Source organism: Bolinopsis microptera, chromosome 4 (genome assembly GCF_026151205.1).
Source record: "Bolinopsis microptera isolate Bmic1 chromosome 4, MBARI_Bmic_1.0, whole genome shotgun sequence".
In the NCBI taxonomy this organism is placed as follows: Eukaryota; Metazoa; Ctenophora; class Tentaculata; order Lobata; family Bolinopsidae; genus Bolinopsis; species Bolinopsis microptera.
Window position 1 is genome coordinate 717,770 of NC_087075.1, and position 71,346 is coordinate 789,115.

At 37.9% G+C, this 71,346-nt stretch overlaps 2 protein-coding genes across 2 annotated transcripts; one reads left to right on the plus strand and one right to left on the minus strand.

The window, feature by feature from the left end:
• The first annotated feature begins 22,862 nt into the window (after positions 1 to 22,862).
• Positions 22,863 to 43,461, plus strand: LOC134814347 (uncharacterized). The gene is made up of 5 exons (XM_063822446.1): positions 22,863 to 22,956; positions 24,144 to 24,296; positions 25,073 to 25,179; positions 32,417 to 32,541; positions 43,084 to 43,461. The coding sequence occupies exons 2-5, from the start codon at positions 24,230 to 24,232 to the stop codon at positions 43,250 to 43,252; spliced, it is 468 nt and encodes a 155-aa protein (XP_063678516.1). The 5' UTR covers positions 22,863 to 22,956; positions 24,144 to 24,229; the 3' UTR covers positions 43,253 to 43,461.
• Positions 43,462 to 48,850: 5,389 nt separating this feature from the next.
• Positions 48,851 to 58,098, minus strand: LOC134814326 (uncharacterized). Its single transcript, XM_063822422.1, has 10 exons — positions 58,084 to 58,098; positions 57,786 to 57,945; positions 57,269 to 57,364; positions 55,178 to 55,276; positions 54,161 to 54,256; positions 53,454 to 53,531; positions 53,080 to 53,223; positions 52,840 to 52,923; positions 49,842 to 49,951; positions 48,851 to 49,404 (listed from the first exon to the last, which is right to left on the minus strand). Exons 1-10 carry the CDS (start codon positions 58,096 to 58,098, stop codon positions 49,279 to 49,281), a joined length of 1,008 nt encoding a protein of 335 aa, XP_063678492.1. The 3' UTR covers positions 48,851 to 49,278.
• Positions 58,099 to 71,346: the final 13,248 nt, after the last annotated feature.

Below are 71,346 nucleotides of genomic sequence, written 5' to 3' on the forward strand. Positions count from 1 at the left end.
TCCATGCCGAATCATTATAAGCATGTTGCAGCTTTAGAAGTGCCTTTTTCAGGCGACTTTTAGCAAGGCTAATCTTGTAGGAGTAGTCAAAGAGCTTCAGTTTTGGTGCAATTGTGTTCCAAATTTTGGTGGATCTCGATATAAAGTCATTAGATGGGAGTTGTGAAATGATAGTGGTTTCCTTTCTAGAAGATGACTGATAATGCTGTTGCAGTGATGCTGGGCACCTTAGTTTTAGTATTTTAAAAACTTCCATAAATGTGTGATATGTATATAAATTTTTGAAAGCCAGGATGTTTTGTTGCTTGAAAAGTGGTTTACAGTGCTCTAGTTGGAAGAATGTATGGTCAAGTGCCTGGCTGTCAAACTCTCTTGTTCTTGCACATGTTAGGAACTTGTTTAGGTATGCCTCTTTATCACCAAAGAGGACCCGTACGCAGTGCTTCTGAGACAGCCAGATACTTGCTGTCCTAAAGAGTGCTGCATCACCCCAAACTGAGATACAATATGTAAGGTGGGATTCAAATAGTGTGTGGTAGAGGTCTTTATGGAGTTCCTTTGGTACAGAGTCCCTAATTCTATTTAAGGTGGCAGAGGCATAGTTTAACTTTCGTTTAAGTGCTGTTATATGAGGCCCCCAGGAAAGCTGTTCGTCAATAACAACTCCAAGAAACTTAGTTGCTTTGGTTTTTTTAATTGGAAAGCCATCAATATGGAGTTGAAGCGAATCTGGCAATTCTACTGGTTTACTAGCCTTTGGTTTAAAATGCATATAACAGCACTTTGACATGTTGATGTGAAGTTTGTTAAGGATCATATACTTTTTTATACAGCTTAGCAATTTGTTGCCTTTCTCATAAGCTTCTTCTACAGTTTTTCCATCAATAAAAATGTTGGTGTCGTCAGCAAATAGTATGAAAGTTCCTAAATCCGAGGAATTGGCAATATCATTTATGTATAGAAGAAAAAGGAGCGGTCCCAAAACAGAGCCTTGTGGAACTCCATATTTAATGATAAGGTTTTCGGATTTTTCATTAAGGACTTCTGTGTACTGTGTTCTATTTGATAAGTAGCTTTTAATAAGACAGTTTGCATTGCCTCTTATTCCATACCTATCTAGTTTTGTTAGGAGTGTACTATGGTCGATTGTATCAAATGCTTTACTCAAATCTATAAATATTCCTAGAACATGGTTTCGTTTTTTTATGCTCTCTTCAATAATCCTAACAGAGTAGTTAACAGCATGGCTAGTAGAATGGGACTTGCGGAAGCCAGATTGGTTTTCATCAAGGATATTTTGTGACAGAGCGAAACTGTAGATACGGCTGTATATCACTTTTTCAAATATCTTACCAAATATAGGCAGTGTAGAGACAGGTCTGTAGTTTCCTACATCCTCTTGGTTTCCTTTCTTAAATATGGGAGTAACTTTCCCAACTTTCAAAACATCAGGAAATACCCCGTTCATCATGAGTTTGTTGAAATGTTGGGCTAAAACAGGGCAGATTAAATGAGCTGACTTTTTGATTATACGGATCGGGATATCACTAGATTTACCATTTTCCAACTTGGAAATTATTTCCATGAGCTCAGTATGTGAACAGTCAGATAGGAATATAGAGTTATTGTTGGATGGCAGGAGGTAGTCTTCAAATGTTGAAAATTCAGAAGCCTGTATAGGCAGGTCAGCTATTGATTCATTTAGAGTGGAGGCAATTGAGTTAAAGTATTTGTTGAACTCGTTTGCAATAACCCTTCTATCTGTTATTTTTCTGTTGTCGATTATAAATGAGGGTTTTATAGTCTTTTTACACTTCCCTCTAAGTTCATTAATGATCTGCCATGTCTTCTTACGGTCGTGCTTATTTTCTATGATTTGGTTGCAAGAGGGCATATTTCAAAACTGGTTCCACTTGGAGGAAATTTCAGAAATGCTTTTATCAATCCAATTTTTGAAATTTTAGAATGTTTGAACTTTATACTTTGAAAATCTGCAATATTGGAGACATCAATCTACTCTATCATGCAAAAATAGCTCATTCTATCATCGACACTAAAACAATCCTCAAAAGTGTGCTCTACTTCATAACGTCTCTAGATTAGGCCTTTGCTTGAACTAAACCCAAATTTTGTGTGTTAGTATATAATGAGATTTCATTTTTACAGACTGATATAAAGCCCAATCAAGGAGAATGAGCTAACATGGGGAAAATGTGGTTTAAAAATTTTTGTCACTCCGTAACAAAAAAGTATCAAAAAGTTATCTATTCTCTTAACCAGGTTTAATTGGGGTGCACAATGTAAAGCGCTTGTTTCCAAAGCTACCTCTAGACTTGGACTACTTAAGAGAACATGTCATTTCACTACTGATAAAAGGCAGAAAAGATCGTTCTATTTAGCGTTAATTAGGTCTATATTTGAACATTGTTCTGTCATATGGTCCCCTCAATCTGCAACTCATCTTCAACAGTTTGTTGCTATCCAAAAGAGGGCTATTAAATGGATCAATGGTGAACCTTACTCCAGTTATAATGACGATAAACTTGCTACAGAGCAAAAGAAACTAAATATTCTCCCTGTTAAACAGAAGTTTATTTATAACGATCTTATGACCTTCTATAAAATAGTGAATAGCATAATTCCAGTTTCGCTCCCTACATATATAGTCCTATGCCGTCCAGAGGGCACCCGATACACTAGGCACAATGCTCAAATAATTGATATGTCGGATACTTCAACTTACATGAGTACCACTGTGCCCTGCTCGGATGCCTTCCGAAATAGCTTTTTTCATAGATCTATGCTGAAATGGAATAGTCTACCAGTATGTATACGGCAGTCAGAGCGGATTTCTACTTTTAAGGCCAAACTGATCAAGTACCTCTGGGCTGCCGATACAGTCTGGCCAGATTAGCTCATCAGTCTTATGAGTCTCAGAAATTTGTTTTTGTTGGTTACAATTCTGTCCGTCCAATTTCCTATCTGCTTGTCCTTTTCTTTTTCTTTATCAGTTGTGACGGAATTGTAATGAACAAAATCCTTATAATTATTTATGATATGTTTGATTTCTTGTTAATGTTTGTCATTCAAATTTGGTAGACGGCCCCAACGTTAATGTGGCTCTTGCTATGTGTTGGTTCAGCCGAATTAATTATTATATAATCAAGTTTATTTTTATCGTTAGTTGTCATCCGGCCAAACATTAAGCAACTTATATTGCAGCACCATTTACCATTTAGTATATCAAAATATGTCATTGTAATTTTGCATGGCTGAAATGTAACGCTTGATTTATATATATAATGATTAATTGAATTTTCAAATAAAAAAAAAAACTACACGCCTATTGCATTCCATATTTTCTGAAGTATCTCAGTGACCTTACACTAAGATTTTCCAACATTTTCGATTGATAACATTATAATTTAAGAGGAGATATGATGAGCCAAACTTTGGTCACTCCGTAACGCTGTGTTACGGAGTGACAAATTCAAGGGACATTGTCACTCCGTAACGAATTTTTTTTATTGACATTGGACACATACTGTCCAATCAGGTTGTCAAAAATACACCAAAGGAGTTTGCAACCTATGCTGACAGTCTTCTCAAGTCAATCAATGTCGTGTATGTTGGAGATCTAGCCTCAGGTATGGAAGAGGAGTGCAGAAGGAAAGCAAGACCAGTTCCAGGAACCTTGAAAGTGCACCACATTGTCCGTTCTTTCAAAGATAACAGCTGCATCCTTACCTTTAGGGGCTCGTCAGTTGATGGATCTTTGATAAAGAAGATAGAGTATGCCGATGAATCATCTGCTCAGACGACTTCAACAACAGTTATTGGAGAGGAGGAAACACCATCATCTTCTAACAGCTGTGAAACTTACAACATTGATCAATTCGTGATTGTTAACTGGGAGGGTGAACTTTACCCAGGAAAAGTTATTGGCAAGCCAGACAGCAGTAACCTTACCGTTAAGTGCCTTGTACCAGCTGGAAAACCTGGATCAATCTGGAAATGGCCTGACAAAGAGGACGTCCATGATTACGAACTTAGTGACGTGAAAGGAGCTATTGGTATGCCGAAGCTTTTGCCGGGAACAGGGAGAAGAATAGAGTTTGAAGTACCTGAACTTGCTTATAAGTGGGGTGTAAAGGTTTGAATTTTCGTTAATCTGTGTACATTGTACAGTTTATAACTTTAAACAAATAAGCCCAGATTTTTAAACATTTCATTATGATATGTCACTCTGTAACAGATTCTTAACCGAGTAATATTTGTAGAAAGTTAAACCAATGAGACTGATTTTTATGCAGTTGTTTATATTTTTCAAACAGTGATTTAAATGTGCTGTATTTTAAGGGAAATTTACAGAGTTGTAAGCTACAGGGTTGATTTTTTATCACATGATCGTATTTTTATTCATAATTGTGATCAAGACTAATGAATTGTACCAGATTTGATTTATTTCACATCAATAAATTTGTGTGTCTACCTTGTTTAAGTGTTATCTATCTAATTTTGAAAAGAATTCTACTATTTAGAGCCAGGAACAGGATGAAAAATGATGAAAAATTCGAGTGGAATGAGAGACTGTTTGATGCGTCACTCCGTAACAGTCACTCCGTAACAATCCCCAAAATTTTTGAAGCCTCAAATTTTTTATTCCTTAGGCAATACACACTTTTTCTTGATTAATTATTGAAGGAAAATGTCTGAAAAGTGCCTGGAAGCCGTCAAAATGCAACTTTCATGAATATCTGAGATAAAAATTAGGTCAGAATATGGGTGTACCAAAATCTGAAAATTTATCTAGTCACTCCGTAACGAAATTTCGACTTTTAATTACTCGAAAACGGATTGATTTCTCACTATTTTCTTTGGCAGATATGTAAATCGTAGGTTTGAAAAGCCTTAGAAACATAATTTAACCAATAATGAACCTGTTTTCTTGGACATTTTTCGGAAAAAATGGGTAAAATTGTCACACCGTAACATTCTATAGTTTTGAAATATGCCCAAGAGTAAGTATTTTTTGCAGAGTTAATTACAGATTTGAGGATCCTTCGGTATACCTTGAAGGTTTGTTCGAGAACATGGTCTCCATCAGGGTTTGCCTTAGTTTTAGACGTAATCCAGTTATCTTTTAATTCATGTTTTTTTTCAACGGCTGCTGAGATACTATCTGTTATCCAGGGGTTATTGATAGGATTCCGTTTAGTAGTTTTTGGCTTTACAAGTTTGCATGTTGCATCAAGTACATGATCAAATAATTTAGTAAAATCCGAGAATTCATGAGAAGTGTGGAGCTTTGAGAGGTCAGTGTTCAGTAGGGTTAGGAATTTATTAAGGTTGGCATTACTGAAGTCGTAGTACTGGACATGTTTTTCACTTTTTGGACCAACCTCAAATTCGATGTCAGTGAATTCAAATGTTGGAGCATGGTCACCAATTCTATCTGTTATACAACCTGAGAGAACACAGTTACCAGGGTCATTCGTGAGGATGTTGTCAATACAAGATGGTTTGCAATTTGGTCTCTCATGTGTAGGTATCGAAATAACGGGAGCGAAACCATTTCTAAATAAGCATTCTTCAAAAAGAGTATAGTTGCCATGACCAGCGTCACCATTCACTTTAAGAAGGTCAACATTAAAGTCCCCCATTATACGTACACCAGATTTAGGGAGGAGTTTACATATGTGATCAAATGACTTAAGGAAATTATGAATGTCACCATTAGGAGGGCGATAGATGACCCCTGAGATGAGTGTGAGCTTGCTGGATGATTGAGTGATCTTAACAAAGATTGATTCAATATCAGGCGTGCAGTAGCCAACATTTTCTATGACTTCTGCATTAAGGTGATTTGCTACATACAGGGCAACACCAGTCCCTTTCAGCTTGTTCTCCTGAGTGACCTGATAAAAACTGTTGTATTGCGGTATTCTGTATAGTTCTTTAAGAGGTTCATCTGTGTTTGTTTCAGCGATACCAATTACAGAGAAATTTAGTTCAATCCGTTTGAGTTCAACATTAAGACAATCGAAGTTGGTTTTGTTACCATCTAAGTTGACAAAGTAGGATGTGAATTTTGAGTGTGTGGATGAAAGATTACATGAGTTTTGAAGCTCCCTGACTACCCTATTAAGATCAGTTGTAGAGTAGCTCTGACATTGGTCTAGAACATTCGAAATTTTTTGAATAGTTTCGTCATCACATCCACCTTCATCATCATAAAATTTATCACCACCATCACTAATCATCCCAGAGAAGGGGTTGTAGCGTGGTATCACATTCAATGAACAAACCTTACATACCCATAGACCATTGGTGGGGCAGAAACCTGCTACTTTATAACATTTAGTATGAATAGCTGTCCGACAGGCTTCACATTCCAGTAGGGGCTGCCCAATGTTGATGGGCCTTGAGCATGGCTCACAGACCTCCTTAATTAATTTCATGATCATAGTAATGTGTCGGTTAGGTTGGACCAGTGGATCCAACCCTCTGTGCTGACTCCCTAGACACCTTTTCCTTCAGAAACACACAGTTTTTCATGTGGCTTACAAACTTAGCTAAACCTCTACTTCCTAGGTGGATTGTGTCGTTACCCCTAGTGAACTTAACCGATAATAGCTTATTGTTATCTAAAAAACCATACATACCCTGAAACCAAATATTAGGAAAACAGTTCTTTATCATCTCCTGTACCAAGTTGTTGTAGAGCATTATGTTTTTATTCATTTCATGGATTCTTGATGGTAAAACAGGTACAACAAAAATGTTAGTAAGTGGACACAATTGACGTATTTCAGTTAGTTTGTTCTTTAAAGTTGACACTGTCTCGTGGATATCTGAGACATTTCTTACGTTTTCACAGCGTAGATCGTTGGTACCACACATAAGGAAAGCGTTGGAGAATCCAGCACACAGGTGTGGATCGATGTCTTTGACACGGGCAGCCTTGACTCGTTTACCAGGGAAGGAATGACCAACTTTACCTGCACCATCCCCAAAGTTGACATCTTTGGTATTCGAATCACCGATTAAAACGATGCTTCGTCGAGACTGGCTGCTGAGAGATCTGAAGGTGATCGAAAATCTCTCCTCTGTTGGGTTATCATCAGGTAATTTTGGCACACCGTGGCGGTACCAATTTTGTGAAGACCTTGTCATAGTGTAAAGTGAGTTAGACTTCACATCAAGCTCAATAGGATCTAGGTCTTTGTCTTGTTTGGATTCAAAAAGCACAGTTCTAGTCGCACCAATTGAGATTGTGACGATTTGCGAGTTGGCAAGAATAGTGGATTCATCATCAGAATGCATAGCTAGGTAGCTTTGGGATGGAGAGAGTCTGTCTGAGGAAGGGTAGTGGTTAATGAGGACCGAGTTTGGCTTGTGCTCGAGTTGTAATTCTGAGGAGAACCTGTCAATAACAGAAACAAGTTCAGGTGGGATAGGCTCAAGTTCTTTAGGGGGCTGGGAACCAGTGTAGCTGTAGGGCTCTCCATACAGCCGGACGCTGTGGCCATTCTCTTCGATGAAGTCTCCAGAGTCCTTAAGATAACCTAGAAGGTCTCCTACACTGCTTAGATGAACTTAGAGGGAAGTGTAAAAAGAGTATCAAACCCTCATTTATAATCGACAACAGAAAAATAACAGATAGAAGGGTTATTGCAAACGAGTTCAACAAATACTTTAACTCCATTGCCTCCACTCTAAATGAATCAATAGCTGACCTGCCTATACAGGCTTCTGAATTTTCAACATTTGAAGACTACCTCCTGCCATCCAACAATAACTCTATATTCCTAACTGACTGTTCACATACTGAGCTCATGGAAATAATTTCCAAGTTGGAAAATGGCAAATCTAGTGATATCCCAATCCGTATAATCAAAAAGTCAGCTCATCTAATCTGCCCTGTTTTAGCCCAACATTTCAGCAAACTCATGATGAGCGGGGTATTTCCCGATGTTTTGAAAGTTGGGAAAGTTATATTTAAGAAAGGAAACGAAGAGGATATAGGAAACTACAGACCTGTCTCTACTCAGTACACAGCCTAAATTTGGTAAGATATTTGAAAAAGTGATATACAGCCGTATCTATAGTTTTGCACCTAAGCTTAAGCTTTTTGACTACTCCTACAAGATCAGCCTTGCTAAAAGTCGCCTGAAAAAGGCACTTCTAAAGCTGCACCATCTTACTATATATAAAGCGAGACGATATATATATAATATATATATATATATTTATTTATCCGCACCATTTTACTGACACCACGGCATCAACTTTAACACGGGTTTCCGCAAAAACCGTACAAGATATAAAACTGAAACTTTTTTAACTGATTCAAATGCTTTAATGGCCTTCAAATCAGCATGAAAAAATCGAAAATCGGCCAAGGAATAAGAATTTTAGTACCCAAAATTTGGACCCCCAAGTGGTGTCAAAAACGCGAATTAAATAGGTAATAATTATTTTTACTGGGAGACTTTAGGGTAGGAAACTGATCCGGCCACCAAAGAGCCTTGACACCAGTCTTAAAGGTTTGACGGGTTCCTGCTAGTGCTTATAATGATTCAGCACGGACCTCAAGCGATTATGACATAATACAGCTATCATTTGAAAACAATCCCCTTCAACAAATTTAATCCAGTGTTCTCGGCCCACAGGTTCCTCCTATTTAAAAATTTTGATTTTGGTAAATGTGTGCTGACTCCACCACCTATGTATTTAACCTAATATTTAGTGTATTACAGGTAGACATTGACTTAGGAAGGTATTTTTCTCTTAGGTAGATGGGCAATTCTCATAAAAAGCGTCACAAATCACTAATAGAAATTTTTTCCTCCAATTTCTATAAAAGTTATATCATGCGTTAGCTTATAAAGATCTCTATTGGACACCATTGTAGTGTCAGCAGTTTGCAGACTTTTTAGCTGCTAAATTGACCAATCAGTGTTTAAATTGGGTGTCCGTCTGTGACGTTTTTGTCACGTCCGTGACGGGTTACGGACAGGACAAAATAAGAATAGTCACGTCCGTGACTGGTCACGGACAGGACAAAATAAGAATAGTCACGTCTGTGACTTGTCACGGACAGGACAGAATAAGAATAGTCACGTCCGTAATGCATCACGGACAGGACAATTCTTATTTTGTCCCGTCTGTATGCACTTTTAGAGTAGCTGAAATCTAAAAACTGTATGTAATTTATGTATGTGATACATACTGATAAATACTTTTCACGTACACAGTAGGGTAGGATTTGGTAACTTGGAACATGGGGTAACTTGGAACAGCCTGGGGTAACTTTTAACGGCACTGGGTAACTTTGACCACAAAAATTAATCGATTTTGGCAACCTTGAACACCATTCAATGAAAGGATGTAACTTATCAGAACAACTTACCTGGTTCAGTTTATGGTTCTGGGCTGGTTTGATCTTACAACACCTTCAGCTGAGGTATTTCTTATACTTATGCTAATTATACCTAAAAATCCATTATCGTGTTACCTAATAATCGACGAGAATGCATGAAAATGTTGATAAATCTTCAGTTAATTTGTATTCCCAAATGATTATTGAGGTTTTAGTATACCTGATAGAATCACTTGGAACACTCTAATTGAGGTATCAAGGAAGTTCTAATGCTTGAATTCAATTAGAAACTCTAAAAAAAGTGTCACAGACACGACAAAATAAGCCATAGTCACGTCCGTGATGCATCACAGATGTGACAGAATAAGACATTGTCACGTCCGTGACTCATTTTCAGGCGTCACGGACGCGTCACGGACGTGACGACACCTTTAATTATTCTCCACAATTAATTTAATTGCAACAACATTTTACGTACAAATTAATTCATATTTGTCACATAGATAAATTGGCCAAGGAGGAATATTTTAGTTCTTGTCCCATTGAAATTGGACCATAAATAACGGTACTACATAGGATAGAATCAGGCGTCACGGACAGTACAAAGTGCTGACACCTCTGAAAAAAGCCTGTTTTTTGCTTAATTATTTAAATTGATAATGAGTTTTTAAGTTATTCATGTTAAAAGTGATGACACAGTAAATTTCAAACTTTTATCAATCAATTGGTGCTTGAATCAACGTTTTGTTATTTACTGAAATGAAATGATATGAGATTTAAAATTCGAGGGAGTAAATGACGCTTTTTATGAGAATTGCCCAGATATTAACAATTTGGTGAATTTCTTAAATTTTGTATGACTATTTCCATTATTGAGACGTTTTTAATATTCAATTTAAGAGGGTTTTTGAAATTTTTATAGGACTGGTTCACAGTGTGAACAGATTCCAGATTTATATATTTTTTAACTGATATTTAATAAATGATTAAAAGAACCAATTTTAAAGTTGCCATACTAAAGCCTTTAGGTCCAAAAATATACCCATTATGCTCACTTAAAAACAACTCTAAATCAGTAGGCTGTCACTCTAGTAATGCACCACACCGCTGTCCGCTACCTCCACTGCACTAAAAGTTATACAATAAATTCTACAATCCTAATTTTGTATCCTGATGGAGACCGGTGTCCATACAAAACATTTACTAGGTTGCCGTTTGGTGTGAGCAATAGCGAACAGCACGCACACTCCTTTGCCCCGTCAACCTATATCTAATCTGTAAGCAGTGGACACTTGCTTCTCGGTTCGAAGTTTATTTGCATTTAATTAAGGGTTTGGACAATGGAAACGAGCGTGATAATAAAAGGTACACAAAATTAAACTATGAAACAACACAATGAATAATCCGACAACCTCTACTTCAAATCCTAATTAACCAGACTCGTATCGCCTATAAACGCCCAGCGATCTAGCGAATAGGGTGAGAATACAAACAAGGGGTATAATAAAGGTACCCAAGGTACTTAACTGAACAACGAATAACCGAATATTTGCTCTGGAACCAAACGCTTAGTCACTTAGACTCATATTGCCTCAAATACTATGCAACAAATTCCTAATTACTCCGATTCATACTGCCTCAAATATTACGCAACATACTTCCTGCCGTTAATCCTACCCTTAATCTAGCTTTACCTATCTGAGTCAACCATTGCTGACTATTCCTCCCGGGCTCTTACTCTTAGTCTAGCTTTATCTGTCTAAGTCAACCAGTGCTGACTATTCCTCCCGGGCTCTTATTCTTAATCTAGCTTTACCTATCTGAGTCAACCATTGCTGACTATTCCTCCCGGGCTCTTACTCTTAGTCTAGCTTTATCTGTCTAAGTCAACCAGTGCTGACTATTCCTCCCGGGTTCTTAGTCTTGATCTAGCTTTATCTGTCTAAGTCAACCATTGCTGACTATTCCTCCCGGGCTCTTACTCTTAGTCTAGCTTTATCTGTCTAAGTCAACCAGTGCTGACTATTCCTCCCGGGCTCTTATTCTTAATCTAGCTTTACCTATCTGAGTCAACCATTGCTGACTATTCCTCCCGGGCTCTTACTCTTAGTCTAGCTTTATCTGTCTAAGTCAGCCTGACTGCAAATGCCTCTATCCTGATAATAGTAACTACGTAATGCTCTACTATTAGATGACCGCCAGTATTATACTGACCACTATAACCATCTACCTAACTGAACGACCTAACCTTAACAGGTTCTAGCTACAGAACCTGCCCGGTATCAACATGACCCCCCTCTCGATCGGGTAAACTGGCACTCCTCTATCCTCAAAAGGCTAACCCTACCATTTCCCAGGAATCTCAAACTGTCCTGTCGATAGCCACAACATTGTAACACTAGTATTCTGTAAACACTCCATAATTCAACCTCGTACTGACCCAACATATGTTAAACTGACCTCTCTGCACTTAAACTGCAATAACTGTCGTCTACTAATATATGCCCAAAATACTACGTCACATACTGGACCCCACGACCGCCTTATTATAATCATTACACTATCTACATATTACACAATATTACCCTAAATTCATCTCAATTAATCACTGCTTACACAACTTTACAAAATATGTTCTTTCTTAGAACCTTACTATACTGGTACAATAATTTAATGGAAAATCTCTTACTATAGACCATATCTCTTGCCCGGTCACGGCTTACACAACTTTACAAAATATGTTCTTTCTTAGAACCTTACTATACTGGTACAGTAATTTAATGGAAAATCTCTTACTATAGACCATATCTCTTGCCCGATCACAGCTTACACAACTTTACAAAATATGTTCTTTCTTAGAACCCTACTATACTGGTACAGTAATTTAATGGAAAATCTCTTACTATAGACCATATCTCTTGCCCGATCACAGCTTACACAACTTTACAAAATATGTTCTTTCTTAGAACCTTACTATACTGGTACAATAATTTAATAAAGTTTCACAATATCCAAACTTAACGGCTTACTTTATCTGTCCATTTTCTCTTTCGTCTCTTCTTATCCCCGTCTCATTCTTCGTTGCGAACATCCTCATCTGGATCCGGTCCCGAGTCTCCGTTCGTTGTTCAACATATCTTCTTCTGGCTCTCGCTCCAGGTCTCCGCTCCTCGTTCTGAATATTTTCCTCTGGATCCCGTTCCACGTCTCTTGTCTCCTTCCAGATATCTTCTTCTGGATCTCGTTCCATGTCTCTTTTCTCCTTCCAGATATCTTCTTCTGGATCTCGTTTCATGTCTCTTTTCTCCTTCCAGATGTCTTCTTCTGGATCTCGTTCGATGTCTCTGTTCAGAATACAAGTTGATGTACTACGCATCTCAATCCGTGGGTTTAGTGTCACTGTCTCTCTTGTACTCCAGGTATGTTAACCATCTTCTCCTCACCGCCCCTGTTGGGTGATACTCTCCGATAGTTATTTATTAAGACTTTGTTTTAATTTTCATTTCAATATCGACAGCTCTTTCAGTTCCAAGTAATTTCTGATTTATCTGATTTTTTGTGATCAATGATATTGCACTGTTATTTCGATATAACTACTGTTATATAAATCTTATGACTCATTCTGACTCTGTATCTCCTTCCAGCCTATCTGCATTCTCCCGTAACTCGTCCCCGACCACTCTGTGTCTCCATTCATCAGCTCTCGTCTCCGACCACTCTGTGTCTCCATTTATCAGCTCTCTGTCTTCGATCGTACTGTGTCTCCACAAAATGATAAACTGATTACACACCTCACCATATCTCTCCTTTGGTATCATCACCGTATCAATCATCACCGTATCAATACTAGACTTTGTGTTAAGAGAATCATGTGATTTTTTCTGCACTTGACACTCACTGAGACGCAATTGAATTGTTGTACCTTCTGGTTCTTTCACCAAGTTCCGGACGTTGATGTCTTCCTTCCTTACAGAATTTTCTTTCCATCCAGGTCCAATTACACTTGCTCTCTGCCACACATCGTTGGTATGATCTGCTGAGTTATACCTAATGACATCCTCACTCTTAAAGTCTAATACCTTATTCCTCTTGACTACAACATCTACCCAGTCTTGATTCTCATCAGACGAGAAGCACTCTGAAATTCATCAGGCTCACTTGTGTCTCTATTTTCATCACCGACACTTTCTGACTTCACTTATTCACTACTGGTCTCTACATTACCAGATTCTTCTATTGAAGTTTCAGTTTCACTCGAAACTTCCACTCCTTCTGCTGATGGTTCATTGCTTACTTCCTCTGATTCATTCGGACAGAATTCATCTTCACTGTCACTATCACTATCAACAATCTCCTCTTTCCTTACACTCTCTTCCCTACCAGTTTGTTCAATGGTATATTTCTCTGATTTCATATTTTCCCATAACATGATATCTGCCACATAATGACCTGATTTGGTCACTTTCAGTTGTTACCGTTCTCCGCCAATCATAATCTGATCATTCTCTATGTCTAATGATACCCCCAGTTGCTTCATGCTACATCTAGAAAACAAAAAGGGTAATTCTCCTGGAACCACAAATGTTTCTAACATGAAATCTCTGTTACACAACTTGACGGGTAACATGACACATTTAATAGATTCAACCGCGCGTCCGTCTCCAAAACGAAAACTCAAGTTTCTCTCGACTTCGCTGACCTTTTTCTTCAACTCTTCAGGCATTGACTCTAAGAATGTGTTCAACCAAACATCACCATACACATTACTGGTTGTCCCAGTGTCAATCAACACCTTGTTAAATGTCTCATTGACTAACAGCACTGTCTCACAGTAGTCATTGTCAATTTTGTTTGATTCTTAACCCTTCCTGCCCGACTGATACACACACACTGAGCCCGAATCCTTCTTTCGAACATCATTAACATTGGGATTATGTTGACAATCTGCCCGGAAATGCTTATTTGTATCACAAATTGAACATCTTGCTACATCGCCTGTTTTGTGACTGATAGCATTTAACTCATCTTTGTAGTCTGAGTTATTCCTTTCTTTTGAATTGAGCTGTTTGTCTCTTTCCCATGGTCTGCTATAATTTCCAGATCTCCCTCTGCCATTTGCATTGGAGTAATTGTTATAACCGCCAGAAGAGGACGATTTCCTTCATCCTTGTCCTCGATTATTGTATCCTTGATAGAATGTATATTCTCCGTTATCACCACTGATATCAGTATCCTTTTCATCAAACTGACCCCTATGGTAATGCACATCCGATCCAGGTTCTACCTTAATCTTCACTGTGTCTAACTCCAGTCTGGATCTACGACAGAAAACAGCGTCACCGAACCACCTCTTCAAACATTCCTCAATTGCTTTACTCGTCAACTTTTGAGTCCCCATTGCAGCTTTGATCAATATCTGTTGATCTTTGGTCAGGTTGGCCTGAGTTAACAACCTGTATGCCAACATACCATCATGATAAATTTCTTTCTTGTAATTAACAACTCTCCGATCCGGTTCAATCGTTTCTTGAACTCAGCGATATATTCTGTCATTTGCATTTGTTCCGGTCTAACAAACTTTTCTAGATGATCAATACCTAGAAACATACTCTGAGTATATATATAAATATACTCTAAGCGTGTTGCAAAATCTCTTGCCTTGAAATCCTGGATCCTCAAGACCCACACTGCAGCCTGCTTAGCAGCTGCTATCGAAGTTCCCAACTCCCAGATGCCGACCTCACGTTTCCATTTCAAGTAATCCATCCCCTCTGTCGACAAAGGTGGTTGGTCTCCTCCCATGTCTTATCAGTTCTTCTACCTGCTACCAATGATAAATTTCTTTCGTCCATAGCTTTCTGTACAAGAGGATCTTGCCCTCTTTGAAGACCTCCTCGGCCACCGTGTCCTTGCGTACAATCCATTGCAATATGACCCTGTCTCCCGCATCCATAACAAGTGGGGGCTTTCTACATTCCTTTGCGAAATGTCCATGCTGTCCACAGGTGTAACAAGCACCGATGTCTCTTCTCGGCCGGTTCTCTTCCATCACTCGGTTTATCACTCCCTCATCCATCTCTATATCCTCCTCGACTTGAAACAAAAGTTCCTCCTCATTCTTCCCTGGTTTTAGGGCTACGACTCGCCAGGATCCCATCCAACTTAACTGCCCTCTTTAGCGCGGCCTCAAAATCTTGCACTCGTGACTTGATTAACTCGATCCCGATTTCATCCTTTAATACCCCAGCTGTAAATACATCTAGCCTGATGGTATTCTTGATCTCCTCCTCCTCCGGTGCATATGCCTCATCTGCCATGTCAGTGACTCTAGCTGCAAAATCCGCAATGGTATCTTCCTCTTTCTGACGCATCTCAAAAAGTTTCTTCCTGCGCTCCGCCTTTGAATGCACATCACATAGCCCCTCTGTCATCCTCTCCAAACTCGCCTCTACATTTATCCTCTCTTCCCGGGTTAATCGTAGGGTCTCCACTCTCCTCTGTGCCTTGGGGTCCAAGTACGTCATGATCATGTCCACCAAGTCTTCATCCAAGATGTCCGCAGCACTGGCAAATATTTTAAACCCGCTCAGGAAGGTTCTAAAGCTGTGTTTCCCCAGCACAAACATCCGAGGTTTCATTAATGGGTATTTCTTACCCGCTGCTCTGTTCGCTTCTCTGATTCTCCTCTTTTCGGTCTCCTTCTCCTGCCTAGCTTCTAGCTTACCCTCTCTGAATCCATCTCTTCTTAGCTGTGCTCCCTGCTGCCTCAATTCATCATATTGAGTCCTTAACTCTTCGTTTGCTAGCTCAGCCTCCTGCCGCGCTCTCATCATTACCTCATTAGCTATCTTTATCTCTGCCAATTCCTCTCTCAGTGCCGCTTTCCTGACTCAAATTATTTGTTATATAGTAGTGTTGAAAGTAGTAAAATAAAATACAAACACTGTCTCTCTCTTCAACACTGTACTACTTACGATGCAAATATTATCCCGCTCTTTAACAGTGTACGAATTAAAATGTAATAATTAAAATACCAAGTGTACAGGTCAAATGTAATAATTAAAGCTCTCGCTTATCAGCTCTCTATTGCTCGGTTTTTACTCTAATTGATAAATCAGTGTCTCACATCGTCACTCCATGACTTAATCTCAGTCAGTTCCTCATATTCAAATATTCGGACAGTCAATTAAACACTCTCTTCACAGAAAAGTAGTCCTAATTTCTTTCATCATAGAAAATACCATGCCCCGGCACCCCTCAAATTTCAAAACCCCTTCAAAACGTTCCAAGTTTTCAAATCAATACACCGCTCTAATTCCCTACAAGTGACGTCACCACTCTCCGAATAACCTCTCTTCAACCTCCAATGCTAGCATCACCCGGGTCTTATTTATATAATATCTCTTCCTCTATCTCTTCCTCTATCTCTTTCTCTATCTCTTCCTCTATCTCTTCCTCTATCTCTTTCATGATATCACAATACGTAGCGCTACTAAAAGAAAACAAGTCTGACACACTACAGAACGCTTCAGCAGGCAGCCACTCCCACTGAGGCTCTGGTGGCTGAAAGTATGTCAAGTCTGCCGTCTTAAAACTTACAATAAGACCCGGTTATCCATGAATCAACTCATCAAAACACTCTCTCGAACCAATCCCTCAACGGACGGACATATACTCCTCAAAATAACCCCTCCTAACCTGTGCCTCTCCGGAATCTAACCCCCTGTCCCCTCCATGATGAAAGAAACCCCAAAAATACCATTTAAACTCTTACCCTTCACCGAGCATTCCTTTACAGCTTTACTGCTCTTGCACTGCACTAGTCTAACAATGGTAACTGACAACACTGTATAATATTACGTTTACGTACATATTTACAAATACTCCTGACCTCTGTCGACTCACTCTCACACACTAAATAGTCTCCATTACCTTAATTAAAATACAAAACAAACTATCCTATAATAAAATAGGATCCTACCGTTCGCGCCATTTGTAAGCAGTGGACACTTGCTTCTCGGTTCGAAGTTTATTTGCATTTAATTAAGGGTTTGGACAATGGAAACGAGCGTGATAATAAAAGGTACACAAAATTAAACTATGAAACAACACAATGAATAATCCGACAACCTCTACTTCAAATCCTAATTAACCAGACTCGTATCGCCTATAAACGCCCAGCGATCTAGCGAATAGGATGAGAATACAAACAAGGGGTATAATAAAGGTACCCAAGGTACTTAACTGAACAACGAATAACCGAATATTTGCTCAACCAAACGCTTAGTCACTTAGACTCATATTGCCTCAAATACTATGCAACAAATTCCTAATTACTCCGATTCATACTGCCTCAAATATTACGCAACATACTTCCTGCCGTTAATCCTACCCTTAATCTAGCTTTACCTATCTGAGTCAACCATTGCTGACTATTCCTCCCGGGCTCTTACTCTTAGTCTAGCTTTATCTGTCTAAGTCAACCAGTGCTGACTATTCCTCCCGGGCTCTTATTCTTAATTTCTAGCTTTACCTATCTGAGTCAACCATTGCTGACTATTCCTCCCGGGCTCTTACTCTTAGTCTAGCTTTATCTGTCTAAGTCAACCAGTGCTGACTATTCCTCCCGGGTTCTTAGTCTTGATCTAGCTTTATCTGTCTAAGTCAACCATTGCTGACTATTCCTCCCGGGCTCTTACTCTTAGTCTAGCTTTATCTGTCTAAGTCAACCAGTGCTGACTATTCCTCCCGGGCTCTTATTCTTAATCTAGCTTTACCTATCTGAGTCAACCATTGCTGACTATTCCTCCCGGGCTCTTACTCTTAGTCTAGCTTTATCTGTCTAAGTCAGCCTGACTGCAAATGCCTCTATCCTGATAATAGTAACTACGTAATGCTCTACTATTAGATGACCGCCAGTATTATACTGACCACTATAACCATCTACCTAACTGAACGACCTAACCTTAACAGGTTCTAGCTACAGAACCTGCCCGGTATCAACATGACCCCCCTCTCGATCGGGTAAACTGGCACTCCTCTATCCTCAAAAGGCTAACCCTACCATTTCCCAGGAATCTCAAACTGTCCTGTCGATAGCCACAACATTGTAACACTAGTATTCTGTAAACACTCCATAATTCAACCTCGTACTGACCCAACATATGTTAAACTGACCTCTCTGCACTTAAACTGCAATAACTGTCGTCTACTAATATATGCCCAAAATACTACGTCACATACTGGACCCCACGACCGCCTTATTATAATCATTACACTATCTACATATTACACAATATTACCCTAAATTCATCTCAATTAATCACTGCTTACATTTAAGCAGTGAGTGACAACCATACTACACATTGAATTAGGATTCCTTTAAATATCAAATTGATTTATTGTAAACTTGTTTACTCTGTAATAAATAGCATAAAATTGAAATTTTTGTTTAACTGAAATTTTTTGTTTAACTGAATGCAATGGGAACTCTTCAGGATGCAAATTGCAAATAGGACATACATTAACTTTTAACGAATGCATTACTAAAAATTTGGATTCGATTTGTTAGCTCGACGTTACATGGTAGCAATACAGGACAGACAATCCTCCTTCAGGTTCATTACTGTAAGGAAATCGTACTCGCTATTTGTGTTACACATGGCAAGTATCTGGTCTAATGGTAACTTAGGATCCCCATCAATCATTAATTCCTCTCGGATTCCCAGGCTGCATTTAAAGCGCTTAACAGCACCAGATTTAACTCCAGGTTTGTTCAGAACATCTCAGACCAACTCAACTGACAACTCACTAGGTATTCTAGGTAACTAAGTTGCTAGAAGAACAGGAGCATTATATAGGTCTAAAAATCTCCTTCCACTGAAATATAGAAAAATTTAGCCCTGCACGGCAGGGCTACAACGTGAAACAAGGCATTATGGACTATCGATTTATGAAATTTATACGTTTAGAATACAAGTCAGTCAATGAAATATTTTTAGAATAACTTTCATAAATTTAAATTTTGTTTTACTTAAAAATAAAGATAAAATAAAAATGCTCTTATGCTCCCTCAATTTGATTACCTGGATATTATATGGTGTAGGGCTGCTGACTCCAGGGGTCTGTTGCATTGACATTAATATTATTTTATGATTTTGTAATATATGCTTTGGGAGTCCTGACATGCAGCTAGCAGGGAGGGAGGGAGGGAGGGAGGAGGGAGGGAGGGAGGGAGGAGGGAGGGGGGAGGGATGGGGAGGGGGGAGGGTGGGAGAGAGGGAGGAGAGGGAGAGGCTTTCGGGAACTTAAATAAATAGCTATTGCAGACTTAATAATGATACTCCCATAGGGAGTATATTTTGCAAAGTTCCATGATAAATGTATCAGACAAGTTTTAAAGCTAAATATTCAATTCCCTTTGTGTTCAAAAGCATTAAATATTCAATTATTCAGGATGTAAAATAATGAGTCAAGGTTATGGTTATGCTCCTCCAACTTTGGAAGAAGCTATCAAGTCTTACAAACGAGCAAAAGAAAAGGCAACATTGATTGATAAGTACAGTAATACGAGGGTAAAAAACTCAAATATTCCTCACAAATCAAATAATGGCTTGAAACAATGGGACCAATCACCAGGTAAACCAAACTTCAGGCCACGACGTAGGGGTTACAGTCAAGGAAGTATTTCAGAGCTTAACAATTCAGACGAAACAGATGCAGGTGATGATTACCAAAAAAAGAAAAAGAAACTGCCAAATCAGAATTATAGAGTATCTAAGCGCCGAGAGCCCCATCATACAAGACATAATGCACTTATCCCACATGAGTCAGTGCCTGCCTGGTCTCAAGCATATAATCCATTTTATCAGTGCAATCCATTCATTCAAAATTATCCTAACATGCCCTCTCATCTATCTGTTCCCGGTTTACCGAGCCAATACATGAACTCAAGTATGCCACTTGTCCCAAGTATGCCATACTTTTATCCTCAGCACGTTCCTCCACAATTGATGCAAGGCTATCATCACAACAATTTACAACATCATCCTTACCCTACTCAATATAACGTGCAGCGTGCTGAACCTATGAATCAAAGAGATTTCCAGAGAGATTGCAAATATTCACCTACTCCTTCAAGACCTTACAGTGACAGTGATCTTTTGGAAACTTTATCCAAGCGTTCTTTTCGCGACTCTGAGAAATTTTCTGTTATCCCTCCAATACATAGTATGGATAGAAACAGAGCTGCAGAAGTGATACAGCGTAGTTACAGGGGGTACAAAGACAGGGTAAAGTCAGGGGCCATCAGGGAAACCTTTTACTCAGATTTTATAGATAAGTTGATTGATGATCTGCTGGTTGAAGAGCTGTTGCCTGACATCTTAGTTGAAGTACTCTTGTATGGAGTCAAAGATGTCAAGCTACCAAGTGTAACAGAACGAGTTGTTTCCGAATACTCTGATCAGATTTTAGAAGAGTGTGTTTATGATATGCTCAGAACAACTGCACACTCCGTCCTTTCTGAAATTCTGACTGTATATTCTGGGAAGAGGGCAGATAGTGAGGATACTGACATGATGTTATATCTTGTTGATGAGCTGGTTGCAATCCAGATAAGGGAGGTTGTTCAGGAGTTTTTAAGAGAGTATATTGTGGAGTTTCAGTGTGAGCGGGTCTTCAATCAGATGGTTTATGAGACAACGTCAGTGCTCGTGTGTGAAATGATGAAGGAACAATTTCCTCATGTAGAAGAAGAGATAATGCCAAAGAAGGGTAAACCGCCTTTTGACCTTGACAATATCATACTGGCATCAGTTCTCTGCAAGTCTCTTGTGCCTAATGAAGATTACATATTGGATGGTGTGATAGCACAAGGCCTTGCAAATCAGCTCAAACTTGGAAACAGTGGATCCTCATCCTGATGCCTTGCAAATCAGCTTAAACTTGGAAACAGCGGATCCTCATCCTGATGCCTAGTTAGATACCTTATTGATAAGATACTTGTTTGAGTGTTATACCGCGTTACACCCCTGTTCCATGCCCAATGAACGATGAACGAGGATGGGCACGAGGATACGATTTCCATAAATTCGTCGAATATTGCCTCCAAATCCTCGCGCAAATACCCATCCTCGCGAGGGTAAATCATCATCGTGCACAATTTCCCACGAGGATGATTTCCTCGCGATGAAATTATTGGACATTTCCATCCTCGTGAGGGTATCGCGAGGGTTTTCTCCTCATCGCACGATGATGAAATTCGAATAAATCACTGATCTTTCCAAAAAGGTATGACAAATTTGGTATTGTGAAAATTCTCACAGTCTCTAGAAAACAGTGGTACACAAATTTTTAAAATCCGAGCAAGTTTATTTTTATCGTGCACCCCCTAGTATCATCGCGAGGATCCCACGAGGATCGCGCGAGGATACCTATATGAAATTTCGAAACAGGGGTGTTATAGAAGGACACCACTTGTAAAGGATAAGCTTCTAAGTACTTAAAATAACAATCGTGCAGTAATGGGGTGCAGTGAAGAAAAATGAGACTGTACCCTATTGTTACAAATAAAAAATATATTATGATGAACTGATTGATTTCACTTTAACTTTAATCATAGAAGGAGGTGAAGTTTCTAATTTAATTGATCGGTTGATTTGCCTCCATACTGATAACTTCTATTCTTTGTAGTTGAAGAAATAGCGTTCCAGGTTTAATGATGATGTGCTTTATATCAATATTACAGACTTTCAGTGTTCAGAATATATTGTAACGAAATTTGATTTTTAAAACCTTAGTCAGTTATAAATTAAGTATAATCAATCTCAGTAGTTTATATTTAATGTTAAGTTAAGACCAAAGTGTAATCATGTAACCTTACAGCTTTTCCTAATTAGGAAATTTTAAAATATTACCTAGCTTAATAAGGAAGGGGGTTTATAAAAGCTTATGTAACTTTTATACAATAGCTTTAATTTAAGTGGCTTGAACGGAGGGGAGGGGTCTGAAAAGATCAAAATCTGACGTAGGTAACAAATGTGCGATTATAATGTGCATGCTAATTATAATCGCACAATCAAAAATCAATGTGAAGTCATATTATCATACTTTTGGTTTGACTTGTGTAAATGGTGTACATAGATATCATGGATATGATGTAAATTAATGTTAAAGAAAATTTCAGATAAGTGTGCGTTGGAGTTGTTCAGATTACAGTAGAATATTTCCTTTTTATCAGGAATCAAGGATCATCTCTCTATTTCTAGACTATATTTCAAAAATGTTCTACTGTCAGTTTGTTTTCTTTTCGTGTTCCAAGAAATTACAGCTTTTCTATAATCTATATACTACTGAAATAACTTAATTTATCAAATATTATCTTACGAATAAAGACAAATTATTAAGAAGTATAGACATCCGGTTTAAATTTATCTTACAAGTGTTCACTCATAGCCTTAAATAACCTATCAGTATGCTATCAAGAATATTAGTTCCAAGTCCGCTGTTGAGGACTGTATCAAAACTCTCTACATTTGACTCTATAACAGGTCCTGGTGTCCCGTACAAAGGTGAGAATTCAATTAATCAATGTAATTAATCTTATAATTAATTTAAAAACTACTATACTTGTTGAGCTGCTACTTTGAATTGTCTCTAAGGTTGGAACTTGAAAATCTTATATTACTGTTACATTCGCTTTATTGGGTAATTATACAAAATAAAATGAGGATAATTTAACTACATTTTAAAGAGACATATTCCTGAAAAAATTTTAAGTGTGTTATCGTATTATTTATTCTATAATTTGTTTATTATTTTGGTGGTCCTGGAGGTTTAGCAAGGCCGTGCATCTTAGTTAGTTCCTGAAGTAGTGTACTTGACATCTTTGCTCCTTTGTAGCCCATAATGTTGCCAGCTTCCAGATACTTTGCTGCTTTTGTCTTGGCGGTCTGAATAATATAAATATTAGCATTATTATTAGAAAAAATCAAATAACTAAATAATTCAGTAAATAATTTAGAAAATTGATTTATAGTATTTTTCGTGATCAGATGTCAAAGGAACGTATTTTCACAATATTTCATTGCCAAGAATTTGATATATTGTACTGTGTTACGGATCAATCTCGTATATTACAGAAATACTTTGAAGTAGAGTAAAGTAGAGTAAAGTAGAGTAAAGTAGAGTAAAGTAGAGTAAAGTAGAGTTAAGTAGAGTAAAGTAGAGTAAAGTAGACTAAAGTTAGAATTCTTTAGAATCAGGTATTTAAACTCTTCAATCTGGTGTCCATGTTAACACATTATACAACCTTTGGAGTTCATAGTGTGTTGAAGTTCTGATCTCATAAAGTGACATGGTTAAATAGAGTGACGCTATTTAAAAATAAAACTGCTGAAAAAATTCAACAATTTGCAAAATGTCAGTTTCCTGGACATGGGCCAGACAAACCAGACACGAGTTATTTGAAACATTCCAGGCACTTGTGTTGATTGAATTCAGTTTATCTCACGTGCAAGATGCCATCTGTACTGTCATTCTGATACGTACAGATCACAACTTGGTGTTTTCTAATCTTCACAATTCTAATGTTTATGGGTTTTAGTTTACAATTGTCGGGACCTCATAAAGTGACATGGTTTAAAATAGAGAGCTATTTAGAGAGCTATTTAGAGATCTCAGGTTTCCAGTAGAATTAATTTTATCAGACGTTAGAACAAAAAATTATTCGATATAATTTACTATGAACTTTGTGCAGGTCGAGGACCCTGGGTATTAACTATACCTCAACTGGAAACTAACACGGAGAGCAGCGCCCTCTTACCCTGGAAATCTCAAATCCCAATGACTGTCAGATATAAAATACCCAAACATCCTCCCTCCCAACGCCACAGTAGAACAATCTCACCGGGTAGGCTATTTTGTTTTATGTTTGTTTTAAAATGCTTATTTTCAGTGTTCGTTCACATTACACAGTACGTGATATTTAACAGTCTTGTTGCAATTGGGCATCAGAACTAGACTAATTTCAAGTCGCTTGAAGTAACATAAAAGGGTCTACGACTCTATTACTTGTAAATAAATGGTTGATCAGTTCGCGCGAGGGACGCGCGCAGCATATATTATATGATGTATATTATCTATACTAATAATCTCAAAATGCGTGTTTGTCTGTGCGCGTGTAATTTCCGAGCGGCTTAATCAAGAAAACGGTAAAACATATGAGTTTATAAGTGGTTTAATTGATGGTTTTGTACCACAAATGTGACATGAAATGGCTCACTTTTTCTCGCTCTCTCTGCCATATGCAGCGTTGGTACATAAATCATAATTAGGTTATTTGGCAACGTATCAGCGGTAAGATTCACTGTTATTGGGGGGGGGGGGGGGGGGGGGGGGGGGCTCATTGCAGTCTGTTTGGACTATTATAGAGAGAGTTCATACATTCAATCGACAATGCAATGCGTGTTTTCGAATATAATAGGCGGGTTTATACTTTTGCATTTCAACTTCGATAGTGAAGTCCCGGCTGTAGGCACGGGTTACACTAATATTATTTATGATATTATTTTGTCTCACTCGATAGATCGTTTGACTCTGAAATAGCGACTCTATTCTACTCTCAACGCTGGCGACTTGCCAACATGTAACGTCATGTGCTTTCGATTGAACGAATCACTTTTTCAGAAGTATCAAATTTGTTACGTATGCAGACGTCTATAAGCCTGATTACACCTAGTATAATAACACCGAACGGGGTAGCGTCTTGGGGAAATATATCAGCACCGGAACAGGTTTGTGAAGAGGTAGCAATTCTTATTCTGTTGTCATGGTAACGGATTAATTATAATTTAGGGTAGAGCTATCAGGTTTGCGAAAGTCTATATTTATCATCGTTAATCGTAGAACTGTTCAGAGTCATCACTTTAAAAGCGGTCGTTCACAAATTACGTAATCACTTTTTGGAAATTGTTACCCCGCTCCGCCCCCCCCCCCCCCCTCCCCTCCGTAATCAAAAGAAATGTTTGGTGATCGTTTAATAATTATAAAAAGTGTGGTGAATTGTCGATTCACCACAAAATAAATAGTTAATTAATAGATGTGGATACTGGCGGGGAGGTGATAATTGTTTGTTTACATTAATAGTGAGCACATGTTAAGCAGGCTGAGGAGGTGATAATTGTTTGTTTACATTTTAGGTCGAGCACATGTTAAGCAGGCTGAGGAGGTGATACATATTTTGTATTATAGAAGGTTTGTAACACTTGTAACGCCTTCTTGTTACCCCCCTTTGAGGACCCCGAATTATTTTCTGAACGAAAGCTCAAAAATAACCGAGAAATCGACCTTCTTATTAACTCATTTTGATGACTGTTTCTGACCTAAAATTGCACGAAAAATCGATTTAGCTAGGTTTCAGAACCTATAAACACTTCCTTATCCCTCAAAATTGATGTTTTATAGTTAATACGACCAACAAGCAACATATATTTTGATCCTTCGGTTCTACTCATGACCTAGACAGTTAAGCTGAACCCGACAGATTGAGGCAATCCTCACCTTAACTGATCAAACTGGTACTAACACAATTTTCAGATATAAATGTTCTTTGCGATACGTTTATTGCAGCTTTGCAACTTGAGTGAAGACCAGAGTACGAAAACACACAGCAGGTAAGCAACTCACTTTTGGTGACTGTTCCTCACGAACATTCTGATCCTGTAACATATGAACAGGGAGATCGTCTCCTTAACAAATCGAACAGGTACTATCACAATTTCCAGAGCACAGCATGATAACAAAGTCAAAAGAAACACAATGAAGGTAGGTTACCAACACCACAATATAACAATCATACTGACAACTGAATTAAATGTATTCTGACGACGGGCAGCCCTGATGTGCTCCGTGGTCCTCAACGAGCGACCACTTGTAATAGAGGTGTTATGTCATGTGACACCGATCCGTCCAATCACAAACAGGAAAAGTGAGCAGATCGATATCGTGTGTTTACTTTCCTTATCTTTATTTGACCCTCTGTTCACATTGTTATCTCTACCACATCTTGACTCGGCAAGGTCCGCGTGCAATATCTGCACCGCGGTAAACACGCCATGATTACGTCATGAACTTGAAATAGTGTGATTGTTGTACACTTATATAATAACCGTGCCCATCGCCCACGTACATTACAAACTGTTGGGGGGGCCGGGGGGGGGGGATGGGGTTTAAGATAAACAACCGATCTTGATAGTGTGTTGGTCGCTCCTCCAACTGACTGTGATGCTAACCGTCCAGTCATGAACGGAACATTAACATTCTTTAGTTATAGCATGTTTCGGTTTCATTGTTCAATTGCGGAGATTAGTATTATTAAAAACATTTACTCTAATATGAGGTCGCGATTATGAACTGAGTGAGATTCCAAATGATGAACTGTGCTTTAAGTTTACACCAACTGGAAGCAAAGGAATAATGCATATATCCATGAGTGCTCCTTTGCTTAACTTAGACCTTTAGACAGTAAGTGTTTGGAAACAGAATCTAGGACACGACTTCACTGACAAGAACTGTATGTTCCAGGAGGAGGCAGTATACAGGAGGACAAGCATGGTTATACCTGACAGAGTTGAAGTACTATTTCAACATGGTGCAGTTCATTTTTGCCAGGTTAGACACTAAAAATTTCAATTTGTGCTTTGTAATTAGTCATTGCCGTTTTAAATATGTAAACTTGGAGTCCTTCTCACAATTGTAATAAGAGTTTGTGTAACTTTAAAATGCTGCACTTGCCCTGGGTGGTTAAGGTTTCAGAGCCAGCTAGAAAACGTGTTGAAACGTCACTTAACAGTCTAGTTGTGTGTAGAGTGATTAAGGCCAGAGGGGGGGGGGGGGTAAATGGCACTTTTCTAGTTTTCACATATTTGATAATAGCTGCTGGAGACGAACAAGAAGAAAAAAACCAGATCAAAATCTGACCTTGCGTTCCTGAGATATCGCGCGCTAAATTTTGAGGTTTACCTGTAATTACATGTTGAACTGGATCTTTAAACGGCTGTAACTTTTTTGACCTTTCGATTCCTTAGTTTAGAAAACCGGCCAATCCCTGATCTTGAGGTTTGGTACAGTGGTTCCTTAGACAATTATCCTCATTTATTATGTGAGCGATTTTTGTTATTTGACTCGGTTCTTGAATTATGAGGTTAACCATGTCAAAAATTCGGAAAATTTAGCTGGTTAACCTCATAATTCGAGAACCGAGTCAAATAAAAAAAATCGGTCACATAATAAATGAGGATAATTGTCTAAGGAACCACTGTACCAAACCTCAAGATCAGGGAGTGGCCGGTTTTCTCAACTAAGGAATCGAAAGGTCAAAAAATGTGTTTTGAGATAGATGCAATTTAGTGTTTTCAAAATTTTGAATATTCACTGGAATGTTTCACAGTTCGTTAGTTAGGACTTTTTATACACTTAATAACGTTTGCTTGATCAGACCTGGCCGTCCCCTAAATGATTTTAGCTACTTTCAGTAGTTAATGTCCTTGTATTGTAAAAAATGAGGTTAACCAAGACTTCCTGTAAACACTAACTGCTTAAAATTTGGTTGTTAACCTCGCTTTAGACCATATAACACTGGGATTGGTTTATCAATGTTATTATATATGTAGTAAAACATTTGCACAGTATAACGATTAAGTTTTTGAGGTTAACATGTAATTGACTAGTCAGGTATTCAAAAAATGAGAGGTTAACCTCATTTTTTAGCCATTTACGGGTAAAATCTTCTACTAAAATATGGTCAGTTCGAATCACCTTTGTCACGTGATTATAGTTGTAGGCATTGTGATACCAATAGATACCTCACTTCGATATTGTGGTACATTACATAAGTAAGAACCGTATGTATATTCCCTACGGTACCAAAATGTGTTGGTTAACCTCATTTTTTTCATTTTCCCAAGATAAAAGAAAGTCAATCAACACGTCATCTATTTAGAAATGTGTATACCGTAAACTTACGATGAAAATAATAACTCTATCATTTGATCTATTCTCGCTATATCTAAAAGACGAGGTTAACCTCATTTAATCACGTTTGGATATTACTTTTTCTGACAATTATGAACCTAAAATTTAGAGTTTACATTTGCTGACCGAAATAACAAAAAATTATGGCGTGTAATAAAATATTAACCTCAATTTTATTAACCTCAATATTGTATAGTCAATTTTGTGAAAATCGGTTAACCTCAATTATAAAATAAAGTTAATCAGCTACAAATATGTGAATAGCGGCAATGTTTTTGTCATTAAAAATTAAATCGATTTAGAAAATAATATTTTGGTAGAATTTTTTGACCCCTTACCCCCCCCCTCTGGCCTTAATCATCGTCCGGTTAGTTAAGAATAAGCGGAATAAAAAGCAATTAAATTTCAGGAGTTACACTAAACATCCCAGCGGGGATGTGGGGCAAGACTCAGTTCACGCCGGAAGAAGTAGCAGCCAGTAGGAAAGTCAGCATCGCCCGCATCCACGTGGAACGCTCTATTGGCTATCTGAAGCGGTACAAGATTTTGGGAAACAAAGTTGTGGCGAAGATGTTGCCTTATCTGAGCGACATCGCATTCGTGTGCGCCCAACTGGTCAATTTGAACCCTGTTTTTTTAAGGGAGGTCGACAACGATTTTTTTTAAATGACCAGGGCTACTTGAATAAATAAAAAATTATGTTATTATTCTGTTCCTGACTGGACGATAAGCACCACAGTCAGTTGGAGGTATATTTTATTTAAACCTGCTAATTGCAGGTATATTTTATTTAAACCTGCTAATTGCAGGTATATTTTATTTAAACCTGCTAATTGCAGGTATATTTTATTTAAACCTGCTAACATTTCTTGTCAGAGAATTCGTGTCCTAGTTTTTATTGTCAAACACTTACCGTCCAAGTTAAGTTAGGGAGCACTCATGGGTATATTCCTTTGGTTCCAGTTGGTGTAAACTTAAAGCACAGTTCATCATTTGGAATTCCACTGAGTTGATAATCGCGACCACATATTACAGCAAACTGTACATATTACAGCAAACTGTACTTATCTCCGCAGTTCAGCCGAGACATACTATAACTAAAAAATTATGTTATTATTCTGTTCCTGACTGGACGATAAGCATCACAGTCAGTTGGACTTGGAGGAGCGACCAACACACTATCAAGATCGGTTGTTTATCTTAAACCCCATCCCCCACCCCCGGCCCCCCCAACAGTTTGTAATGTACGTGGGCGATGGGCACGGTTATATAAGTGTACAACAATCACACTATTTCAAGTTCATGACGTAATCATGGCGTGTTTACCGCGGTGCAGATATTGCACGCGGACCTTGCCGAGTCAAGATGTGGTAGAGATAACAATGTGAACAGAGGGTCAAATAAAGATAAGGAAAGTAAACACACGATATCGATCTGCTCACTTTTCCTGTTTGTGATTGGACGGATCGGTGTCACATGACATAACACCTCTATTACAAGTGGTCGCTCGTTGAGGACCACGGAGCACATCAGGGCTGCCCGTCGTCAGAATACATTTAATTCAGTTGTCAGTATGATTGTTATATTGTGGTGTTGGTAACCTACCTTCATTGTGTTTCTTTTGACTTTGTTATCATGCTGTGCTCTGGAAATTGTGATAGTACCTGTTCGATTTGTTAAGGAGACGATCTCCCTGTTCATATGTTACAGGATCAGAATGTTCGTGAGGAACAGTCACCAAAAGTGAGTTGCTTACCTGCTGTGTGTTTTCGTACTCTGGTCTTCACTCAAGTTGCAAAGCTGCAATAAACGTATCGCAAAGAACATTTATATCTGAAAATTGTGTTAGTACCAGTTTGATCAGTTAAGGTGAGGATTGCCTCAATCTGTCGGGTTCAGCTTAACTGTCTAGGTCATGAGTAGAACCGAAGGATCAAAATATATGTTGCTTGTTAGTCGTATTAACTATAAAACATCAATTTTGAGGGATAAGGAAGTGTTTATAGGTTCTGAAACCTAGCTAAATCGATTTTTCGTGCAATTTTAGGTCAGAAACAGTCATCAAAATGAGTTAATAAGAAGGTCGATTTCTCGGTTATTTTTGAGCTTTCGTTCAGAAAATAATTCGGGGTCCTCAAAGGGGGGTAACAAGAAGGCGTTACAAGTGTTACAAACCTTCTATAATACAAAATATGTATCACCTCCTCAGCCTGCTTAACATGTGCTCGACCTAAAATGTAAACAAACAATTATCACCTCCTCAGCCTGCTTAACATGTGCTCACTATTAATATAAACAAACAATTATCACCTCCCCGCCAGTATCCACATCTATAACGTATGTGACGAAATTTATATTTCTTGACCCTATTTTGAAGAACCATACCTCGATTAGAATTCAATATTCTTCCAGGAATTATTGGTTGGTTATTGTTCAGCAAATCAGAACTCAAGTTTAACAATGCTGAGTTTAATTTTACTAAGTTACCGAAATGTGACAAATTCACTTTTCCTAACAGTGTAATTTCAATGTGATAAAAATTAGCATGGGTTTCTAAATTTCCTGTGTAAATCCATTCCAACTATAATAAGGACTGTTGATGTGAAAGAAAATCTATCTAACTAGTAACTAACTGATGTGACGAAATTTACATTTGTCGCCCCTATTTTGAAGAATCATACCTCATATTAGAATATAATATTACTTTATCACCATACATATGTCGATAAACTAGTTATTTTTCCAACAAAAAGCAAATAAAGTTATAATTTTTTTTGACGAAATTTACATATTTTTACCATGTTCAGGTGTTCGAATTTTGCCAATTTTAACATATGTACGATTTAAACTGACTTTCTACCGTGTCTTTGACGACGGTCTGCACTGCCTGCAACTGTTTCTGCGACTGTTTTTCTTTGCAGTCAATTATTGATTCCTGAGCGCTGATGACCAATTTCTGATTCTCAATCAACTGATCCTTGATTGAGCTCAATCTGTTTTTCATCTTCTTCAAATTGTCATTTTGGAAGCGAACCAAATAAAACGATTCCGAAAAAAACGCTGCAAACTTTTCCTTATCCTCTAGATTTAATGTCCTTTTAGTCAAAAAGTGTTTGCACAATACAGAAGTTATGTGAATTGGTTCTTCACAACCGAACTGATCCATAACTCTTGTCATCCAATCCTCAGCTTTAAACATAATACTGTCGATCTCCGTGTCGTCCACAGCTGCCATGATGCAAGGCTAAGCCACAAGGTGAAAGGCACAATATCTCACCGTTAAACAAGGCGAGATAAGAAAGCAGATAAGAGAGCAAATTAAACAAACGTATGCTATTAGTATAGGGCTGAATATCACTGCCGTATAATAATTTATTTGCTTATAACAATGAGATATGTTAACAATTCCTAACACATTCAGCTCGCAAAATAATGCTAGACTATTCGGCATTTTTTGTCAGGATGTCATAAACATCCCTCATATAAATTTCTTAAATGTGTGACGGAATTTACATGGTGATACCATTTAACGAAAAAGTCGCTAATATGTAGTCATATGCAACTATCCTATGAACTGGTAATTCGAAAATTTGGTCAAACACGGCAGCAAGGGGCCATGTTAACTCTGTCACGTTTTTATAGTGTGACAAAGTTTACAACTCACTGCCGGCCGAATTTTGTAGGTTTACAACCTACCAGGACGCGCGCCGAGTTGGACTCGTCGACGGTCCAATATATGGTCCAATATATGGAACAGATATTTTACGAGTATCACCCGTTAACCCGAATTTAAAAGATATCTTATCATCTGATGAAGATATCGTTATGTGACAAAGTTTGCTAGAGGATGAGACGATTATCCTAGCCAATATTGAGGGTTTATATAGTTTCATAGTGTGACAAATTTTACCTCATCGTGCCATTTAATAGGGTCACTAATATTTACCAATATCCTCAAACTTCAATGAACGTGTCCATAAAAACTATTTCTTCCTCCAGGATCCAGAGGTGCTGATTGAAGATCCTGTAGTTACCAGAGAAACTTATAAAACCCGACAGAAAGGTACGCACAGACTCAGAGTTATCCGCGGCAGGCCAAAACCGCAGGTTACTCAGCGAATCAGGTAAGTCTGTGGTTAATTTTGTTGTGTTATTCATTTTGTATAATATATATTATATATAAAAATTAGTTTAAAAATTAGTATATATATATATACTAATTTTTAAACTAATTTTTAAACTAATTACAACACTACAAATCTATTTTATTTATTGAGGATGACTGTAAAGGTATATTTTACCGACATTTGAAGTCAATGCGTTGTTTTAATGACAGTTGTGGCTGACTAACAGGGACAAAAGGATTTCGCGGTTATTTTGGCCAAAAATCGCGGCACCGCGACAAGCCAAACTAGGCTAATTCGCGGCTAATTCGCGGCGGGAATTTCGAAAATCGCGGCATATTCGCGGCAAAAAATCGAAAAATCGCGGCGAATTCGCGGCAAAAAATAATGTATTTACAGTGCTTAGTTAGAGTTCACATATTCTTTGACTATTCTATTTGATCGGCTCGTGTCCCATGAGGATGTGATATCATCATATGACATACACTTGTACACGTTGATTTGGTTTGATTTTAATGCGCGTTGATTCGAAAAAGCCACGTCAGCAACAATATTTTCAACAATCGCCCTGGCGGCCATGCTGGCCAGCCAGGGCACAGTTTCGATCGCTCCTGATCCACCCCTTGGTCTAACTTATGGTCTAACTTATGGTCCTGGCACAGTCCCGACTGCTACCGCTCCTGTACTTAGTCTAACGTACGATCCTGGCAGCAACATCTCAGATGGCGGAATAGATTGGAACTGCAACACTAAACAGAACAGAAACTCAACAAACATCGAACAGACACCGAACACTATATACTACTCTAGAAATGGTTTGGACACTTTAAATGATTGCTGTAATGGCCCTTATCAGTCGTACAAAGAGATAAGGACAACTATTTGTAAAAGTACATTACACGCAATAGAACACATTAGAATTGTAATTGTACATTGCACAAGACTTTTCGAGCTAATATTCCTGGAGTTATTGCAGTCCTGCGTTAAAACATTGATGAATATTGTAGGAACGTGCATGTATTATTTTGATGTATGGGGTAGACAAGGACATGACTTTATAGTGTGGTTTTGGAATGTGAGTTATAGTTTCGAGCGTTTAAACAGCAATTTGATTTATAACATATGCAGCAGATATATCTCTAATGTTATGAATGAACTTAATGACGGTTTTATGACGAGTATGTTACGGTCCTCTTGCTCAGCCATGTCACTGCTGCATGCCTCTTCTAGGTTTCGTTCCGCGCCCGCTGGTCTTTCCCAGCCAGAGCCCACCAGTAGAGCTCCGCCTCCTTGCGCCTTGTCTCCGCATGCGTCGCGAACCGCGTCTCAACTGAGTGTACTTGTCTTTCAGCATAGCAACTCCCCCACATACACTCCTCACAATCCCACTCACAGTGCACAGTGTGACAGATTAGGTAGTGACCGGTCTTTGCGAGCTGGGGACTGGTTTCAGATAGCTGTAGTTGTCCTTCTGAGCCTCTGCTTCCTTGTTGCGACGCTCATAGCCGTTACTTTGCTGCTTTTACTTAGGGAACTCAGAAGCAGACCACTGGCCCCTACCGTTCCTGTTTACGTCAGTGAAGAAGTAGAAAACCAATGTCTTAGTTCTAGTAAAACCTCGTGTAAACAGATCTCTCAACCCGGTTGTTTTTCCAACTCAATTTTTGATTTCTCTGCTTTGAAACTTGGTAGTTTGTTTCCACCACCTTGGCTGACTAATGCAACAGTGATGATGGCGAACGGCTCTGGGAAAACAGACGAGGCTAAAGAATCAAGTGAAACAGAGGATAACGACACTGATATTACTGAAGTAAGTGCCACTGAAGGTCTCCTGAAGCCGACCAACAATGTGCTATCATCTTGCCAGGAAACTCCCGCCAAGAAGCTCAACAGACGTCTAAGTAACGTGAGCTGGGGTAACACTGAAACAAGTGATGATGCTGGATCTGAGTCAAGTCTTTCAGGTTCAAAGACAAAGAGTGATACAAACAGGCGGAGCACAGTGTGGATCAGAGATGACGGTGAGATATTTCTTGACAAAGGGAAGTCCTGCAAGCTTGGTTACATAAGCGACTACATCAGTACTGAGAGCAATGCTAACCTTTGTGCAGAACTCACTGCTACTGTTGGGAAACTCTGCACACCAAGCAACAAAGATAGGTACAAAATCGTCCTCAAACATGGTGTGGAGACCAAACTGACAGATGTTGATCTAAAAAAGGGGGCAAAGAAGCTTAAGAAGACCGCAACCCCTAAAATGTCTGAACTATCCGTAAACCTGGACGAACCGTCTGAACTTTGCTCTTTTGTCAAATGCCACCAGGATCGTATCAACAAAACGGTTGAGGACGTTTTTCAGTTGGATGTTAAGTTTGACAAGACCACTATTTATCGGATGAGTGACCCCTCACACAGTATTCCATACGGCAACACTAGCCAGGAAAACAGCAATTTCTCTCCAGTAGTTGCAGTGTTGGCACTTGGTCTGAAGGATCCACGCCCCATGTACATCAAGACCCAAGCTGGGAGTCAAGTAACCCACAAAGCGGCCCTTATGTCTGGCACGTTGTGCGTACTCAGTGGCAAGACAGAGTTGAGATACAAACGCTCGATACCTAGAGGTTGGGAAAAAGTAGAAGAACAGTACTTCCTGATATTTGAACAGAAATGTCCAACAGAAACTGACAGCGCCCTCAAAGGTCCGCAGAAGAACCCTCAGTCAGACATCACCACGGAACAGGCTGAAGAAATGAACTTCCCCCTCCTTAAGACTCCCCCCACTGTTGTTCGAGTAACGTCTGTAGCAGACAACCTGGATTATGAAGCAGATGGAGGACTCCTGCTTGCATCAACGATCAGTGCAGTTGTAGGGAAGATGGATGAGGGAACGGTAGATAAGGAGCTCATAAGAAGTCAAGTCTCAACTGCAGGATCTTTATCTGAAAAGCGGACAAGACTTCAGAACAAAATGTGCATGTCAATCGGGGAACTCTCCATGTCAGCAGCCAATAACTCGATGTCTCACGGCATGAACTTCTCACGATGTGACTCCCCGAGGATCGAAGACGTGGAAATGAAAGATGACATTGCATCAGTGCGTAATGCTCAAAAATGTGTGGAGAACTCTCTAAAGCATGTTGTGGATTCCATCGTATCTGTCAAGGCGAATGTAGCAACTCTCCAGGAAGCGACCAAACAACAAACTCAAAAAGAAATCTCGCCTCACCCAACCAGCAACACCGATGTTTTGGATGCGATAAGTGATTTGAAAAGTGCAGTCAGTGATTGCAACAACAGAATCGACAATCTGAGCAAGACAAATGTTTTTACACAAACGATAAAGGAGTGCAATGGTAAAATTGATGACCTTGTGGAGAACATAAACGGCACAAAAGATGACCTTCAGTCAATGAGGAAGATTCTGAACGACCTTAGTCAAAATGGAGTAGATATCATGAAGAAATCGGTGGAAGACATGGGGAGCTACTACAATAGTGTCTTCTGCGATGAAACAAGGGAGCACATTAAAGACATCCACGCGTATGTAACACACCAAATGTGCGAGGTCGCAATTCAAACTGACCCTTTGATAAAAGAAATAGCAGCGTTAGGAGACCAACCGAACCTAGCCTCGCCTTCGCCCAAATTTGGTTTCCCCGATCCAATAAAGCCCTCCCTGAAAGTCTTGGTCGAAAGTGGGCAACCCATCAACGTTTGGCTTGTTACCGATTCAATTATGAGACACATTGATGAGTCATGCTTGGAATTTAGGAAATATAGGTTGAATTTCAAAAGAATTGACTTTACATGTAGTGAATCACTGACCGGTGAATACATGATGGGGAGCAAAATACCAACAGAGAAGCCTCAACTAATATATGTACATCTCGGCATCAATGATATACACAAAGGAGAGGACATTACCAAAATCATCGACAACTTCAAGATCTTTAATGAAATGCTAGAACTAGTATCTCCCACCACCAGACTGGTCATCTCTTGCCCCCTACTGAACGGAAACACCTACCAGAACCGACACGTCTTTTCCTTGAGGAGATCCCTGTCCTTATTGGTCAATCAGCAGCAAGACGAGGACCCTAAAACAAAAAGGATTTTCCTTCAGAGAAATGATAAGTTCTTCATTAACACTCAGTCCACTTCTAAGCAGAACTTGATGTACTTCCGCGATAATCTCCATCTATCAGAAAGAGGAATGCATGCAATCACCAACACCATGAGAGACACCCTCGACAAGATCTTCAGGGAGTTTGAGCTTCCAGTCTAAATTTTAGTCTTCAAATCATGACCACCAACCCAACCTCTTGAAAAAATACTATGAATTTACAATCCAAAATTATAAGCTGGAACATCCAATCAACAAATACAACTTTTGGCTCTAAGTTTGATGACCCTCAATTTTGTGCCGTCTTTGACAAGTTTCCTATTGTCTGCCTTCAAGAAATAAGACAACCTGTCAAACACTCGGGTTACAGGTCCTTCAATAAAACCCGCCGGGACAAAAAACATGGTGGCGTATGCATAATGGTCCAAAACGAAATATCCAAAGGCGTTAAACTTGAAAAATCCACAATTGAAGATGTTGTTGCCTGTAAACTTGACAAAAATTACTTTGGCGTAGATAATGATATATTCATTGTTAACTCATACATTAAGCCAGCTAACACTTCCTCTAAAAACTCAAATATTTCGGGCTTTGACACCATCCGTGAACTGGACCAATTTCTCAATGTTCTTTTAAGTAAAGGTGATGTCATTACTTGTGGTGACTTCAACTCGCGTATCGGCCATGACATTGACTTTATCAAAGAGGACAAATGTGGCTACGAGAGCTTCATTCCCCTGCCAGAAGACTACACCCCACAAGAACTTCCAACCAGGAACTCAAAGGACAAAAAGTCGAACAATTACAAAAGACCCTTTCTAGAAATGCTTGTCAATAATGAACTCCATATTCTCAATGGGAGAACTTTAGGAGACTCATATGGTGACTTCACTTGTATTCAGACCAGCGGTGCCAGCGTTGTTGACTACTTTATTATATCACCAAACTGCAGTAAGTATCTAAGTCATATGACAATCCAGCCGTTCACTTGCTTTTCTGATCATAAACCACTACTCCTGGCACTCAACTTCTCTCCTTCCAACACTCTTGTAAACACAAAGGCACTCCATGAAACTTACGCTCGAGCCCCACTTCGTTACAAAATAACTCCTGATAGCCTTTCAAGCTTACGGGATACAATGATGGACCCACTTGTGGAAGAATGTTCCAAAAGCCTCTTAGAAACAGATTATCCCGAAGATCTCCTAGGTACATACAAATTAAACGAAGATATCACAGTACACTTGAACAAAATAGCAGACAAATGTCTCCAAAAGACCAAACATCCCAAAATAACCAAAAAGGGATCAATAAATAAACAACCCTGGTTCACACAAGCCACCAGAGAAGCTAAAATATCTTGTACTCGTGCAGCTCAAATTGTTTCTGATTTCCCCAATAGCGATTATCTTCGAAAAAATTTTTACCAAGTAAAAAATACGTACAAAAGTTTAATTGACCGTACAAAAAACAAATATCTTGACAAATTGAATACAGATATTGAATCTGGTAAAATTCTTAACTGGAAACAATTCAAAAAACTGAAAAAATTTAAAGGAAGAGTTGACAAATTTGATTGCCATGACATGGACAACTTTCAAAAATTCTTTGGTAAACTTTATGCCAATGCACATAGCACCATAACTGTAGAGAATAAGGAAGAAATGCTTCAAAATGCAGAGGCTATTAACAATAATTTCCAACCATCCCCTGCACAATCAATACTCAATGGCCAGATCTCTGTGGACGAAATATCTACTGCGATCTCTTCACTCAAAAACGGCAAAAGTTCCTCGGAGGATATGATATGTAATGAAATACTGAAGACTTTGTCCACAACAAACACACAACTCCTTTGCAAAGTCTTTAACCGCTGTTTGGACACTGGAACTTACCCATGGAACAACAGCATTATTACACCCCTACACAAAAAAGGCGACAAAGATAATCCAGACAATTACAGAGCAGTTGCTGTGAGTAGTACAATCGGAAAACTATTTTCGACCATCATGTTAAACAGGATAATCAAGTTCAAAAATGAATACAACCCGGACCCCATAAATCAACTTGGCTTCGCTAAAGGAGCTCAAACATATGACCACATACTCACACTCAACACCATTACGTCTAAATACAAAAAGCTCAAGGTTCCCGTCTATGCTGTTTTTGTGGACTTCCGGAAGGCCTTCGACTCTGTTTGCCGTGAAGCTCTTTTCTTAAAATTAGCTAAACTAGGTATCACTGGCAAAACATTTAATGTTCTTAAACATATGTATAAAAATTCCACTGGCCAGATAAAACTATCTGGATTTGTCAGCGAAAAATTTGATATCAATAAAGGAACTGAACAGGGTCATCCACTTTCCCCTGATCTATTTAAGATATACATCAGAGATCTTTCCCCTCGACTAGAATATGATAACTGTCCGAAACTAATGAACCAACTTATCAGTCACTTACTATGGGCAGATGATCTGATACTCTTGGCACTGGACCCCAAAACCCTCCAAAAGCAACTCGATGCTTTGAACAATTTCTGCTTGGAATGGGGCGTCGAAATTAATGCAGATAAAACTAAACTCATGAAATTTAATGCCCGTTTTGATACTTATCAGCCGGTTCCCCTCAAAATTGGTGATCACTTGTTAGAAGAAGTCGAGTCATACTGCTATCTAGGAATCGAAATACACAAATCCGGCACATTCACAAATGCCCGAACTGAGCTCAAAAAGAAAGCCATGCGTGCACTTTATGCCATGAAAAGCTCAGTAAACAAATCCAAATTATCATTCCGCTCTCTAACAACACTCTTTGATGGTCTTATTAAACCTATCGTTCTTTACGGAGCGCCTATTTACACACCTAACATGGCTATCATAAAACACATAACAAAACAAGTCGATCTCAATATGGATGCCGACACAAAAACAAAATTTCAAACTAGTATCCTCAAGAAAATTAGCCTTCTGAACAGCGAAAAAGTTCACCTTCACTTTCTTAAATGGTCACTGGGGGTAAATCGTAAAGCCAGCAACGCAGGCGTCTGGGGTGAGTCAGGCCGCTACCCATTAATCTATGAATGTATTAACCTCACTCTCAAATATAGCCAACGTTTGAAAAATCTCAAAGATAACTCCCTTGTCTCCTTAGCTTTCAAAGAACAGATGAACATGAAATTGGACTGGTACAGGGGTTTGGAGCCTGTCCTCGCGCTAGACCCATGTTTCTCTACCGATCATGTCACAGCCTACCGCACACTCAAAAACAATCACTCCAAGTTACTTTTCGAAAGAAACCCGAGTATCGCAAAACCACCAAAAGAGGACTTTCTTATTCACAACGGTTTCAAGAAACGAATTCCTCCTCAATCAACACAACCCATCGGGAGTAAAATATTCACACCACACGTCATTACTAAAACTTTGAAATGTAACTTTAGAGAATATTGGGGGTCCTGTATCAACACTTCTCGGAAATTAGAATTCTATCGTGACCTAAAATCCAAATTTAACAAAGAGTATTACCTAGATAGTGTCATTAAATATGCAGACCGTGCTAATATCACAAGACTGCGGATCAGTGCACATCGACTCGAAATTGAACTTGGCCGATATAATCAAACTCCACGTGACGAGCGAATATGCTCCTGGTGCAATATAGTCTTAGGTTCTGGTATTATTGAGAATGAAGACCACTTCCTTAACCATTGTGATCTTAACGCTGCATCGAGGCGAAAAGTCCTAGACAAGATCCAGTCACTCATATCAAATCCAATCAAACCGTCTGCGACATCTTATTCTGTTCACAATGTCATCCCTGGAGCAAACGTCCTCAAATTCATCAGCAACAACAGTGAAATCATTGAACTTATCACGAACGAAAGTCAAGTCCACCTCACGAGAGTCGTTGCTAGGTTTGCCACTACGTGTTTTAACAACCGCAAGAAATTTGTTGACTCTCTGGCCAGTACATGAACAGTGAACACTGAAAATCACTGTACCCGCTTTTGTTTCTTTTCGCGCAACGACGAGTGCAAACTGCAAAGTGACCTGGCTCAAGCATTACAGCATTACCAAGGCGACTGAAAACAAAATATTTTATGTCAAATCTTTATTTTTCACTTTAGTTAAGTTATATTAATATAATAAATTCAAATCTTATGATATTGTTATTATCTTAACAGTTACTATTGTAGCTCAAGATTTTAAATTTGTATTCCTTGTATTCCTTGTATTCCTTGTATGATCTGATACAGGCTGATGGGGGTCCATAACAACAAGAGCTGCCATAACTTTTGACATGATCTCAAATGTTGCAATATCATACGTACTGTATGACATATCTCGTTATCGATACTATATAACTTTCAACAGACGACAGGAGACATCATCATGAACGACCATCTACACTTCACAACTATAGCAATGGAATAATACGAACTTTTCAACCCAATTCCCATATCCCTACCTAGTCTACCCCCATCTAGTATCCAACCTCTACCCCTTGAAGCTTACATCAACCTGGACGACATCCTTACCCCGGCCTCCTGCACGAACCTTCTAGAAGTTCTAACCACATCCCGAGGGAAGCCCATGATTGTTCCTTATGTGGTCTACGACGAGATTACATGCTCTACAAAATAGCTTCCCATTGTCAGCATAAAAGTGATAAAACGATGGTTTGCCAAATTCAGCCACTCTCGTGGAAGCTGTTACATTGCCCTGTTTAGCCTGTTTCGAGCGTTTGCTAGACGAAGGTCCAGCCACCGAAACCTTCGTCTAGGCGTTTGACAAAGCGGTCCATTATAACAAGCGGATACAATATCAAGCGAATAACGATGACGAAATATCTGACAAGTGACGATTCAATAACAACACTGATTTAACATACTGTTCGATTTCTTAATCCATTGTATGTCTTCTGGTCAACTTTATGTCGTTTGGTCAAGTTTTTTATGTCTACTGGTCAACTTTATGTCGTCTGGTCAACTTTATGTCGTTTGGTCAAGTTTTATATGTCGTTTGGTCAACTTTATGTCGTCTGGTCAAGTTTTATATGTCTACTGGTCAACTTTATGTCGTCTGGTCAAGTTTTATATGTCTACTGGTCAACTTCCATATACGATCTCGGAAGGCAGACCTCCCCTTCGCAATACGAGCTCGGAAGCGGGAGCTCCGCCTTCAGAGGTACGTATCGAGAATGACTCGGACAGAAAATTTTTCTAAGTCAAAACTTTTCAAAATTTTTCTGGAAACTACTTTTGTTCATGTTTCATGCTACCCTGATCATTATGAGCCGAAAATATTTTTTCGGTTTTCAAAGGTCACACATACCCTTCGATACACGATTTTGGACTCGAGGGCTCCCCTAGCTTGTAATGCGATCTCGGAAGGCAGGCCTCTCCTTCGCAATACGAGCTCGGAAGCGGGAGCTCCGCCTTCAGAAGTACGTATCGAGAATGACTCGGACAGAAAATTTTCTAAGTCAAAAATTTTCAAAGTTTTTCTGGAAACTACTTTTGTTCATGTTTCATGCTACCCTGATCATTTTGAGCCGAAAATATTTGTTCGGTTTTCAAAGTTCACACGATTTTGGACTCGAGGGCTCCCCTTATAATGCGATCTCGGAAGGCAGGCCTCCCCTTCGCAATACGAGCTCGGAAGCGGGAGCTCCGCCTTCAGAGGTACGTATCGAGAATGACTCGGACAGAAAATTTTCTAAGTCAACATTTTTCAAAGTTTTTCTGAAAACTACTTTTGTTCATGTTTCATGCTACCCTGATCATTTTGAGCCGAAAATATTTTTTTCGGTTTTCAAAGGTCACATACGCTTCGATACACGATTTTGGACTCGAGGGCTCCCCTTCACCCTTGTAATGCGATCTCGGAAGGCAGGCCTTCCCTTCGTAATACGAGCTCCGGAAGCTCGGAAGCTCCGCCTTAAGAGGTACGTATCGAGAATGTACCTACAATCGGAATTCGGAACTCACGGAAGGCTGTAAATGTGATTAGTTTCATATTATACTTAATACTTGTAGAAAACGTGACATTTGGCCCGCAGATTTTATGGAAAATACGAAAACTTGGTCCTCAGATTTAAAGGAAAATGCACAAATTTGGTCTTCAGATTTAAAGGAAAATGCGCGATTTTTCAAGGAGGACTGAAAAAATCGCGATTTGTCGCGGAGAATGGGAAATTTCGCGATCTGGTGCGGAAAACGTAAAAAATCGCGATTTGTCGCGGAGAATGGGAAATTTCGCGGTTTCGTACATGCCGCGAAATCCTTTTGTCCCTGCTGACTAACAATATATATATATATTTGGTATTTATTTATTTCTAGAGGGTTTCAAACTACTTATAAACATAAGGTTATTATGATTTGTGTTACCATGGTAACCTACCTAGTGTTAATATTGCAGGAGAAAGAGAAGAAGACTCCAGAAATTATGGGACACAAAAGAAAAAGAAAGACAGAAAGCTATAATAAAACTCAGAGAGGACAATTTCAAAACGGAGAAAAAGCGGGTTCAAAGTTCAGATTGGTGGGACTGGTATGTTCCATATGACAACAAGCCCATGCAGTTCTGATTCATTACGTCACATCTGATTGATGACAACGTCAGAAAGACAAAAAGTGGTTGTTGACTAGTATGTCATGAGAAGAATGCAGCCGCGTGGCATTATATTCATTTCCCTTCCATACCAATGAGATGATCAAAACATTGCGGTCGTGACAATTTTTCTGATGTTACTTGAAATGAATCGCTACATTTGATATGTTTACTTTTAGGTACTAAACAATAGGGTTTAGCGGGGAGGTGGCTTGTTTTGAAACCCAGTATCGGGGGGGGGGGGGGGGGGGGCAGTATCGCTGTAACGTCACAAGACACATTAAAACAAATTTGCATCATCTCTCAACGTCTTTTAACTCATCACATTTTTCTGATTTTGTATCTTGAACGGTTTACTTAAGACCCCAATATACTGCCGTTCCCTGAGAAAACGCATTAAGTCCATTTTTTCGAAATTTTGAGATATTGGTACCAAAATTTTCAGGAGAAGATTCTCTACAACTTAAGCTATGAATCAAGTTATCAAAATACTGTTTTAGCTGCCGCGAAAGGCATTAAGTCACACAAAACGTGAATATTCAGTTCGTTATTCCAAAACCTTCCCTGAGAAAAGGCATTAAGTCCATTTGTAATGCCTTCTCTGAGGGAACTTTTTCTGTTCCTTGAGATTCCCTGAGAAAAGGCATTAAGTCCAGACTTTATTTGCAGTTTTTATAGTTTTTGGCCTATAACTTCCACAGTTTTAGTTATATCAAAACAATTTTTATGTGGTCGTAATCAGCTCAGCAAGCAAACAATTTTGGTACTAATATTTCAAAATTTAAAGAAATATTATTTTCAAAATTTTTGAACCTGAACACAAGGGTCCCCCCTTGTGTGAATTATTGAAACATTTTTTGAAAAATTTGGTGCTTTAAATATTGTATGTTTAAATATTTTACCCAAATTAATGCGTCTGACCGAGCTGAATACGATGCTGTAAAAATTATTCCAAAATATTTGATGTTTAAGAAGTTATAGGCATTTTGAGCGAAAAATTATCCATTTTTCGTCAATATTACTTACTTGCAATGCACAGGAGGCCCACATAATTATATTGCAAAGATATGATCAAAAATATAGAAATGTTGTATTTTCTGTGTTGACTTTATCTGAGAAAAAATGGACTTACTGCCTTTCTAGAGAGGAATCGGTTGAAATCGATCCTGATAAAAGGCATTAAGTCCGCAATTCCCTCAGAAAAGGCATTAAGTCCAATGCGGATGGGAAAATAGTTCAGTTATTCTGGAGGAAAATGGTTTTTGTAGATCAGTGTTGGTGAATTTATGCATTTAAGCATGTTTAGGACATATGACAATAATTTATTTACAAATAGATGTCAAAATTAACCCCGTTTATGCGAATAAAATTACTTAAAAAACGACGAACACGTTTGTCCCATTTTCTCAAAATGACATCGATGTGACTTAATGCGTTTTCTCAGGGAACGGCAGTATAGTAGGTGCAAATCTCGTAAATTTTTGTCTTGACACGTGACATATATTCACCTGTCTAGTCAAAAGAACAGGTAGGCGTGTTTAATGCTGATCATATTGAGGAGAAGATTGTAATTTTCTTATGATTTATGGACACGTTCATTGAAGTTTGAGGAAATTGGTAAATTTCTAAAACAGCGTTTTTAACGATAGTGGTTTAATTTTAACATATATTAATCTAGCGTGTTCATAAGTTCTGAACATTAGCCACGTGACCCATACTCCCATATGCACTGCTCAAAAATAAAATGTATTGCTTTTAGGCACTATTATGTAAAGAATGTCACATTTTTGTGACATTGTTTACCATAGCTGCCCAATTAGCATTTTTTGGTCTAAAATATAGTAGATTAGGTCAATCTAACAATTATGATACAATGTAGGCCTAAAGGGCAGTGATCGAACGGCTTTAAGGCAACATTTCGTAAACTTTGTCACACTCAGAATACGAGACCTCTTTTCTACTGTGAGGTGTCCTCAAAACCCTTTCAACTCATTATTTGATAGTTCTTCTGCCAATCATAGCCATAAAATATGTTGTTTTGAAAAGTTAACAAATACATGCACTTGGCTATTGGGAAATGATGTAAATTCTGTCACATTATATGGAATTTGAAATTCTGGGTGAATTTCCGAAATCATTTATATCTGATTTTGGTTTGGAAGGCGGGAAAACTCTATATATGAGGACGATACACGGATACAGTTGATTGAAGTATAGGGCAGTTGATGTAAACATCGTCACAAAATGATACGAAATCGTAAATGGACACGTTCATGTTGAAGTTTAAGGATATTGGTAAACCAAAAAATATAGCGTGTTCAGAAGTTCTGGACATTAGCCACGTGACCCATACTTCCATATACACGGCTCAGAAATACAATTTATTGTTTTTAGGCACTACAATGTAAAAAATGTCACATTTTTGTGACTGTGTTAACCATAGCTGCCCAATTAGCATTTTTTGGTTTAAAATATAGTAGATTAGGTCATTCTAACAATTTACAATTATGATACAACATTTGGCTAAAGGGCAGGGATCGAACGGTTTTAAGGCAATATTTCGTAAACTTTGTCACACTCAGAATACGATACCTCTTTTCTACTGTGAGGTGTCCTCAAAACCCTTTCAACTCATTATTTGATGGTTCTTCTACCAATCATAGCCCTAAAATATGTTGTTTTGAAAAGTTAGCAAATACATGCACTTATTGGGAAATGATGTAAATTCTGTCACATTATATGGAATTTAAAATTCTGGGTGAATTGCCGAAATCATTTATATCTGATTTTGGTTTGGAAGGCGGGAAAACTGTATATAAGGACGATGCACGGATAGAGCTGATTCAAGTTAAGGGCAGTTGATGTAAAAATTGTCACAATAATAATAAGGGCAGTTGATATGAAAAAAAATCTATCTAACTAATGCAATGGCTGATGTGACGAAATTTACATATCTTGACCCTATTTTGAAGAAACATGCCTCGATTAGAATTCAATATTCTTCCAGGAATTATTAGTAGGTTATTATTCAGCAAATCAGAACTCAAGTTTAACAATTCTGAGTTTAATTTTACTAAGTTACCGAGATGTGACGAAATTCACTTTTCCTGCCCCAACAGTATAATTTCAATGTGATGAAAAATGGGCATGGGTTCAATATTTCCTTATCTCTGAATTAATCATTTCAAACTATAATTAGGACTGTTGATGTGAAAGAAAGTGTATCTAAATTTTACAATGACGTATGTGACAAAATTTACATTTCTTGACCCTATTTTGAAGAACCATACCCCGATTAGAATTCAATATTCTTCCATGAATTATTAGTAGGTTATTATTCAGCAGATCATCAGAACTCAAGTTTGACAATTCTGAGTTTAATTATACTAAGTTACCGAAATGTGACGAAATTCACTTTTTCTGCCCAAAAAGTATAATTTCAATGTGATGAAAAATGGGCATGGGTTTCTATATTTCCTTCATCTCTGAATTATTCATTTCAAACTATAATTAGGACTGTTGATGTGAAAGAAAATGTATCTAAATTTTACAATGACGTATGTGACGAAATTTACATTTCTTGACCCTATTTTGAAGAACCATACCCCGATTAGAATTCAATATTCTTCCAGGAATTATTGGTAGGTTATTTTTCAGCAAATCAGAACTCGAGTTCAACAATGCTGAGTTTAATATCACTAATTTACCGAAATGTGACGAAATTTACTTTTCCTGCCCCAACAGTATAATTTCAATGTGATGAAAAATGGGCATGGGTTTCTATATTTCCTGTATAAATCCATTCCAACTATAATAAGGGCAGTTAATATGAAAGAAAATCTATCTAACTAATGCAATGGCTGATGTGACGAAATTTACATTTCTTGCCCCTATTTTGAAGAATCATACCTCAATTAGTATATAATGTCACTTTATCACCATCACTATGTCGATAAATTAGTTATTTTGCCAACACGGAGCAAATAAAGTTGTAATATTTTTTTTGTGACGAAATTTACAAATTTTTACCCTGTTCAGGTGTTGAAATTTATCCAATGTTAACATATCACTGCCATATAATAATTTATATGACCGGCGTTTGGTTGAAATATTGTTAATTGATTCATAGTACGTAATATAGGGTGTTTAAGTTGGTATACTAATATTTACTCAATTTCACACATGTTGAGATATCATACAAATTTATGTGACTAAATTTACCTATTTCTGCCTTCTGTATTTGTATTTGCCTATAACAATGAAATATGTGAACAATTCCAAACACATTCAGCTCACAAAATAATGCTAGACTATTCGGCATTTCTTGTCAGGATGTCATAAACATCCCTCATATAAATTTCTTAAATGTGTGACGGAGTTTACATGGTGCTACCATTTAAGGAAAAAAGTCGCTAAATATGTAGATAATAGTCATATACAGCTATTCTATGAATTGGAAATTCGAAAATTTGGTCAAACACGGCAACAAGGGGTCCATATAAACTCCGTCACGTTTTTATAGTGTGACAAAGTTTACAACTCACTGCCGGCCGCATTTAAGCGATATCTTATCGTCTGATAAAGATATCGTTATGCGACAAAGTTTATCTAGAGGATGAAACGATTATCTTAGGGTTAGAGGGTTTATATAGTTTCATAGTGTGACACATTTTACATCATCGTGCCATTCAGTAGGGTCACTAATATTTACCAATATCCTCAAACTTCAATGAACGTGTCCTTATACCTTCTCCGGCAGATTATATGAATGATGCATTTTCTAAAATGTTGCAAGTTGATGAAGATTTCCTTTGTATTCCTGTCGGAAATTTGCGGTGCATTGAATTGGGGTCGTTCACGTATTACGTAATCAATATTTTAGCAATTTCTACCCCGTCCCCTCTCCGTAATCAACCGTAATCAAGACCCAACCCCCCCCCCCCCCCTCCTGACAGCAATATTACGTAATCATGGCCTGACCCCCCCCCCCCTCCCCCCCCTTTGACTTTTTCCTGGAAATAATTTTTTTAAACGTTTCATGCTACCGGCCTAATCATGTTGAGCCGAAATAATTGTCATGATATCCGGCCAAGCACCTTTCAAACTACTTACTATATAGTCGGGTATCCGATCAATTTCTAAATTTTATCACTATCAGAGTGAAATTGAGTGGAATTTGAATTAAAATATTGTCAAATTGTTATTATTCTAGGGGGTAAAAAAGAAAATTTTGATTACGTAATCAACGACCAAACCCCCCCCCCCCCCCCCCATAATCAACCATAAGCATTTGGAATCCCCCCTCGGGTGATCACGTAATAATAATATGTAAACGACCCCATAGGTATTAGGTAGTTTTGGGGGGTTATTCGTCGCGAATGATTAGTGATTATGTATTTCGTTACCTCCATCATTCATGACAAAACTGACGAGACTTATTTCAATCCAAAAAAACAAAACCGATGGTGCGTACCCCAGTATCGCTTTCATCATTTATAGAAATTGTGAACTTGGAATTTATACTCGTATCATCCGTCCGCGTCAACTAGAATCGCTAAAAAATAAACATCCAATCTCTTTAAATATCGTAAAAGTCGAAATATTTACAATTATTATACAGTTAGTTGTACAATCATAATACTTTTGGAACCCATTCAAAACAAAAGGTAGACTACTCGCCCACAAGTATCGATCACAATCGTAATCATATCATGTATAATATCATCGCATTAATCAATATGCTGTGCTTGGAGCTGGACAATGGACATGTGATTACGTTTGCAACAATTCTAAAATCTCTGAACATTTTTGCAAGTCCTTCGTTTGCACAATTCAGCTAAAAAGAAATTTACAGTGGCATACTTATCGAAATCGAATATAAAAGAGATGCTGACGAGGCTGTCTAAAATAACAAATAATAAAATCACTAAAACCTTTGAACTTAAATACTCTTGATTAATGATTATTTAATTGGTTAATTACACTTCTAATTAAATATCTACATCATACAGCCCCCAAACGATTTCCAACTTTGTTATCGTTTCCATGGCAACATGAACTCCTTTTGGCAGCGTATTCTTTGAAGTTAGCTCCTTCGAGTCGTTTCATTGTTTCGTTGAGGGCGTAAATCTGAAACATTCATTAGTAAATATAACAGGGAATTTTATAGTAACATACTGATACTACGTTAGGGGTTCACATATTACGTAATCAGCCGAGGGGGAAGGGGGGTTTCCAAATGATTACGCTAGTGTAATTTTGACACAATAGCTATGTGTAAACCTGGTTACGGAGGGTGGTAATACTAATAAGTAATATGTGAACGACCCCTTATCACTGAGAGGGAGAGGGCTTTCTAAAAGATTACACCAGTTTAATGAAAGTATCCAGAGAAGTAACCCTTCCCTCCTCAATGATTACGTAACATTATGTGAACGACCCTGAAAAGGTATACAATAGTCAAAACGACAAAACAGTGCTCAAATTAACGGCTTTTCAGTCAACCCTGGCAAAATATTCCCAGGCATATAACAGCCAAACGGTTATTAACTGAGCTTATAACCCACTTCGTTTCTCTGGGTGATTTTGAGCAACTCTTGTTCTCTTCTTTCAGCTATTACTCGCCCTTTCCTCTTTTCGAGCTCATCCTTCTTCCTCTGCTCGTCCCGAAACTTAACTGAAACAATAACGTTCTCGGTATTTCACATGATCGAGGCTGCACTGTATTCGGTGGCTTTTAGTTTTACTAATTCGCTCACCCAAAAATTATCACGTGACTTTAGTTTTTATGGTTTTGCAGCCGAACAAAACGGTTTTACAATTACATAAACCCTAATCCTAACCCTAAAGCTATCCATAACCCTAACCCTATAACCCGAGCCCTAAACAATCAAATTCGTGTTTTACTAGCCTGTCAAGTGTCACGTGACCAAAACAGTTTTTTCCCATAACTTTCCAGGGAAGCATTTTTATCCGACGTCATGGGGGTGATTCGGAATCAGCGTCCAAAAATACACCGAACAAGATTACTTGTATACCTTCAGGGCCTTTTCACAAGAACTTTCTTAAAATTTGGGCGAGCGATTTAGTGGGAGGGCCAGGGGTATTCGGTTAATAACGCGATCGTCCTGTATCTAAATTGAAGGGTGGGATGATAAAACTAACAATGACCAGGAACACCTTGTATTCTTATCCTGAGGTTCCCATCATTCTCTTCTTAATAAGAATATTGGGCTTCACATATTACGTAATCATTTTTTGGAACATTTTTACCCCCCCCCCCCCCCCCCCTCCGTAATCAGTTTTACACATGGCTATTGTGTCAAAATTACACTAGCGTAATCATTCGGAAACCCCAACCCCCCCCCCCCCCCCCCCCCCTCAGCTGATTACGTAATATGTGAACATTATTGTAGAACATACAGGGTGGGCCAAAAGTCAGTGTGCAAACGTTGGCCGTAATAGCTCAGTCACTGAGTGCCCAATTGAAATAATTTGTTCTGGTATGACTTACTACCACCACTGGTTCGAGAAATTTGTCAAATCGAAACATATTTGTGTTCATTTTTTTCAAAAGAAGGTTCATTTTCACATTTATTTGATAGTTTGGATAGTCGGATCGAGCCAAATTTTATTGAATTGTGTTTGGCCATTTAAATTACGTTTGCCCTGAAAAAATGAGAGTTCTAGCTTCTCAGATGACCGAGATATGAACCTTAACGAGGTTATTCATTACGTGTGATCAGGTGATTGGTTTACCTAATCACGTGATTAGGTGACCCCGTTAACCACCCCGTTAAACATTATGGGAATCGTGAAGGCTGCCCAATTAAGGTGTCGTGTCGCGGTGTCACATAATCACCCAGTCAATTTTGTTAACGATATACAGAAAATGCTTGATAACTTCGTCATTTCTAATCCGTTTTGCCTCATATTTTCAGATCATATGCAACATTTAATAATCTACCGTCTCTGAAAAAATTAGGCGTTCAGCATGTTCAGAGAAAACAATATAGGTGTTTTAATATTGAATGGGCGTGGTCTAAAATATTCGAATTTTCAAATTTTGGTGACGGAATCCTCGAACCAGAAGGTACAGTAAACCATCTGCAAAGCAACAACCCTCAAATATAAAACACGGCGGAGGTATAAGACCCAACGTTTGCACACTGACTTTTGGCCCACCCTGTAGTAACAGTGAGTACTGAGTAAGTTACTTAATTATTCAATTATCCGATGGGTAGGCACTTATTATTGCGATGTTCAACCTGTCCAAATTTTATTAACTTTGGTTGTTAATGTTATCTATATCGGATCACAGATTCACCTGAAGTATCTGAACACTAAGATTTTAAATGTTCATTGGAAGTACAAACCTAGCTCGTGTTTTGGAACATGGGATGTAACTAGGCGATTGTGTAGCTTATTGAACAGCTTAGACTGTTTAGAAATTACCATCAACTGATAAAATTTGTTTACTTTTAGCTCGCAGGGGAACAGAAAAATTGCTGCTTTAAAATCATGGAAGACTTACGACAGATTTGATACATATCAATTGGTATCAAATGAGATTGAATTATGTCAACTTTAATGTGAAAATCATTAAAAGCGGAATCTTAAATGCATTAAAACAACTATGAACTGAAAGTTTAAAAGAAGCAATGACGGCCGGAGAGTAGCTATGAGCTATACAAAAAAAACTGTGAGCGAGTAGTCCGCGAGGAAATTTTGTTCTGCTTGTCAATAACTGCAGTTGAAATAAGTTGTATTATTAAAATTGCCTTTCGTTCTCCGGCTCAATATGGCAAGATGTGGTCAGATTCGACGTGAGAATTTGATGGCGCTCATTCAATTTCTCAGAATGTTCCATGTCATACGAGCCACATTGCATTATATCACGAGTCGATTACGACCAATCACGATTTTTCGACGGGCTAACACTTAATCTAACGAAAACCTGTTCACTGTTGACGCGATGATTGATGAATGGAGATTGTTCATTGTTGTAAGATTTAAAGGTAAGGTATAAGCCAATGAAAACATTTCTAATTTCTCAGCACTTTGAGCTTATAATTTATTACACGGTGGGGGACATATGATTTAAAGATTACTTGAGTAATAGGTGGAAATTAACCGGAACCTTCTTAAACTCATGTAAGTGTAAAGTGAGTGACAACTAAGGGCGGTTGCTATGGTAACAGCGCGTGAGCTATGCATGATGCTGCTAAATTTGGCTAAAACTAGCTAAAATTCGTACGTGCGCGTCTTATCGGAGACAAAAATTCTGATGCGCCTTCCTTATTCAAGTTAATGTAGACCTCTTTAGCGCTACAGCGTGGAAAAGAAAGAGTGATTCATCGCATCTAACTCTGGTTTCTTTTCAATGCATTATTTGTCACATAGTGTTAAAATAGATGAGATATAGAGTAAAACTGCAGACTGTTCAGTGTTTAGTCTCAAAGCATATTTTGAAGGTACAATCTTTGACGCGATCATTACCATTATTGAGAAGTGCCATCGAAAATAAAATTTAATAACGACGTATTTGCAGTACTTAGTACTTACCTATTTCACTTAGCTTCGTTGTGAGCCTTCTTTTTCCTTTAAAATCTGCAAGACACTGCACGTATTGGACTTTCTCCAAATATTCTGAAACGAAACAAAAATATTTATTTGATAGTATAAAGTTAAACCTGTAAGTTTTAAAACCTTGATAATAATACCTTTAGGCGCATCATTTGAATTGACAGCTATTAGTAATAAGAATGACAAATAAAATGAGAAAATAAAAAATGGGTAATAAACCAGTGGTAGGTGTAGCGGGGGGTACCCCCATGAACCCCTGGCCTCTACGTTCCCATTTGTTGATACCTTCACTCAGATAAATTTTAGGTTTGCAGTTTTTTGCTTCTCCGTAAGTGTGTTCACTCTTGGGAGTTCCGGTCGAATCTACAGAGGGGGAGTTGTGGTAATTCTTTATACGGGATCTATTCTGCTCGGATGTAGGTTGTTTTTAAAATTGGTGAAATTAAGAGTACCGAGTAAAGGTGTAACAAATTTGTTTTGGTATGTGAAAACTATCAAACAAGTAGCCTATATTACTGAGACGTATATAAAAGTACGGTCAGATAAACTATAACTTATATATATAGCTAGTAAGTAGCATAAAAGTAAGTTACCGATGTTTCTGCAATATTTTATAACTCTCTTTATGACAACCTCATCAAAACTACTCGAGCCAGGAAGAGAGTTGAAACCTGAAAAAAATATCATTCTTGAAAGGTTCACAGTTTCAACCGTACCATCTGTTTAAAGCATTCAAATGTTCAAATTAAAGAATCACCCATTTCCTACGAAGTGAGGGGTAGTGTAACTAAGGAGTGTAACTAGGGTTTCTCTACCTCTGGTTAAGGAAAAAATATCATAGGGAATAAATTTATTACGAAAATTTCATCACACAGGTTTCAAATAGGATAAATTTCACTCGATTTCAGGAATATATGGTATATTGATTAGGAGGAGACCTCTTCATGTAGCATGTATGTATAATGATTACCCGGTGCTCAAATTCAGCCACTTCAAAAAAGGTTCCTTAGTAGCATCCTGATAAACTGATGTTCAGCACTGAGCTGAATGGTATTAAGCGATAATGGTTATGCACGCAAAACAAAATCGCGATGGCCACGTGTGTCACTCTCCACTCTCAAATGCAACTATACTTCCAATCTAAATAATTGATTTACAAGGTAAATGCCAATTGTACTGGTACATTGTACTACAACTACTTACTAAATTGTAGGGAAATTTGATCTTGCGTGGTGTAACCACGGCGAAATTCTACGAAATGAGGGTTAGACAAAAATGGAGAAGCTACCAATAAAATTACATTTTCGGGGAGCTTTGTCCTTGTTTGTGGGTAGGGATTGATCCGGAAGTGACTTGTGTCTTCTTAGAGAAACACTAGTAGTAGTAGTCTCTGCTCCTGTAATATATTAGTATGGTTATTTAAACATAGTAAATTATATTGTTATCAATTACATAGTTTTAATAAGTTTATTATAATTACATGGTTGTTGGTTATTTAATTTTAATGCTTTTCACTTTTTTGATAGATTACTGGGGAGAGTCTTTCATTTGGTTATTACTAAGTCTTAGTAATCAAATTACTGAGGTTTTTCTTTCATTACTTCAGATCTGATGGTAAAATAATATTAGAGGGCCCCCAATTATCAGAGGTGATCAGATCATGTATAATTAGTTATGTCATCAGTAGAATTTAATTGACCTAGAAATGGGCTAGATATATAATAGGGTAGAGATATAGAGAATCTTACTATATATAAAGCGAGACGATTATATATATATATAGGTATGTCTGTTGCCATGGCCCATTTTACTGACACCACGGCATCAGCTTTAACACGACTTTCCACAAAAGCCGTGAGAGATAAACAATTGAAACTTTTTTGGGTGGGTCGAATGCTTTTATAATGGCCTTTTTATCAGTATGAAGAAATTTGCCAAGGAATAAGAACTTTAGGTCCCAAAATGTTGACCCCCAAGTGGTGTCAAAATCGCGAAATAAATAACTATTGCACATGCAGTCTCTTTAGAGTTAGACGGGTTCCTACTAGTATTTGTAATGTTTCGACATCAGAATTACTAATAATACCCAGCTCTAGATTAAGCTGTAAAATTAATTATAAAGTTATAACTAAATTAATTATAACTAAATTAATTATAACTAAATTAATTATAACTAAATTAATTATAACTAAATTAATTATAACTAAATTGATTATAACTAAATTAATTATAACTAAATTGATTATAACTAAATTAATTATAACTAAATTAATTATAACTAAATTAATTAAGTAGATTAATTAATTAAAATACTCACTGCGGATCCGACTCTTAGTCTTCTTAGGAGGTGTAACAGTAGCGGGAGCAGTGAATCCGGGAAATGTAGTGCTCTTTCTACTGGACACTGTCTTTTGCCCTGAAGCGGAAATAACAAATAGAAACACAGCATTCCGAGACAAGCTGCCAGTGCAGCAGGAAACAGTGAAAAACGTTTAGGGAATTGATTAATTAAATATATTATGTACGGGTATATGCCTCCCATAATGTATACTGTTTTTCCGGCCTCTCTCATTACATGCTCACCATGATTGATTTAGAATCAAGAAGACTGTGTTGATACCTTATTTGAACTCTTCATTATTCTTCCCGGGGGTTTACAAAATTGTAGAATGAAATTTTTACCAATTTTCAGTTCGTACAAAATCTATTTACCCTATGCCTCCCAGAATGTAGGTCAACTATATTTTAGATTGAAGTCTTGGAAGAGCATTCCCATGTGTATGCTTTTCAGGGTGGCATCTCAATAGTTTTTCCAACAACGGTACATCGTGTTTATTAAAAATCAGAAATTGTATCAGAGAATATTTTGCGACGAATGTCAACCATGCCTCCCAAAATGCATATCAGCACAAAAAATGTATTTAAAGTGTCCACTAAGACAGTACTGATTCAGCAGCACAGTACTGTTTTAGTGGACACTTGGTGGTTCATATTGCTTCTTATACCATATCATCAGATTGAGTAGCAGGTGAGTTGTACCAGGTGGGTTGCATAGAGGTTGGACACATCTTATCCATCGTAGAAAACCGGGGTTCCAAGGTCCGAAATAAAAAATGGATGTTTCCAAAAAATCCCCGTAGATTCTCAAATGTTTCCATTTTTTACAATCTTTTCAAGTCATTTCGGACCTCGGAAACCCGATTTTCTGCAACGGATCAGATGTGTCCAACCTCTATGCAACTCACCCAGTACCAAAATATGTCAAAAAGGGAATTCCAGAGACCAGAATTTTGGGAGGCATGTGATTCGCATTATGGGAGGCAAGTATGTTTTTTGAAATAATTTTTTTTCGTGTTAAATTATAAGTCTCCCTGCTTTCAAAATAATGCAATTATCATACATCTAAACTATTGAATAGCCAACTTTGATTATTGGGAGAGGATACGAGTGCCTATATTGAAAGACATTATTGCAAGACCGCTTAAAATAAAGTTTGGGGTTGAATTGTGCGCATATGTAATGAATTAAAATTTGTAAACCTTTCGGGAAGAACGTAATGAACACTTTCGAGTAATCTGAAGTGATAATCAGAAGCAATAAGTACTTGATACATAAATCAGAAGAAAAAAGTAAACATATACATTCTGGGAGGCGCTGTTTTATGGGAAGCATATACCGGTAAGCCAGATTTTGTCCAAATAAAGGTTGTGGTACACAAGGAAAATGGTTATTAAAGTGGAGAGCTGCAACTTGTCAACACATTATAGGGATAAATCGGGCCAACTTGTATATTTGGTCGGTTTGCATTTGTCACTGCAAAGTTCAAGACTCAAGTGAATCGAATGATTGAAAAGTGAATGCAATTGTGATTTTAAAAATGAAAAAATGGTCCTTCTAATACTTTATTTAGATTCGTAAAAACATTCAAACTTGTGATATAAAATTAATAGCAAAGTAAGATTATTTATATTGGCAAATAAGGTGGCAAAGTAAGACGTTAAAGAATTGTAGTGGCAAAATAAGGACTCTGATTTCTTCCATGATAGATAGAAAACTATGAAGTTCATCAGATCAAAACTATATCTGAGCGCGGCTTGTTTTCTTTTGTACAAAGTTCACAATTTGTTTACAGAGAATCAAAGGTTTTATGTATCATAAACAAACATGTTATACATTGACAATTAAAGATGTGTTAACAAGATAATATACTGAAAATAAATGAAATAGATGTGCAGTGGTGAAACGTGCCGCCTCCCCCACTAAATTTTTCCCTACCCTCAAAAAATCTTTCTAATGTACATGTCCTAAGAAAAGTCAGGCCTTCTTTCTTGCCGCCCCCTACAGCTTCTTCCGGGATAATTGTCGTTACACCACTGGCTGAATATAAGAAATAAAACAATATACGTACACAAACACGGTGCTTTTGAAGGTTTATAGGGAGGTTCTCTGGAATTCAATAACACACTTTTAGTCGTGATAAGCTTCAGATCAGGAGATAAGAGCCCTGCAATTGGGATACAATTGAAAGAAAGAAACTGAGCCCTCCAGTTCAAGTAAACTTGGATACATTTCAATGAAACAATAAGTTTTTCAATGAAACGTTAGGTTTTATTTTACATTCCTTTAATCGTAACCGTTTCTATAAAATTATCTTTCAAAATTCCACTTCGCAACTTAGGCAATGCTGAGTGGCAGGAATGAGGGACCGAAACGCTTGGGGTTAACAACGGCACATTTACAAACCACTTTGGGCATGACAATGATATATTATTTAAGGTTTGTCTAAAACTGTATCATACCAGGACACCTTATTTGGAAAATTTCTGGAGTTGGGTGTTTTACTGTGAGGGGAAGAGTTACTGGGGCTTATTATAGAAACCTGATCTGAACAGTGAAAAACATTTAACACAGGATGTAAAGCCTACCTGCAGTACTTTTTCTCAAATTCAGCAGAGAGTTATTGTTTTTTGAATTCGGTGGCATCCCCACAAAAAACTCATGATACTCCCCGAATATCTGGCGGGCTATCTGAGCGTCGATCTTCAAACTAGCAAATGACACAGATGGTGCAGTGCTGAAGCATTGCTAAACATGAAACATTTCAGTTTGAACTGGAGTTTTTTACAGCTTTATGCCTCCTCGATCGATAAACAATTGTTTTTAACTAAACTTATGTGCCAACGAAGTAATTAATCAACAATCGGATTTTTCAAAAACAGCTACAATCTGCAAATTCATGTTCGTAGAAACTTATCTTAAGGGGGCATACACCAAACTTTTGATAGGAATGTGCTAGTGACTTTTTGAAGGGTGCAAAATCACCGCAACTAGCACATTTATATATGAGGTATGAACAACAAAACACCCTAAAATGCTTCCCTTTGAAGTTATGGGAGAAAATGTGAATTTTTGGCTTTGCAGATAAAAAATGACTTTGTTTAAAAACGAAAAATGTGCCTAAATTTTTTGTTTGGCTTTGAGGTCCAATAGATCTGAAGAAAAATGAGTAAACACATTTTTGAGGTCATCAAAAACTGCGCCAGAATTCAGAGAACAATTTCATCTCAAACATCAAAACAATCCGATCTTCCCTGACTAGACTGACCTTTTGGTTAAAATAAGCATGAAAAGGACAATTTCAGCTTTTTGACTTTACAAATTTATAACACACCAGCCTTTTTAGATACGATATCAAGATTTTACACACACCTTGAAATAGATGTGAATAGACGGCAAGCAAAATTTCAACCCGATACTGCAAGAAATGATTAACTTATTATAGCCTCTCCATGAAACAAATTGTGTTTTTCCGAAAATTCCACTCTAACCAGGAGATACTTGATCACAAAAATGGGTATTCTCAAAATAATTTTGTTTGATGTGGAAACGGTGCGCTAGATGGTCACTGAACTGCCTATGAGGTCATTTGGGCTGGACAGCACTAACCACTGTTTTGGTGTATGCCCCCTTAAGGATCTTACCATTATGCATTAAATAATATCCAAAAATTATTCAATACAGTAAAACCCTGATTAAAGCTGCGGTAAATCAGGGTTTGCGGTAAATCAGGGTTTTGAATATTCACATTAAAAATGACAAGCACACTTAAGCTTAGGGGGAAGAAAATTGCTGCAGTAAACCGGAGTTAGCGGTTATCAGAAATATAAATAAATAAAATACCATTCCTTAACAGTGCTAGCTAAAACACCTTTCAGCAAACTCTAACTTCCAAAATATGGCATTTATCCAGTAACTTAATTATCAGTATACAATTATAGGACAAATTTTAGTAATTCATGATTTATTCCATCAATTCTAAATCAAATATTTGATGGGGATCTTTGTTAAGTCTTAAATACTCATGCAAACCAATTTGTTTGTTTACCATCATGTAAACTTTGGAAGCCTCTAAGCTTATTATACATTTTATGCATCATTTTCATTCCAAATCTTTGAAATAAGAAGTAAATATATTTGTGAGTAGTAGAACATTAGTGCTTTTTAAAAGTTACAATTATAAACATGCTTAAAATTAAAAAATAAAATGCTGCACTGTTGAACTGTATCCTTACACATTTCTCTCGATTTTCCCAACAAAGTTAACATCATTCTCTGGCACCATATCGACAAACTGTTATAATTTATTTTTAGAGCGGCTCTAGAAATGAAGTTCTATGAATAGTAGCTAGCTGCAGCTACCAGGTAAAACACTGAGTCAGTAAAATAAATTTATCACTTTTATGCCAATTTTATAGAATAATATTATCTTTACAAATCAATTTAGGATAATTTTTGAAAACCAGTTGCAGTCATACTGCATTTTACTGCCATTCTTGGGGAAGGTCAATTTAAGACGATTTTACTGATCATAATCAAAAATCCTCTTTTTATTTAGAGTTCCCAGTATATCAGAGAATTACTGTTATGTTTTGAATATTATGAGCTACTCCACAAATTAAACAATGTTTGCTATTTCTTCATAATAGTCTAATAAATATCACAAAAATACCCCGGGCACACATTAGAGGTTCTGTTTATAGTTGTTACTATGGGTTGCAGTCTTGTTGTGACAGAAATTCTACACTATAATATGCTTAAATTTATATTGCGTGATTTGATTTGCATAATTCAAAAAGTTTAGGACAGTATACTCTATTCTCCATACAACATTATTATTTATAAGTACGCCTGTCCTTTACCTGTAATTGCATATCTGACAAAATTGAAAAATGGACATTTAACATCTTAACTAGGAGAAAGATGTTAAAAATGAAATTGCGCTCAGCCTGTCATTCCGCTGAATCTCTATGTTTATGAACATTATTATGTTACAGCCTGGGCCGGGGTCCCCAGGTAAAGTCCTCCTGCAATGGAGACCGACTCACAAAGACTATGCCATATGCTGGATTCCGAAAAGGGAGACTCTCTCTGCACAAAAAGTTTACGAAAACCTAGAAAGTGTACTAACTTCAAACAAGTGAGGGATCGTTCACAGATTACGCTATCGCTGATATTAGGGGATCAGGGAGGGGTTTGTTTAATGATTACACTAGTGTAATTTCAAAACAATAGTTATATAATTATGTATTCAACTAATTATTAATCCCAAAACTGAACTTATTGTAATGTAATCTGAACATTTTTTCCACCCTCACCACTCCACCCTTTCACATCACACCCCACTCATCACTGACACCACTACATCATATATAATCACCCTTCACAACATCATCCTCAGTTGAAAACGATTTACACAAGTATTTTGAAAGCTCCTGCTAATACAATCTTTCGTATCACTTATATGTTTTAAATATCCCCCTCCAGGCTGAACTTATCAATTCCAAAACTGTACTTTAATAAAACAAAATGTTCCCTAAACATTCTATTTGACTCTCTAATAAAACCGATCCTGCTCTATGGCTGCCAAATCTTATGTCCCCACTCAAAAACCATGAGATACCTCTCCAAAACAGATAGCAAAGCCAACCCCCAGCATACTCTCAAGTACATCTCACAAGACCACTATGAAGGGGGGGTACCACTGTCCATTTTGTCCATTTTGTCTTTGTCTTTTTTTACATTTTTTTGTGAAGGACAGTGTTTTGGGGACAAAATGGACAATACTAGGGACAAAAGGGACAAAAATGTTGGACAAATGAGACAAAAAATTAGACAAGCTCAAATGTAGAGAATGTATATATTCTACTCGACATCAACAATTTAGATTTTCATGTCAGTGTTTTGCTGTACTTAGAATCAACTGAAACCACTGAAGGGACTGAAATAAGCAGAATTCATCAACGGCATCACATAAATAAATGTGTACACGGTTCAGTCAATATTTCATTAATCCCATTAATCAAGTGGTGCAGTGATATCAAAAAAGTCATCATCTTTTAATATCATAACGCTCATAGCGGCCAGAAGCAGATACCCAGACCCACACAATTACTTTTCCATTAACAATATGCCGACAATATCGAGCTAATGGGTATTCGCTTTTTCCTATGAAGTAGGAGAAAAAGCATGCCCGTCCTCTAATCAAGATTTTCTTATTCCTCCTCTTTTTCCTGAACATTTGTCTCGTTTGTCCCTGTCCTTTTTGTCCATTTTGTCCATTTTGTCCATTTTGTCCCTGTCTTTTTGTCCATTTTGTCCCCGTCTTTTTTGTCTTTTTTGTCTTTTTTGTCCCTATTATCTTTTTTGTCCCTCTTGTCCCTTTTGTCTTTGTCTTTTTTCAGTTTTTTTTGTGCAGGGATAAAATGGACAGTGGTACCCCCCCCCCCCCCCCCCTATGAAAGATTCCACCTTAAGTTTATCAAGTGGTCCTTGTCTGTCCATTCAAAAGCATCAAATATAGGCTGCTGGGGCGAAAGTGGGCGCCACCCCCTCTTCTTTGAAGCCTGCAAACTTGCAATAGATTTCTATAGTCGCCTTAAAAGCACTGAAAATGAACTTCTCTCCGCTGCATTTCATGAGCAGATTATGCTGGGCCTTCCTTGGTACACCAACATCTCCAATCTTCTCACCAAATATAACTTCCCCCACTCATCCTCTTCAAAATCCAAGCTCTCTACCCAAATCAGTCACAACATGAGGGAAGAATTTGTGGATACCTGGAAATCTGCCAAGGCATCCTCACCTAAATTAGAATTCTACAATCAAATTAAACATGATTTTGAACCAGAAACATACTTAGGAGTGGTTAAGATCCCTGATGCTCGGAAAAGCTTAACAAGGTTTCGTTTTAGCTGCCACAATCTTTACATTGAGAGGAGCCGTTACGAAACCCCCCTAGTACCATCGATGGTGCACTTTCTGCTTTTTCAGCAAGGGGCTTAAGTCTATTGAGGACGAAATACATGTTCTAACTGACTGTTTACTCTACTCCTCAGTTAGAGAAAAATGTAACTTCCACCCCAAAAATATTACTGACCTAGCTGGTTTGCTATCCGATAAAACACTAGACCCTACAAAATTTACTGCCACAGCAAGAGCAATCCATTCAATTCTCTCTGTGAACGAACATTTTACAGCCTACTATAATAAGAGCCCAGACTTCCACTCAAATACTGGCCAATGCATAATGCTATCGGACCTCAAAATAAGATCGAAATCTACAAATCCGATCTATTCATAGAAAAATAGTATTATAAAACATTTCTATTTCATCCCTACACATTTGTAAATGACTAGAATTGTGTAACCTTAAATTATTTCAGAATTATAACTATTGTGAATTCAATAAAATAGTTATCACTTTTGTATCCTTGTATCCTTGTATCCTTGTATCCTATAAAACAAAATTTTATTTTATACCCACAATCAATTTATTTTTAGTCAAAATAACCATTTCACAGAAGTTGTTTATTAAAATAAAACCATTTGTAACAAGTGTATAAATTAATAAATGTTAATTTAATTTGATGTAAAACAAACTCTTTTGATTAACATGCGTCAGCCGCGCGCCGAAACAGCGTTGCAAATCGTAAAAATTGTGTCTTTATTTGTCAAATGTTGAGTGTAAATTAATTTGTTTCGGATCCGGAAAAGTCAATGCAGCACTCGGGTCCTTGGTATTGTCGTCGGTATATTGTCCATTATCTACGTTCTGCTTTCATAGTTTAAACAATAGTGAGTTCTAAATATACAGCTTTAAACCGATTAAGTATGAATGAATGAAATACCTGACAATCCGCACTCCTATAATTCAAAAGCATGAGTAACTCGTAGTGATGTATGATTTCTAGAAACTTTAAATTAAATTTGGCGCTCACAGGTCCTCGTGATCATTTGTATCACGTGGTGACCCCCACTGTCGCTTCACTATAGTGTATACTGTATCGTCTTCGACGATACCAGATACAGGGGGAGCCGCGCACTTCGTGCGCGGCGGGTCATACAACGTATGACAAGTGATCATGTGATCGCCGCATGAGTGATGAGGTTCTGTAAATGCGCAGGGCACCTTCAAGCTTAAATTATTCACCTTACCACTTGCTGAGGCAGTCAACCAACGTGCGGCTTTATTTTCATGATATGATATGTTTTGATTGTTATTAATAAATACCAAAATTTAAATTTGTTTTCCTAAAATTTGTTTTCCTTTCACAAGTAGGATCTAGGTTTATTTATCGTACTTGTGAAACTTAAGCGCGTCGCGCAGTACGCGTAGACACATGCAGGCTATGCGAACAAATATATTGCACAAACTACTTTATTCGCATATTACGTAACGCAGTACGTTTGATTCAGCTGTGTCTTGTACATACACAGTATAATTTAAAATTAAATATAACAACTTTGGCAGTCACGAGTTATAAGTATTGCATGCGCAAAATGGATTAAGTTAATCAAAACAACGATATATCATATATTCAAATTAAAATATGCACTAATATAATATGAATTATTGCTCTATCCAGAGCCCTTGCTCTGGATAGAGCAATAATAAATGTCCCTCTTGTCCCTTTTGTCTTTGTCTTTTTTCAGTTTTTTTTGTGCAGGGATAAAATGGACAGTGGTACCCCCCCCCCCCCCCCCCCCCCCCCCCCCCTATGAAAGATTCCACCTTAAGTTTATCAAGTGGTCCTTGTCTGTCCATTCAAAAGCATCAAATATAGGCTGCTGGGGCGAAAGTGGGCGCCACCCCCTCTTCTTTGAAGCCTGCAAACTTGCAATAGATTTCTATAGTCGCCTTAAAAGCACTGAAAATGAACTTCTCTCCGCTGCATTTCATGAGCAGATTATGCTGGGCCTTCCTTGGTACATCAACATCTCCAATCTTCTCACCAAATATAACTTCCCCCACTCATCCTCTTCAAAATCCAAGCTCTCTACCCAAATCAGTCACAACATGAGGGAAGAATTTGTGGATACCTGGAAATCTGCCAAGGCATCCTCACCTAAATTAGAATTCTACAATCAAATTAAACATGATTTTGAACCAGAAACATACTTAGGAGTGGTTAAGATCCCTGATGCTCGGAAAAGCTTAACAAGGTTTCGTTTTAGCTGCCACAATCTTTACATTGAGAGGAGCCGTTACGAAACCCCCCTAGTACCATCGATGGTGCACTTTCTGCTTTTTCAGCAAGGGGCTTAAATCTATTGAGGACGAAATACATGTTCTAACTGACTGTTTACTCTACTCCTCAGTTAGAGAAAAATTTAACTTCCACCCCAAAAATATTACTGACCTAGCCGGTTTGCTACCCGATAAAACACTAGACCCTACAAAATTTACTGCCACAGCAAGAGCAATCCATTCAATTCTCTCTGTGAACGAACATTTTACAGCCTACTATAATAAGAGCCCAGACTTCCACTCAAATACTGGCCAATGCATAATGCTATCGGACCTCAAAATAAGATCGAAATCTACAAATCCGATCTATTCATAGAAAAATAGTATTATAAAACATTTCTATTTCATCCCTACACATTTGTAAATGACTAGAATTGTGTAACCTTAAATTATTTCAGAATTATAACTATTGTGAATTCAATAAAATAGTTATCACTTTTGTATCCTTGTATCCTTGTATCCTTGTATCCTTGTATCCTATAAAACAAAATTTTATTTTATACCCACAATCAATTTATTTTTAGTCAAAATAACCATTTCACAGAAGTTGTTTATTAAAATAAAACCATTTGTAACAAGTGTATAAATTAATAAATGTTAATTTAATTTGATGTAAAACAAACTCTTTTGATTAACATGCGTCAGCCGCGCGCCGAAACAGCGTTGCAAATCGTAAAAATTGTGTCTTTATTTGTCAAATGTTGAGTGTAAATTAATTTGTTTCGGATCCGGAAAAGTCAATGCAGCACTCGGGTCCTTGGTATTGTCGTCGGTATATTGTCCATTATCTACGTTCTGCTTTCATAGTTTAAACAATAGTGAGTTCTAAATATACAGCTTTAAACCGATTAAGTATGAATGAATGAAATACCTGACAATCCGCACTCCTATAATTCAAAAGCATGAGTAACTCGTAGTGATGTATGATTTCTAGAAACTTTAAATTAAATTTGGCGCTCACAGGTCCTCGTGATCATTTGTATCACGTGGTGACCCCCACTTTCGCTTCACTATAGTGTATACTGTATCGTCTTCGACGATACCAGATACAGGGGGAGCCGCGCACTTCGTGCGCGGCGGGTCATACAACGTATGACAAGTGATCATGTGATCGCCGCATGAGTGATGAGGTTCTGTAAATGCGCAGGGCACCTTCAAGCTTAAATTATTCACCTTACAACTTACTGAGGCAGTCAACCAACGTGCGGCTTTATTTTCATGATATGATATGTTTTGATTGTTATTAATAAATACCAAAATTTAAATTTGTTTTCCTAAAATTTGTTTTCCTTTCACAAGTAGGATCTAGGTTTATTTATCGTACTTGTGAAACTTAAGCGCGTCGCGCAGTACGCGTAGACACATGCAGGCTATGCGAACAAATATATTGCACAAACTACTTTATTCGCATATTACGTAACGCAGTACGTTTGATTCAGCTGTGTCTTGTACATACACAGTATAATTTAAAATTAAATATAACAACTTTGGCAGTCATGAGTTATAAGTATTGCATGCGCAAAATGGATTAAGTTAATCAAAACAACGATATATCATATATTCAAATTAAAATATGCACTAATATAATATGAATTATTGCTCTATCCAGAGCCCTTGCGCTTGCAGTGGCGCGCGCTCACCTCCCGGCGGTAAACAAGCGGCTCTTACTAAATCGCTCGCCCAAAAATTTCACGTGACTTTGGTTTTTTTGGTTTTGCAGCCGTACAAAACGGTTTTACATAAACCCTAATCCCAACCCTAACCCTAACCATAACCCCGAAGCTATCCATAATCTTAACCACAACCCTAACCCTAACCCGAGCCCTAAATAATCGAATTTACGTTTTACTAGCCTGTCACGTGACCAAAACGGTTTTTTGCCCATAACTCTCCAGGGAAGCATTTTAACCCTACGTCATGCATGGGGGGTGATTCGGAATCAGCGTCCAAAAATACACCGATTTAGATCACTTTCATGCCTAAAGGGCCTTTTCACAAGAATTTTCTTAAAATTTGGGCGAGCGATTTAGTAGGAGCGTAAACAAGCACATGATTTGGTGAATATAAATTACTTGAATTCTCACGCTCAAATAATTGTCCATTATTAATGGACTAGCCCGGGGCGCTTTTTTGTAGCACTTGCCTGGGGCTTGACATACGTTGCATGCCACTTTTCGCGCGCGAAGCGCGCGCCGCCGAAGGCATAATATCTCTGATATTTGGATACGAAACATGCATCAACCTGGGGCCATTTCGAGAAGAAAGCAGCGCGCGCTACTTCGAAGAAATTTTGACGAGTAACATCCGTCAAGCTCAAAAACTCTTTAATTAGCTTGCTATACAAATTTTTTGCTTGCAGCGACCCAATAAGAGACGGTGCACATGGATTTGATCTAACCAGAGCCCTCTCGCTTGCAGTAGCGCGCGACCGCGACAAGTATTCTACTTGTGAAACAAGCGCGCCACGCATTACGCGTATACACACGGCTATGTGAACACATGGATTGACACAATTAGTGGTATAAAACATTATTGTTATATTTTTCTATATAAAAAGGAGCTATTAAAGTGATTGATTGACGATGTCAACCCATCGAGATCCGGAGATCGTCATGCTCTGCGAAGCAGAGCAACGATCGACGATGCGAAGCAAAAATGCTAATTCACGAGGCGCGTCGAAGCGGCGAAGTCCTCCAATTAAAGTAATTTTATAAGCAATTCCCCGTTTAATTTGGTTGACACACTCGCACTTGTGATTTAATTAAATTGATGGTTCTTCACAGCTCGTAGCGACCCAGTTCAATAATTACACTTTTCAATATGTTGTTGCTTGCTCTAACCAGAGCCCTCTCGCTTGCAGTACGAGTATACACATGGCTTTGTGAATGTTGTTGCTCGCTTATCAGTTATTTATCATTTCGTTGTATCACGTCGTGACCCCCACGGTCGTTTCGCTCAGTGGTAGGGGGATACAGGGGGATACAGGGGAGCCGCGTACTCGTGCGCGGCGGGTCATACAACGTATGCAATGACAATCATTTCGTTGATAAGACTTGCTTGTTTAACCGATGCCGACATAGTTGTATGATGTATAAACCGGAGAAATACAAGAATTATAGGCTTGATGAAGGCTTAATGAAGTGGTAACTCTCCTCACGTCCAAAAAATGGCGTTTCTAGCTTGTCGATTTACTCATATGATGGAGCTGAATGGATCCGGGATACTCTCAGGCTTACTAATGTAGACCATGTTAACGCGTGTACAGTTCATAGCTTCGATCGATGGTAAACGAGAAATCTCCAGGGAAGTCATGTCTAAAAGTCTTGATGTTGCGTTAAAAATTATATATGGACAATTGTTGTACATTGATCAGCTGGAGAAATATAATCAGAAATATCAGGGGACAATAGTTGATCTGCAGAAAGAGCTGCTAGCTTCCAATACAAGAATAAGCAGCTTGATATCTTAATATCTGTGATTGTAGCATTAGTTGAGGATACTGTAGAATCGAGGTCGGTCAAGTGTTGATGGAACTTGGTGAAAAGCCAAAAATAAAAGCTAGCAGAATTATAGCAACAATTTGAAAAACTTTAAAGTTATTCTATTACTAAGGAATATAATACGAGTATTATTATATGGTGACTTGGACTATTGAGTTGTTAAGTAGATTAAGATTAGTAAACATGCGCTTGCATTGCATTTATAAAAACTAGAAATAATGCTTCAAGGTAAAATGGAGAAGCAGGCTGATCTTGGAGAGAGCAGACCGTAAAGTTTACGCACCCACCAAAGCTACCTACCTACCCCAGTTGTTCTTTTTGGTTTATCAGCTTGTATTGTTATATTTATGGACCCCAAGTCACCACACTAAGTGTTAACCTTGTGTATTGGAACCAGTAACTAACACCGTTGTTATATGAAAGGTTGTAGTAAAGAATCGTATGAAGTCATACAGTATCAAGTCATACGCTTATACAGCAAAGCCCTGGGAAATACATAGTTAGTGATATAAAGCAACTTAACAATCTTACCCCATTCAAACTACAAACAAAAGCTTAGGATAAAATTCGAGGTGATTGTAATAATTTAAATAGTCGATATAAAACTTCATTTATAAAGTAAAGGTGAGATGAAACTCTTGGAGTTCATATAAAACATCTCAATGAAATCTAACAATAGACCCATAAAAAGCACCAGGGGTAAAATCTATCAAATACACAAACTTTCAAACACTTATATATCAGAACTAGCGTTATATAACTGAACTAGCGTTTCGGTGTGTGCAAAAACTTTCAGGCACGCGCATTCCTTGCTCCGTTAGTTACCTGTCCTTCCAAACCCAAACTAGCAGTCAAGGACAAAAAGTCATACACCAAATGGGCATTATATTTTATGAATTGTTTTACATCTTTTTATTCTGTAAAATGTGCGTTTCATTGAATTTCTTGTTTCATTGACTAACAATAGAATCACATAAAGTTTGACTATCAACATAACATTCAATTTTAATATCCTCAATGTTGAGTAGCTGTGATGTCATTCTGCGAAGGAAGATGCAGGAGTCAATTGCTTCAAGGAGTGCATAGGTTTCTGCAAACAAGGTGCTTCTTACAATTCGCTTTAACTTCTTTGAGCACCATATCAAAGTATCAAAGGAGTGGCAAACTGGCTATCATCCGACTTAATGAATACTACATATCCACCCTGTGAAGCTCCATTGTAGAGGTTTTGTGTGAGGCATCACTAAAGAGGATAAAATGCAGATTTTCAGATTCCCAAGTGAGTGATGTTTGATACAGACAAGTATATAACAATAATAAAACAAAATTTGAATAAAACAAAATTTTATTTTATACCCACAATCAATTCATATTTAGTTCAAATATTTAAAGTCAAAATAACCATTTCACAGAAATTAAATGGTTTTTGTTATAATAAACTTAGGTATTAGAGAAAAGGTTGTAATGATAGCTATTTATAAAGCTTTGATAAGACCTCATCTTGAGTATTGTGTCCAATTGTGGAATCCAGTTGCGGCTCATGGAAGTTGGGGGACTGTTTTGGAGCTGGAGAGCGTCCAGAGGCGGTTTACCCGTCTGATTGATGAGGTGGGTACTCTTCCATACAGCCATAGACTGGATATCCTCAATTTGACAACACTGGCAGAGCGGCGAATACGTGGGGACCTTATTGAAGCTTTTAAAGTAATTAGTGGTTTGACTGAATACGGATCGGGTTTGTTCAGAATGAGCAGATCTGGTCTTAATCTTGTTTCAACCAATAGATGTAGTAAGAGTGTAACTAAAGTCAAGAATCTCCAGTCTTATTTTCTTCCGGAGCGAGTCATTCCTTATTGGAACAAACTCCCTCCAGATGTCAAGAACTGCTCGACAGTTTTAAGCTTTAAAGTTAGATTGGAAGGATTTAAGAAAGAAATGATTTCTAAAAACAGTGTAAATGATTTTTATTTTTGGAATGTTTCGAATGAAGTTTTAGGGAAAATTGAAGGACCCAGTTATTTAAGCAATAAGGAGAGACATAATGAATATCTTTGGTTTCATCCTTTTGTGGCAAAGAAGCGTTTTATAAATCTTTATTCCACTGGGAAGTATTAATGAATTATTTATAGATAATGCATTAGATTTTATTAATATTAATAAAATTGAATTTGATAAATTATTAACCCATTAGGGACGATAGGGTCGTTTACGACCCACCTTTTCTAGAGGCTATAGAGGACAAACCAAAATACTAAACGCCACGGATCTTTCGCACATATGCTCAAAATTTATTGGGCTACATTATTGACCTTCCAGTCGAGACCCAATTAATCACTAACAATTAAATAATTAGACTAATTAGTCGTTATAATTGGAAAATATTTCACTTAACTTCTTGCCTTGATTGGGGCATTAAAACTTTATGTAGGCTTATTTTTTTGAGAACAAAATAGTTGCGGGCAACGATTTCCTTGGCACAAATGAAAAGCCCGTGATAATCAAATGTTCACAAACAGAGCTAGACGCTGTTTACTAACTGCGGTCGCATACGACCCACTCGTCCGGGTCGCAAACGACCCATCACGGTTTTTCGGCTATTACTTCTGAAACAAAGACGTTAGGATAAAATAAAAACTGTAGCATAAGTTAAAATCGTATGGTCAATACTGTGTGACTCTAACTTTTCAAAAATAGAGAATTTGGGTCATTAACGACCCACTCGGCTCACTTGCTTATTACTACATTTGTCCATGTAACTTCTTGAATTCAGCCTAAAACATGACATCTTAAGTGCAAAATCGCCTCTCAGCAAGTGATTATCATCATAAACTGCGAAAAATCGGTTAAATGGGTCATTAGCGACCCACTAGGACCACAAAATTGATTAATTAAATATAATGTTGTCAAACTTTTACAAATATTAGTATAAAAACATATTATATCTTGGTTATTACTCCTGTACGTTGATTTAACTTCTTAAATCGATCAACTGGGTCAATAATGACCCACTCGGAAGTTGAACCACTTCATTAATTATCAGTATCATGCTGTTCCACCATCAAGAAAGACACTCGTAGGTCTTAATTCCACACAAACCACGGTGGCTGACAACTAGTCCTTCTGAGATCCAGGGCCAACTGAAGGGCAGTCATCACTCATCAAAGAGCTGCGAGAATAACACGACTGCATATGCCTGGAGTTGCGTCCTGACTATGGTGCGTGGAAATCTGTACCGAAAGGACCGTGGCCGTGTCGCAAAAGAAAAGGAGATCGGCCCTCGTTCCTAACTTGCTAGGTAATAGCCATGCTGTTGTTGTTGCTTATTAGATTCTGTTACCTTTTTCGTCAATTTCGAATCTTGGTAAACGACCTGCTACAACTCACCGCTTGAGACCCAGG

Bases quoted from the DNA above. Each gene is read 5' to 3' on its own strand.
- LOC134814347 (XM_063822446.1), top strand. From the start codon at position 24,230: ATGACTGTCAGATATAAAATACCCAAACATCCTCCCTCCCAACGCCAC. The intron at 24,297-25,072 runs GTAGGCTATTTT...TCACTTTTTCAG, and splicing joins CAGTAGAACAATCTCACCGG to AAGTATCAAATTTGTTACGT. The intron at 32,542-43,083 runs GTAAGTCTGTGG...TTAATATTGCAG, and splicing joins CAGGTTACTCAGCGAATCAG to GAGAAAGAGAAGAAGACTCC.
- LOC134814326 (XM_063822422.1), bottom strand. The intron at 55,277-57,268 runs GTACGTATATTG...TTTCCGCTTCAG, and splicing joins TTCAAAAGCACCGTGTTTGT to GGCAAAAGACAGTGTCCAGT. The intron at 52,924-53,079 runs GTTTATTACCCA...GTTTCGTTTCAG, and splicing joins CCCCGCTACACCTACCACTG to AATATTTGGAGAAAGTCCAA.